Source organism: Scardinius erythrophthalmus, assembly GCF_964197995.2.
Source record: "Scardinius erythrophthalmus genome assembly, chromosome: 6".
NCBI lineage: Eukaryota > Metazoa > Chordata > Actinopteri > Cypriniformes > Leuciscidae > Scardinius > Scardinius erythrophthalmus.
In genome coordinates this window covers 43,814,896-43,886,984 of record NC_138226.1, presented here as the reverse complement: position 1 = coordinate 43,886,984, position 72,089 = coordinate 43,814,896, and the positions used below count along the sequence as shown (strand labels likewise).

Below are 72,089 nucleotides of genomic sequence, written 5' to 3'. Positions count from 1 at the left end.
CCTACGTTCAGAGACAGTTAAGAAGATGGAAGCAAGAGCTGGAAAGAGATCCTGAACGAGATCCAGTGATAACAGCACTGTTCAGGTCCGCCATAGTTGATGCCATGCCTCCTACTGTGAAAGCCAAGTTGGAAGACGTGGTAGGACTGGGCTCAAAGACATCAAAAGAGTTCAATGACCATGTGGCTCATGCAGTGGAACAATACAGGAAAAATGAACAAAAACTGAAGAATCAAGAAAGAGACCTCCAGAGAAAACTAACACAGCTACAACTAGATGAACTGATCAACAAGAGGAAGAAAGTTCAAGCTCCTCTAAAAGAAGCTGGAGATCAGCCTGCCATGATTGCTGCTGTAAATGTGCCAAGCCAAGCACCGCAAGTGGTACAGCAAGTACCAACCAATATGAGTCAGAATGTACCCAACAACGCGGAAAACACACAGCAGCCAAACGCTCCCATCGTAATATACCTTCCTGAAAACCATGAGAACAGAAATAGAATGATGGCAGGAAGGGGAAGAGGAAGAGGAAGACAATACAACAACCAGCAGAGGAACTTTGAACAACAACTCGTATGCTGGGGATGCAACCAACCTGGACACACCAAGAGATCATGCCCAGTTTACCCATGGCCCCGAGATGGCACACAAGATCAAATGCAGCAGCCTTGGCAACAGAGACAGCAGAACTACCAACAACAAGTGAGGGGACCAGTTAACCCATGGCGTGGTCCAGACCAAGGATACTAGGGGTGCCCAGAGAATCCTACAGGGAGGGGTCAGCTGCCAATGTTAACATCAAATGCTGACCAAGAGCCTATGCTGCGGGTTGAGATAGAGGACAAGACAATACCCATAATGCTTGATACCGGGGCAACATTTACGTGTTTGAGCCCAAAACATGCCTCTCACCTCCCTAGGTCTGGAAAATATGCCAAGACAGTAGGATTCTCGGGATTGACGCAGCTAATCCCAATGACAACCCCCGTCAGCATAAAAGTCAAAGACTCTGAAATAAAAATTCCTGTTCTAGTGTCAGATCAAACACCAGTTAATTTATTGGGAAGGGATGCATTATGCAGACTAAAATTACAAATATGGTGCTCTCCTGAAGGTATATATGTAGAAAATGAAGGCATAAAACAAATGACAGTAGTAGATAGAACTGACCAACAAAACTCGCAAGTAAATATTTTCCTGATAGGAAGTTTGGATGAGGACATAGAGAAGACACTAGGAAAATGGGGAAAATATATAGAAGTGCAGCTCCAGAAGCCAACCTTCCCAGAAATTGAATTCCATTGTACTATGAGATATGATCCCCTTAGCGATCCAGAAATAGAAAAAGAGTGGCTGGAAAAAACCAAGGGACAGGATATAAGTCTGATTTCAAATTATATAGTTATAGGACCAGCAGGGGCAGCATTACAAATCGAAGAGTGTGAATTCACTAAAAAGTGGTTTAAAGTAGATGATTCAGTCCCACATGTTACTCTATACCTGAATGAAGGAAGTCAGGCAAAAGATTTAGGCCCAATGATGTTAAAAACCACTGGAAAATTGTGGGAAGCCACTGAGAATCCTTTTATTTTTCAAACACCAGACATGGCATACCTTAAAATCTTATGCACAACTAGCATGGTAGGGACTCCAAAGTTAATGGTTGAGGAAGGAAAACATGACTTGAAGTCCAGAATGGAAGAACTAATATTAGAAATGGAACAACAGGTGCCCATGCAGTTGTGGTCAAAACATGACACAGATGTGGGCCTAGTCAAATCAGCAAACCCTGTTAAGATAGCAGTTAAACCAGGAGTTCAGTTACCAAGAAAGCAACAATACCCACTGAAACCTGAAGCTGTGGAAGGGATAAGGAAAACAATTGATGGATTAGTAGATGCAGGAGTATTGGTTGAAACTACCAGCCCTTGTAACACCCCAATTTTACCTGTTAAAAAGGCTGATAAGTCGAAATGGAGGCTAGTCCATGATTTGAGAGCAGTAAATGAAGTAGTTCAGGATTGGCCAGCCGAGGTTCCAAATCCACATACGCTATTGACGAATGTTCCACCTGCTGCTAATTATTTTACTGTAATTGACCTTTGTTCTGCATTTTTCAGCATTCCACTAGCGGAAGAAAGCAGACACCTTTTTTCTTTCAGCTACCGAGGTAAAAAGCTTACATACACAAGAATTCCTCAAGGGTTCAGACATTCTCCACATATCTTCAACCAAATTTTGAAATTAGATCTGGAAGATTTGAGGTTAGATAGTACATTAATACAATATGTTGATGATTTGCTAATATGCTCAGGAACGCTGGAACAGTGCCATCATGATTCCATCAAAGTGCTGACTAAATTAGCAGAAGGAGGCCATAAAGCCTCGAAAGAAAAATTGCAGTACTGCCTGCCCCAGGTAGAATACTTAGGTCGATTGATCGCACACCAGACAAAGGCAATATCACCTAGCCAATTAGAAGGAATCAGTAAAGCACCACAGCCACAAACAGTGGGACAGATGATGACATTTTTAGGGATGACTGGATTTAGTGCTGATTGGATAGAGGATTATGCTATTAAAACAGCTCCACTGCGAGCCCTAATAAGACAGGCAGGTCAACAAACTCTTAAAGCACAGTTGAGATGGGATCCTGAGGCACTGGTAGCATTTAACTCATTAAAGAAGGAATTACAAACAGCTCCAGCTTTAGCCATTCCAAACTATGACGAAGATTTTCACTTATACGTGGCCGACAGAAAAGATGGATTTGCTTCTGCTGTATTAATGCAAGAAACGTGCAGTGGTAGGAAAAAACAACCTATCGCCTATTATAGCACCAAACTGGACAATGTAGCTCAAGGCTACCCCCCATGTTATCAACAAGGCTTAGCTGCTGTTTATTTTGCATATGATAAAGCTTCTGCTATCACCATGGGTTATCCAGTCACTATTTACACTCACCATAAGACTGCAGAATTACTAGAACAAGGACGTTTTGTTTTGACACAAGCTAGATGTTTAGCATACTCCACATTAATGACTTATCCTGACGTCACAATAAAAAGATGTGCCACAGTAAATCCAGCAAACTTTATTCCGCTGGAGGGTGAAGGAACACCTCATGAATGTGTTTCTGTCTCTCTAGCTTTTACCCGTCTGAGACCAGATTTGGAATCAACACCAATTGTTGATGCAGACGTGGATTATTTTGTTGACGGCTCATGCTTTAGAGACCACTTAGGTAATCATGCTGGTTTTGCCGTCGTACAAAGAGATGGAGACAATTTTACTGCAGTGAAAAGACAACATTGTGAGCAACCTTGCTCTGCCCAATTGGCTGAACTTAAAGCACTCACTGAAGCTTGCATATTGGCTAAAAACAAAGCTGCTAACATTTATACCGACTCTGCATACGCTCATGGTGTCTGTCACCTTTTTGGGGCGGTATGGAAACAAAGAGGATTTAAAAAGAGCGATGGAACACCAATCCAACATGGAGACCAAATTACTGAATTGATTACAGCTATGATGTTTCCAACAAAATTGGCCATCATTAAATGTCAAGCTCACAAGAAGGGAAATGACTTTGTCATTAAAGGAAACAATGCGGCCGATATGCATGCAAAACAAGCCTCTGGGTGCCAATTGGCTGTCATGGCACCTTCAGTTTTGATTCAGCCTCTCCCAACCATAGAGAGTATTGCCCAAATGCAGTCTAGAGCATCACCACCTGAAATATACTTATGGCAGCAAAGGGGGGCAACGAGAGATGCCAACAACATATGGAGATCACATGAAGGCCATATGATAGCCCCCACCCCATTGCTAAACATTTTAATTCCTGATGCGCATGGTTTTGACCATTGCGCAAGGGGGGAGATATTAAGGAAGATAAAAAGACAAGGATTCTGGTCCCCATACTTACAAACAAGAGTAGACGAATTCTTAAGTGAATGTGAAATTTGTGCACAGAATAATGTCAGAAAAGGAATAGCAACCCCGATAGGCTCTATTCCAGTCCCAGAGGGACCATTTAAACATCTGGTGATGGATTATGTGGACATGATCAAATCAGTAAGAGGGAAAAGATACATGTTAGTTATAATAGACAGGTTTAGTAGGTGGATTGAAGCAGAACCATCAGCAGATCAAGGAGCACAAACAGTGATCAAATTCTTGACCAGAGAAGTCATACCACGATTTGGCATACCATCACAGATTAGTTCAGACAATGGATCAGCCTTTATTCAAAGAACAGTAAAGACAGTAATACAACAATTAAGGATGAAACAGAGACTAGGTTGCATTTACCATCCAGCGTCACAGGGGGCAGTAGAACGTTTGAATGGGACTATTAAGGCAAAAATCAACAAAATATGTGCAGACACTAAACTTAACTGGGTAGATGCGTTACCCCTTGCGCTAATGAGCTACCGTATGCAGACCCACAGAATTACTAACTTGTCTCCACATGAGATGTTGACAGGGAGACCAATGCCTGCGCCTCATTTGAGAGGTCCGTACGAAGGACCGCCCCTAGAACAGTTGCAAATGGAATTAAGAACATATATGAGGCAATTGACTGCTATACATGAAGCTATTTATTCACAGGAGCAGAATAGGGGGCCCAGGGAAGAGGAGGAAGCTCCCTGTCCGGTAGTTCCTGGAGATCAAGTATACTTAAGAGTCTTCAGAAGAAAGTGGAATCAACCAAGACGAGAAGGACCCTATACTGTAGTAAGAGCAACCCCTACAGCAGTTCAGGTAGAGGGCAGCACAACGTGGTATCATTTGAATCATTGCACCAGGGTCCCAAGGTTGCGGAATAGGAGGCAAGGAGAGGAAATAGATAGCTCAGAAGAAAACCACACGGAAGTAACACAGAATGCCCAAGAAGGGCAGAGAGCTGAGGGCGAAGATAATAATGTTGCTGAACCTTATTCTAGGGAGACTGAACACGCTGAACCAGGAGATGAAATGCAGATGCGGAACGATATGCACCATCCAGAAGACATGGAGCCCGAAAATGAGAGAGCTCCTGGCACTGGTCTTCTTAGTGATACATGTTGTGCAGCAGTTGCCTCAAACACAAGGCCTCCAGAACACCAGCCTCCAGAGAAAGGTCCTTCTACCAGAGAACCATTCCAGTGTTGAACATTTTTCATACGGGACTTTCCAGAAATTGAACTACCAGACCTCCAAGGCGTTGAATGAAATGAACCAGCCTAATTTGAACAGAACAAGCAGACACATAAAGAAAGAGCCCACGAAGAGACCTAAAAAGATTAAAGAGAAAATTACCCTGAAGAGGGTTAAAACTGTTCAAGAAAGAAATGCTTTGAAGAGGGCTAATGCGATTCGAGAAAGGAATGTCCGAGCTAAGAATCAATTTGAATCAGAACTAAGAAAAGAGAAATTATTAGACACTGCTTATCATAATGAATGGTATAAATGGGCACAATATACAGTAAAACAGACAACAACAAGTACTTGTGTGTTATGCTCACCCTCTCCCTTGAAAAAGTTAAGAGTAGTCCCTAATCAATATGACAATATGCATTGTGCTAAATTTAATTCGAAATACTGTGATAGAAAGGGGCGAATAATACCATATTGTCCAGCAGACTGTCTGGCAATGCTGGGTCATAAATACTATAAGAGATTCTACAATCAGACTGGATGGGGGAGAGAGTGTAAAAAATTAGACATAAGGATAGATAAATCTAAGCGAGAGATCCCGGATAACTACATACTAGACATGTCACTAGAATACGAATGTTTCAACAAGACTAAAGGTTACAGAGATATGGGGACATTCATAGGTAAATGTGCCATAATATGGCATTTAGACTATGAAATGTACGATGATCCAGACGTGTACAGGTCCACTAGCCTAATATATGCCACAGCCACAGTAAATAATAACATGACAGTGACGCAAATTCAAGATGACTGTGAAAATGCTACCCTGAGTTTTCCATTGATAGGACCATTAGAAAATCAAACTGAAGCAATAGCAGATTATTTCTGGTTATGTGGAGGAAGACGACTAAGAGCCACCCTAGTAGACTGGAGAGGACTTTGTGTCAGAGTAAGATTAATCCAGGAAGTAGGGATCGTAAACTGGGATCCTGATGATGCAGGAACAGTGGAGAAGCTCAGTAAGAAAAGTCAAAGAGTTAAAAGAGCATATGTTCCAGACCCTAAAGTTACTATTGATGCAATTGGACAGCCAAGAGGGATACCACATGAGTTCAAAGCTAGAGACGAGGTAGCATCTGGACTTGAATCAATATTTGTCTGGATAACGCCAAATAAGAATATGGAATGGATTAATTATATTTACTACAATCAGCAGAGATTCATTAACTACTCAGACCAAGCACTTGATGCCTTAGGTCAGCAATTAAAGTATACTAGCAAAATGACGTGGCAAAACAGAGTAGCCCTGAATTGGCTGTTGGCAGAAAAAGGAGGAGTGTGTGTAATGTTTGGTACTGACTGTTGTACATTTATCCCAAATAATACAGCCCCGGACGGATCATTTACAAAAGCCATGAAAAAGCTGAAGGAATTAAGACAAGAGGTCGCAGAAAATGCGGGGAGGGACAGACAATTGGGAAACTGGTTTGATTCTTTGTTTGGATCCTGGAAAGAATGGTTCATTAAGGTGGGAACAATAATAGCTGTGGGTGTTATTGTTTTTCTTTTGTTATTCTGTTGTGTTGTGCCTTTCCTCAGATCACTGCTAGCCAACGCAGCTGCCAAGCAGATGGTCAATATAATAGTGAGGCAAACGGGAGTTGATACTGGATGCAACAACTCCAGAGTGCATTCAATTGGACCAGGCATGGATGAGCTAGACGACTTCCTGTAAAGAGTCCTGGTGGAGGAGTAAGGAAGGGGGTGCCTTGTTATTATTGTTTTTCTTCTTTCTCTTTTACTCTACTATATTGGGTTTAACAATTTTACTTTGTTTTTGGTGAGAGAGGGAGATAGCCCCACTGTGTATTTTATTTTGGGGTAAAAATAGACAGAATAATTAGAATGTGGGTAGAATAGGGAGTTAGTTAGAGGGATTTTTGTATTTTTGTATTTCTTTTTATAAGGCCCCTTTTCCTGAAAGTATTTTATTCATATAATCAATTGAAAGAATTTTACTCATATAATTGTTTTGAAAGCATTATACACATATAATCCTATTAAAATTGCTGCTACATATAATCATACCTACTGTTCATTTATATAATATGTGAATGAGAGGGGACGATAGAGGGTTTAAAGCAGGTCATTGCCCGTGGTACGAGGTAATGCAACCAGACATAAAGGAAAAAGTTAAGAATGTTTTTATCACTAATAGTCACTTTATTACTTTATTCATTTTTTATTTTTTATTTTTTACATTTTTGAAATGTATAAGTATATTCTTGTAGCAAGTTAGAGGACAAAAATTATATACATTGGGTCATTGGAGCATATATATAGTTATAGTGCAAAAGAGGAATTATTTGCAAGCGCGGTCATCGATTGTTGAAGAAACAAGAGCTGACTCAACTGGTGGTTTAAAAACCCGCTGTCTGCTCCAACACCAGATAGCGCCCTAGGCAGGACCAGGGCACCTCTGGCAACGATGGAGCAACCCAGATAGCACTCCAGGCCACCGGAAGCGCCTGCGCAGTACCTCTGGCACCGATGGATAGATATTAAACTCCAAGTTTGTACAACAAGATAGGTATTGAAAGATTGATGTAACACACCCCTTAAAAAGATGATATTACAGGAAGGTGAGATCTTTTACTCCACTCTAGCCAAGTGGGGGTGGAGATGTTTGGTCTCATTTTCCTCCAGGGTGTACTTTTGTGAGGGGGTCTTTTGGTAAAAGATGGATGGTCTATATTGACCATATTGGATAGGTAAAGAAAAGAAAAGTGACTTATTCATGAAAGTACATTCTGGGAAGAAGGAGATGAAGGTGGGACTGAATTAGTCCCAAAGGGGGGATGTGTTGGAGAATTTTATACATAAGTATATGTTGGAGAATTATATCTGTCTCATATGAGTCCAAATGCATGATACAAACATTGAAGAAACTAGGCCTAGAATAAGGGAGGCCTACAACCAAGGGAGAAATAGAAAACAAGGCCTGCAATTAAGGGAGAAAGAGAAAACAAAGCATGATGGGAAACACAGGACATGTCAAAAGTGCATGTGAGGATAGGAGTCGTGTGAGGACAAGACAGAAAACTGGGTAAAAGGTAAAATAAGGCTAAAGAGTGGAAAAGTACCCAAAAAACCATATGCAAAGTCATCATCAGAAAAGCGCATGCGCCAGTATGGCCACCAATAGAAATTGAGCATTAATGCAGGTGTTTCTAATCGTGGTGAAGTGATGAGGAGGAGCAAAGAGAAAAAGATAATTATACGAATGTTAATTGGATACCAAAGTAAACAATAAATGACGTAAAATGAGGTATAAGACCCAAATGCAGACCATTGTAAAATCAGATGCTTAGCTACCATCTCACTTTATTGAACTGCTCAATAAAGTTATTTCTCCTGAGACCTGAAACTTCGACTCTGAAAGATTTCTTCTGAGACCTGAACCAGAGACTGAGAATTGGCCACGACAGCCACGGATAAAGAGGGACGTTGCACGGTTTGTTCAAACTTGTCATGTCTGTCAGGTGGCAGGGAAGCAAAATGCTGTGGTTAAGCCCGTGCCTTTACAGACTATTCCGTCTGTTGGTAAGCCTTTTGAGCATTTGGTCATTGATTGTGTGGGCCCCTTACCCCTGTCAAAATCAGGGTGCGTTTATTTGTTTACCATCATGTGCCAGGCGACCCGCTATCCTGCTGCGTATGCTTTGAGGACCATTACTACAAGGTCTGTGGTGAAATCATTGTCGCAGTTTATTTCAATATTTGGTCTTCTTAGAGTCATTCAGAGTGATCGGGGTTCAAATTTTACGTCAAAAACATTTGCAGCAGCTTTGAAACAGCTGCGTATCCAGCACAACTTGAGTAGCGCGTACCATGCGTAAAGTCAAGGGGTTTTGGAGAGGTTCCACGCCACTCTTAAGTCTCTTTTGCGTGCATACTGCATAGAGATGAAACGGGAGTGGGAGGATGGTCTACCATGGCTATTGTTGGCGGCTAGAGCGGTTGTGCAAGAAAGCACCGGTTTTAGTCCCAATGAGTTGGTATTTGGTCACAAGGTTCGTACCCCATTGTCTGTGTTGTCAAGTGATCTGGATTCGTCTGAACCACCCAAGAGTTTGTCCAGTTATGTGTATGGTTTCCGCCGCAGGTTACTTTTAGCATGTAAAATGGCAACTGAAAATTTGACTGATGCCCAAAGAAAAATGAAGCGAAATTATGACCGTAGAGCAGAAGCTCGTGCCTTTAGCCCAGGCGATCAGGTGGTGGCATTGTTGCCTATACCTGGTTCTCCTTTTGGTGCAAAGTATTCAGGGCCTTACAGTGTGGTTCGTCAAGTGTCAGAGACCAATTATGTGGTGGCTACGCCTGATCGTAGGCGGGCGACACAGTTATGTCATATCAATTTACTTAAGCCATATTATGCATCATCAAAGTCACCTATTTGTAAGGGTGAATCATCTGTCTTGGTCGTGGCAAGCACGTCTGTAGCTTCTACAGAGTTAGAGGATGATGTGCAGGGCCCTGACGATTCCATGTTGCATGCTCGTCTCAATAATTCAGAGACGTTGTCCAAATTGGAGGGAGTTTTAGATCATTTGGATTTGCAACAGCAAGCAGAATTGAAAGCTTTAATCTTTGAATTTCCTTGTCTGTTTTCAGATACTCCGACCTGCACAACTTTACTCGAACATGATATAGAAGTCGGTGATGCAAAGCCAATCCGTCAGAGGTTTTACCGCACTGGTCCTGATAAGCGGAAAAGTCTGGATGATAGTGTCCAATATCTTCTGGAAAATGGTCTTGCCGTACAGTCGTACTCTAGCTGGGCTTCGCCCTGTTTGTTAGTCAAAAAACCTGATCATACGTACAGATTTTGCACTGATTACAGAAAAGTAAATAGTGTAACAAAACCAGACTCATATCCATTACCTAGGATAGAAGATTGTGTTGATCAAGTCGGTGCAGCTCGTTATGTGAGCAAATTTGACTTGTTAAAAGGTTATTACCAGGTTCCTCTTACTCCTAGGGCACAAGAGATATCTGCCTTTATTACACCGACAGGGCTCTACTCTTATACGAGAATGGCTTTTGGGTTGCGCAACGCCCCCTCCAGTTTCCAGCGGCTCATGAATCGAGTCGTTGCGGGACTGGAGGGGTGCGCTGTGTTGATGCATATTGATGATGTGGTCTGTTATTCAGACACTTGGACAGTCCACCTTGCCCGCATACGTTCATTATTTGAGCGGTTTGCGGCTGCAAACCTCACTGTGAACTTAGCAAAGTGTGAGTTTGCTCAGGCTACAGTGGTGTATCTGGGAAAGGTGGTCGGACAGGGGAACGTTCGGCCAGTGAGAGCAAAGGTCGTGGCCATTGATAAATTCCCACGTCCTGCTACGAAGAAAGAATTAATGCGCTTCCTCGGTATGATAGGGTATTACAGGAATTTTTGCTGTAATTTTTCATCTGTCGTTGCTCCACTAACTAACCTGTTGAAGGGTTCAGTCAAATTCAATTGGACTGCAGATTGCCAACATGCATTTGAGAACGCCAAGTCTCTCCTGAGTTCTGCACCTGTCCTGGCTGCTCCTAGGCTGGAGGAGCCCTTCCAGCTGCAAGTGGATGCCAGCCAGGTAGGGGCAGGTGCGGTTCTTCTTCAAAAGGATGAGAATGGAATAGATAGACCAGTTTCCTATTTTTCCCGGAAATTTAATCGTCACCAATTTAACTATTCAACCATCGAAAAGGAGGCCCTGGCCCTTATTTGGGCACTCCAACATTTTGAGGTTTATGTTGGTGGTGGGTTACACCCTGTGGTGGTCTTCTCTGACCACAATCCTCTTACTTTCCTCTCTTCTCTTCAAAATACTAACCAGCGCCTGAAGCGCTGGGCTCTTTTTCTACAGCCTTATAACCTGTCTATTATGCACATCAAGGGGTCCGACAACGTCATGGCCGATGCCTTGTCGCGGGCTCTTGACGACTGTTAAGGAGTGTCTATCTCTTCTCCGGTCTCTGGTTCTTTTCTCTTGTCTCCTGTTTTTCCATTCTTAAATTGCTATCCAGGCGCCAGGATTTGCTGGGTGGGAAGGAGGGGGTGGGGGGGGGGGGATTAGGTGAGCTGGGGGGGTGAGTTTGGTCATTTCCAGTGGTGGCTGTTGTATTGAGGGTGTATGTTAGGGGTGATGAGAGTTTGGTTTAGTCTAACATTAGTCTTTCGGGGTAATTGGTTAAAAAGGGTAATGGATTTAGTCATTTATTGTTTTTTGTGGGTATAATTGGGTTTGTTTCTGTTTTTAGTATTGATTAGGGGGAATGGTGTAATGAATAGAATGTAGTTTTACAGAGTCCCATATGGGTCTCTGTTTTGTGGGGGGAGTGATGTCACGCCCAGCTTTGCCGTGCTGGGTGTGCTCACTTCACCGTGAACAGAATATGTGTGGGCCGTCTCTCTCCCCCCAGTCTGAAGGGGGAGCTGTCTGTTTTCGGTCCATCTGACAGTAGCTGATGGGCGGGACGGTTTAAAAGCATCTCCTGCCTGATGGGCGGGACGGTTTAAAAGCATCTCCTGCCAGTTGTTCTCTCTCTGCTCTGGGCTGCGCAACTCTGCTCTGGCCTCCTGGCTGGCTGCAACACCATTTTACTCCTTTTTGCCTTTTTTTGCATTACACATAGTCAACACTTTACTGATATGCACTACACTTTTGATTAGTTTTCTCTTGCTTCTCATTTACTGACTTGATATATTTATTGATTCAGAATATGATTTCATCGTATAATTTAATGTTTAAATAAATTATTATTGATTTAACTTAACAAAAGGTGTGGTCTCCCCTATGTCATTGCTACTGTGAGCCAGGTAGTCGTGACATCAGTTTTGCAATATTTATCCTCTCCCCAAATTTTTCACTAATAAAACACAATAAAAATTATTTAAAGAAAAGGCTTATATTTACCTTTTAATATTTTGTTTTAATCTAAACAAATCTAATCTAATATCTAATATTTTTCTTTTAATCTACCTTGTAAATATATTTTTTTATTAAAAAGGTAACAATTACAACAACAATTCAAGTGTCATCTTTCTTTGTAAAAACTAAAGTATACATTTTATCATACATATTTCAAAGTTAAGGATTTGAATGATTATTCGATTACTTTATTTTTGACAAAACATACTATATTTAATATTTAATATTTGCAAACAAAAGCTTATTTGAGGTGGCAGATATTTTACAGTAAAAATGTATAATCTATCCAAAACTAATCAACGAAATGTTGTCTTTCATATGTCTGTAACATAGGTCTTTCATTTTTATTATAAGAAATATAAATGTTAATTTGCAGTTTAATACGTTGCTTATACAAATACATTTTATTTCAACATATTTCAGTCGATTTTTACTCAGTATAGCAATACAGTTTGCTAAAACCGAAACATTCATTCACAAACAGAAACACCTGACTGTAACGTTTTTATGAAATATTAGGGCATATAAATGTTAATTTTCAGTTTAATACGTTGCGGAGTCACATTACATTTGAATTAGCTCTAATGAGATCGACTGAAATCGCTCTCTTTTAATACAGATTTCACAAGATGAGAATATTTGTTTTTTATATAAATGACCTCATTTAAAAGAATAGAATTCAAGCTTCATGCCTGTGTGTTTGTATGCCTGTTTGACTGAGTATTCGCTGAGTTACAGTTCATTTTCGGACGCGTTTCAGAATGGTCTTCACTGACAGAGAGAAGGCAGAACTCGCATCACGTTTATTTTTCTTTATTTGGCAAAAAGCACAACACTTTGTTTTTATTGTGAGTATACACAAAAATAATACACATTTAACAGAATCGATTGATGTATGAAACTTGCTTGTAATATCAAAGTCCACAGAGCAAAATTAATTTATTTTGAACTGAACTGAAAAAAAGCGAGCTGGTATTGCCTGCGATACCGTCGACCCCAGAGGGTTAATATTAATTTTGGTGATCTCCGACTGGCGGAGTCGAACATCATTAGTGCCGACATGAATAATGATCTTAGAGAATTTACGATTAGCATTAGCCAGCACTTTTAAATTTGCTTTGATGTCAGGCGCTCTGGCTCCCGGCAAACATGTGACTATGGTGGCTGGTGTCTCTATTTTCACGTTCCGTGTAATAGAATCGCCAATAACTAGGGCACAATCATTCTCAGTGGGTGTTTCACTGAGCGGGGCAAATCGATTTGTTATGGTAATCGGAACTGAAGAGTGGTTTTTAGATCCGCGCCTAGAGCGATCCCTCACTGTCACCCATTTGCCTGGCTGCGCAGGCTCTACTTCAGCCAGAACTGACTCATGTAAAGAGTTCACTATGCTAGGCGCATCCAAATCAGTATTTAAATCTCTTGCACTCTTACTTTCCTCAATTAACGTTTGGATGCGTGTCTCTAATTCTGAAATCTTCTCCGTCAACCTAACTGTCTCCATACATTTATCACATATAAATCCTATATTGCCGACAGAGAAGGCTATGCTAAAGATGTGACATGAAGTGCAGGTGACAATAACAGGACAAGACATTACTCACCGTGTTTGTTGACTGATTCTTACTCACCTGAGCTTTTTATGAACTCAAAGGCGCGGGCGCGGAAAATAAATAAATAAAAATAGCAGAGCGCACGGGTGGCACGTTAACAGGCTAGCGAATTACTAGCGTGCTGTGCTAGTAGTAACGGAAGCTAGCGATGTCAGTTTAATCTGAGATGTTGGGTAAGATGTATTTTAGTAGTATAAAAAACTACAAATTGTAGTAAATGATGGTTCAAAACAAAGAAATACGAGGCTTAAACGGAGCTTACAGCACCGAAGCAAACACACTCACAGCGGGCAGCGAGGCAGACAAAAATTTAAAAGATTTGTTGTGCACCGCAATGCCTAAAATTTGTTTAGGCTTTAAAATGGAGGAAGGTTAGCGTGAGGGCCAGGGAGGATGATGGGAAATGTAGTGAGGAGCTGGTGACCGTGACAGTACTCTCCACTCCCGGTAGGCGTGTCCTCGCCTCAACCAAGGAGGGGAGGCGGGCGTCCTGAAGTCTTTATCCAGAGGCTGAGCAGGGTATGCAGAATCCAGGGCGATGCTGGCAGCTTGGGGGACTAGGGCCAAAGGCTCTGGCTCAGATGTAGCGGCGGCCTCGACGGAACAAGACTCTGGAACGGCGGCGACCTTCTTAGTCGAGGGCCCACGGGAACGGAAACGATGTGTACGCTGCCCACACACACAAAACAGCCATGGCTACCATGATGAGCGCTGCATCCTCCGTAGCCGACTCAGACGCGGCGGCCATCTTGTCTGAAGACACAGGTGCGGCTGACATGGCATGAAGAAGCTCAGGCTCGGCAGACATGACGTGAAGAAGCTCAGGCTCCGCAGACATGATGTGAAGAAGCTCAGGTTCGGCAGACATGATGTGAAGAAGCTCAGGCTCGGCAGACGTGACGTGACGAGACTCTGGAAGGGTGGTCTCGGCGGGATGAGACTCTGGAAGGGTGATCTCGGCGGGACGAGACTCTGGAAGGGTGGTGGGGACGGAAAGAGAATCCGAAACTGCTTCTATTGTGTAGGATGATCTACTCATCCACAGGATGTTGTCAATGTGTGGACGGTAATACTCAGGATCGGCAGACATGACGTGAAGAAGCTCAGGCTCCGCAGACATGATGTGAAGAAGCTCAGGTTCGGCAGACATGATGTGAAGAAGCTCAGGCTCGGCAGACATGACGTGACGAAACTCTGGAAGGGTCGTCTCGACGAGATGGGACGAGACTCTGGAAGGGTGGCGGCCATGACGGGACAAGATTCTGGAAGGGCAGTGGGGACGGAAAGAGAATCTGAAACTGCTTCTGTTGTGTAGGCTGATCCGCTCACCCACAGGATGTTTTCAATATGTGGGCGACAATTTGAAAGCCAAAAAATTTGAAAAGGATGTATCAGTATTGTCCTCAGTAACATGACAAGACATACTGTATTTATAGTTACAGAAGGTGTTATTGGTCATGCAGTTGTATGATAATGTAAAGACCTCCTTACAAAGTGGTGACCCCGACGTGATCTACAGTCAGGGTTGGGTTTACCATTTTGTGGGCCCCAAGCAAAGTTAGGATCTCAGGCCCCCCACACCCCGACATTGCGTAACATTTTACTCGGAACTGGACTTTGACAATGTTGAACATATAACATATATCTGTTCTCAAACCAAACTCATGCTCTACTCATCACCATGATGGAAACCCCCTAAAAACATAGCTATATCTCCCACATAACATTAATCTTGTACAAACAATATTATATAACACTTAATTTTAGCATTTACAAAGCATGCTGAGAAATAGAAATCCCAGCCCAGTTTCAGTTAAATATAAGTTTGTCTAAATTTCAAGAAACAATTTCATAAAACTGAAAACTATTAAACAATTCAGATTACTTACAATGTGTCAGTTTTGTGAACTTTAGAAGAAAAAGTTCTACCAGAAAGAAGAATAAATACTGTAACAATTATAGATTTATTACCAGCCCAGCAAGCAATTATGCTATAAAGTTCTTTGGCATAGAACTGTCCGTAGCTTGCAACCCGAGGGTACACACTGTGAATTTCCTGCCTGAAGACGAAGGAGGATCCGACCCCCTGGAGGTATGGGAAGGGACCATCCTGGTGGTGGTGCAGAGGATGGAGAGGAATGAAAGCGTCAGCATCTGCGAACTCAGACATGTGTAAGTCCTGATCTTTTATACTACAAGTATTAGAACATGATTGGTTAGATGAGAAGGTAATAAGTGACGTAACAATTGAGTCTTCCCAGCAGAACTTACGCTAAAGCTTTCTTTTCTAAATAATCATAAAAGATAACTAATTTGTTTAATTTAAATGTACCCTTCTCAAACCAATTCATTATTTTGAGCATTAGGGATTGCAGTAAATGTTTTTTGCATTTACTGTTGTAGAATCTGAACTCAGCAGGAATTAGGCTTTATGATGGTTTAAAGACTTGATAAACCTATTTTGCACACGTCACTCAAACACAGAAACCGGAAACAGGAAGAGTTCGAGAAAGAGAAACTAAAGTGGAGTTGAGCTGTTGTGTGTTTGTGTCTCAGTATCCGTGCAGTAAAATGGCAGAAGCCAGATTTTCTCAGGATGAGTTCATGTGTTCAGTGTGTCTGGATCTCCTGAAGGATCCAGTGACCACTTCCTGTGGACACAGTTACTGTAAGATCTGTATTACAGGCTGCTGGGATCAGGAGGATCAGATGAGAGTCTACAGCTGCCCTCAGTGCAGACAGACCTTCAGTCCAAGACCTGCTTTAGCTAAAAACACCATACTGGCTGAACTGGTGGAGAAACTGAAGAAGACTAAACTTCCTGCTGACTGTTACGCTGGAGCTGGAGATGTGCAGTGTGACGTCTGTACTGGAAGAAAACACAAAGCCGTTAAGTCCTGTCTGGTGTGTCTGATCTCTTACTGTCAAAGTCACCTTGAACAACATGAGAGTTGGTTTAAAGGAAAGAGACACAATTTGACTGCTGCCACTGGACGACTGCAGGAGATGATCTGCCAAACACATGATAAACTCCTTGAGGTTTTCTGTCGCACTGACCAGAAGTTTATATGTGTGCTGTGTACGATGGACGAACATAAAAACCACGACACTGTATCAGCTGCAGCACAGAGGACAGAGAAACAGTTATGAAACTAGACAATGACGAAATAATGTTGACACTATTTGTATTGGCACCATATGATCAGGAAACATCCTTCACACTGCAGACGTCACAGAAGTGAACAGCAGCTGCAAGTGAACTTGCATATTTTCATATTAACTTAACAGAACAGGCGAAAATCAAACATTTATCAACTCAAACTTTTTTGCAAAAAACTCTTCACATGATGATATAGTGACAGTATAAAGTGCCATCTGTGTTATTGGTTTGTGCTGCAGAAGCAGCTGAAGGAGACGCAGAGGTCGTTCCAGCAGAGGATCCAGCAGAGAGAGAGAGATCTTCAGCAGCTGAGAGAGGCTGTAGAGTCTCATAAGGTGAGTCTGGAGAAGAAGAGAAGTTTGAGAAGTCTCAGTCAGGACTAACTGAAGCTCACTGTGTGATTGTGATGTGTGTCCTAACAGCGCTCTGCACACACAGCAGTGGAGGACAGTGAGAGGATCTTCACTGAGCTCATCCGCTCCATTGAGAGAAGCCGCTCTGAGGCGACACAGCGGATCAGAGATCAGGAAAAGACTGCAGTGAGTCGAGCTGAAGAACGACTGGAGCGACTGGAGCAGGAGATCAATGATCTGAGGAGGAGAGACGCTGAGCTGGAGCAGCTTTCACACACACAGGATCACATACATTTCCTGCAGGTAACAGAGATCCAGAAGAACAGGACAATATATTTTTGTTATTTAAAGCCCATGTTGCAGTTTTTTTTTTTTTTTTCAAAATGAATATAACCTTGTATGAAAATACCATATGAAAAGTAAATGCAGGATTAAAAATTGTTTTGCAAGACATAAGGGTACACATTTAAAGCCCATGGTGCAGGTTTTTTTTTTTTTTTTTTTATTAATATAACCTTGTATGAAAATACCATATGAAAAGTAAATGCAGGATTAAAAATTGTTTTGCAAGACATAAGGGCGCAAATTCAATAGAAAACGTGACCGTTTCCTTGACCGTGTTGAAAAAGCGCTTTGACGTCACATGAGGTAGTCGTTTGACTCTGCGTTCGCGCTCAGTGCAGAGATAGGTTGGTGTTCAGTTGGAGCGGTCATGATTCAGTGTGTTTTCGGTGCTTATTGTATTTCAATTAATCATCGTCGTGGTAAATGATTGTGAATTATGGCCTGTCAGGACATCGAGTCCACAGGTTTCCGAATAAGAAAAAAGACGGTGCGATCGTGCCTGTGTGCGTTTTGTGCCGGGTAAGAGACGGGACTTCACTTCTGCTTTGAAAAACGCGGTAGTGTGTAGCGTTCACTATAGACCGAATGATTATAATCCCGGCGATATGTGCACACTGTCCCAGCTCCTTCATCGGGTCGCCCGGTGACGGTCCGCCGTCAGCTTGTGGTTCGGCCGCCAGGGGGAAACATGACGGTCACGGATCCGTCAGAGTCAGAGATCACTTATTGTAGGCTACATCTGTTTTACAAAATGTGCCTTGTCTTAATTTAATTCATTAACATATCCTACATAAACTTGTAATGTAATGCATTTATGTGTTTGCTATTAGTCTGCAGCCGACACTTTTTATTATTATAAATATTATTTAATTATTATAAATATTATGTTCTATAATTCATTTTCAATCTGTACAAACCGACTTTAATGTTTGTGTTGGCTGTTTCTAGATATAAAGTTTTTATACAGTAAGACAGTTGTGATTGTGATCATTTTTTTATTCATCTTCACCAAATGGGTCAATTCAAAGCCTTTATAAAGTCCCTCTTCCTCTGGAAACTGTCTCCTAGGGTCTAAATACTAGCTTTGCTATTGCCTGATACATGATGATAATAATCTGTGCAATTTAGGGCTGGGTATCGTTCAAAATCTTTCGATCCGGTGCCAATTTCGATACCTCAGTTTCGATACCGGTTCCTAACGATACTTTTTTCGATACCAATTTTATGAAATCCATTTTAACCTCTTCCACTCCAAGGCACATTTTGGAATTCCGCCTGAATTTAACACACCTAAGTTTAAATATTCACCCTACACAAATACAGTGTAGGAAATTTAAAAATCTGGTGTCATTGTACAGAAAACCCTTCAAATTTACTAAATCAGATTGCAAAACTTCATAAATAGCATTGTATGTGTTTAAAATATTATGATAAACATAAAAAATAAGCCATTTTTATTCTTTAAAAAAAAAAAAAATCTTTGAAAGTCTGTGATTCAGCTATTGTTTGCTCTGGGGACCTGCTGATTATATTGTTTGATTCCCCTAGGTGCCAGTATCCACCAGAAAAAAAAACTTTTTCTCTATCAAATTCTAAACTAGAGTTATTCAAATGTAACCGATGGGAGGCAACGTGTCATTTTAGCGTTTATATGTGTCCTTTGGAGTTTTCAAATACTCAAATGCAAAAAAGTTTTTACAAAGGACATTATCCCAAAAATCCTACTTTTAATATATGCTAAAGTACTTTACTTGTTTATTGATAAATTTTCTTCATTTTCATTCAGGTTAAATTTTTTTGTATCTGAGAAACACAATATGCAAAATGGCATAAAGGAATGAGACCAAGTAACGTTAAAATTGTTTGTTTTGTGAATAAAAACACAAACATTTTATTTTCCTTTCAAGAGACACTAATAACTTACAAAACAGTCTTGTAGATTGTATATGGTCTATTAAAACAGACCACTTGTACAAATTGAAAGCATAAATAGAAATATGAGGGTGGGTGTGGGGGTCTCAGGCCCATCTCAGATGTGTCTCGGCTGTAACACAAAGTAAATTGTTTTTATTACACACAAACTGGTTGTTTGCATGGTTATATATATATTTATAATTTGCCTAATTTTTATGCATATATATATATATATATATATATATATATATATATATATGTGTGTGTGTGTGTGTGTGTGTGTGTGCATAAAAATTAGGCAAATTACATAATTTTATTCAAGTCTGAATTTATTCCAATACTGAATATGCAACTCATGTTTGCTAATAAAACATAAATGCTAAATCAAGTTTCAACATATTCTGTCAAGAAACAAATAGTTGGCTCAGTTGCTGTACTTTTCAATTTCAAAATAAAAAATCTAATATACTTATCAGCATTATAAATGCAGTAATAAATGAACTTACCCCTCAAATCCAGCGCCTAAGCAGAGTGGCCTAAGTTACTTCAGAGTCATTACTAGTCGCTGCATGATGCATCGTCACTTTCTCGTTCAAGCTCTTCTAATATCGCTTCAACGTAAGATAACGTACTCGGTTACTAATGTAACCTCGGTTCTCTCTAGAAGAGGGAACGAGTATTGCGTAAGTAGCTTACGCATCGGGAAAGTCTTCTTTCTTCGAGATCTGAAGCCAAAAAATTATCCTTAATTTTGTATTCATTGTCAACGCAGTGCAGCAGCCGACAGACCTAGGCAGGCTATATAAGCGTGCTCATTGGCTGCTCAGCTGCAACTGCTTAAGCCTATCGGTGAGCGCTCTGAACGCGGCAACCAATGAGGGCGCTTCGCGCCCTCCACACCCTTCTAACCGTCAGAATGGGCGTGGCCAGCGTGTATATATTCAGCGCTCACAGGCTAAAATTCTGGTTTTCGCAGTCTGAAGCGCAAAAGCTCGTGGCGCGACACGGCAGGTTACGCAATACTCGTTCCCTCTTCTAGAGAGAACCGAGGTTACATTAGTAACCGAGTACGTTCTCTTACGAGAGGTTCTCTCGTATTGCGTAAGTAGCTTACGCATCGGGAACCCTTTGTCAACGCCGTGTGCGCCGAGCATCCAGCCCATGAATCCCAGGGGAACCGGGGAAAACACTCTGCTGGGAAATGTGGCCGGTCGGAGAGACGGGCCAGCGCAGTACATGCACTTCATGCAGCATATGAAATAGAGCGGCGCGGCCGGTCTATAAACATAACAGTACAAACAGTAGGGCCGGCGGAGCGAGCGCATACAGTACATAAGCACTCATAAGGGTAGGAGAAAACGACATAGTCGGTCTCACATGAAGAGAAAAATTCCCGCGCGGCAGAGAATAATGCGGGCGGCCAGCAGCGCGGGCCAGCACCGATAACAGCGCGTAACGGGAAATAGGAAACAGAACGGATCAGACGGTCTGAGTCAAACACTTCACCCTGAGTAGTTACCAGAATAGCGCCAGCATATGAACGTAGTCTGCACACGGGAGCTGGGCAGAGCATACATGTCACTTATACTGACAATATTTTTGCCTGTAGGGCAGGAACTTCCAGGTTATAAAACCTCACGAATGTTGACGGGGAGGCCCAGCCCGCCGCCATACAAATGTCGTGGATAGAAATTCCGCTGGACCAGGCCCACGACGAGGCCATGCCTCTAGTGGAATGGGCTCTGATGCCCAGAGGGCACTGCAGGTGTTTGGAGGCATAAGCTGCTGCTATCGCGTCCACTATCCACCTGGACAAGCTCTGCTTCGAGGCGGCAAGACCTTTGGTGCGTCCGCCGAAGGAAACAAAGAGCTGCTCTGAACGCCTGAAAGCGGCGGAGCGCGTGATGTAAACTCTCAGCGCCCGGACAGGGCATAGGAGGTTATCACTGTCCCCACTATCGGATGCTGACAGAGCCGAGAGGGAAATAACTTGTGCCCTAAACGGGGTTCCAATAGCTTTGGGGATGTAACCGTGCCTCGGTCTGAGAAAGACTTTCGAGTCATTCGACCCGAACTCGAGACATGCAGGGCTAACAGATAACGCGTGCAAATCACCCACTCGTTTGACTGAAGACAGAGCTATCAGAAAAACGGTTTTAAGCGACAGATACTTTAGATCCGCGGATTCAAGCGGTTCAAAGGGAAAAGCCTTTAGGGCCGCCAGGACCAAGGACAGATCCCACGAGGGAACCGAGGGGGGCCGCGGGGGATTCATCCGTCTAGCTCCTCTGAGGAAGCAGATAATGAGCTCATTCCTTCCCATTGCCCGGCCGCGCGTCGTCCCAGCGAACGCTGTAATAGCGGCCACATATACTTTGAGCGTGGAAGGGGATCTGCCCTTTTCCAACAGCTCTTGTAAGAAGGAGAGCACCCGCGGGACCCCGCATGCGCGCGGATCCAGGTTTTGAGTAGCGCACCATTTAGAAAACACCGACCATTTAGACGCATAGAGCCGTCTCGTGGAGGGGGCTCTCGACTGTGTGATCGTGTTCACGACCCCTTCTGACAGGTCAACGGGTATCCGTTGATCACCCATGCATGCAGCGACCAGCGCTCTGGATGGGGATGCCAGATCGATCCAGCGGCTTGGGAGAGGAGATCCTTTCTCACCGGGATCGGCCACGGGGGTGAGTGCGACAGCCTCACTAGCTCTCGGTACCAAGTTTGGTTTTCCCATCGCGGGGCTATAAGCAGCACTGAGTGGTGCGTTTCTCTGATCCTCGAAATGACCTGTGGCAACAGGGAGATCGGAGGAAAAGCATACAGCGGGAGGCTGGGCCATGTCTGGGACAGCGCGTCCTCGCTCTTTGAATAAAACTTCGGGCATTGAGCATTGTCTTTCGACGCAAAGAGGTCGATTTCCGCTCTGCCGAATAGGCGCCAGAGAAACTGGACTGTCTGGGGGTGCAGAGACCATTCTCCCGGGGGAATGTTGTCCCTGGACAGTCTGTCTGGACCGACATTCAGGTGGCCCGGTACGTGCGCGGCTCTCAGCGAGCGCAGCGAGCGGTAAGCCCACACGAGAAGGCGTTCTGTCAGCCTGCACAGATTCCTGGATCTGACACCGCCCTGTCGGTTCACATAGGATACCACGGACATGTTGTCCGAGCGGACTAGCACATGTTGATCCCGTATGAATGGGAGGAAGCGCCTGAGCGCGTTCTCGACCGCTATCATCTCCAAACAGTTTATGTGGAGGCATTTTTCCCGGTCTGACCATAGGCCAAAAGCCGGTTTGCCCTCGAACAGAACGCCCCAGCCTGAGGTGGAAGCGTCCGTCGAGATAATTTTGCGGTGTGAGATAGCTCCCATTGTCACTCCCTGCTGGTACCAGTCGGCCGCTAACCAGGGCTTCAGAGCTGAAACGCAGCTCTGAGTCACTCTGATGCGAATACCGCCGGAAGCCCATGCTCTGTGAGGCACTCGGGCATTCAGCCAGCATTGTAGCGGGCGCATTCGTAAAAGACCCAGCCGAAGCACTGCTGCGGCTGAGGCCATACAACCTAGTAGCCTCTGAAATGTTTTGAGAGGTACGGTGCTGCCCGGCCGGAGGGACGCGGCCAGGCGTCGAATGCAGCGCGCGCACTGTGTCGACAGGCGGGCCGTGTACTGATATACCTGACCGTCGAAGGCGAATCTCAAGAATGGCCTGTGACGGGGTATTATCAGGATCTGAAAAGCACGCGTCTTTTAGATCGAGAGATATAAACCAGTCCCTCGGGCGAATTTGCGCGAGAATTTGTCTGGTTGTGAGCATTTTGAACGGTCTTCTCATAAGAGCCTCGTTCAAACGTCTCAGATCCAAAATTGGTCTGAGAGCTCCGTCCTTCTTGGGAACGAGGAAATAACGGCTGTAAAAGCCCGACTCGCTCATGGAAGGGGAAACCGGTTCCATAGCCCTTTTGCACAGAAGTGTAGCTATTTCTGCTCGAAGTAGATGTGCTACTTCCCCATTCACTCTGGTCTCGATACGCGCTTGAAAGCGCAGAGGGCGGCGAGCGAACTGCAGAGTATAGCCCTGTTTTACTGTGCTTAGCACCCGTTCTGATGCGCCTGGAATAGTTTCCCACGCTTTTGCGTGTGCAGCCAGGGGCAGAATGGCCTCCGGGCTCCGATCGCCGCGCATCGCGGGCTCGAGAGCTCGAAACGGAGGGGCAGGCGCGGCGCGCGCGCTCTTGGTGCTTAGATACGGCAGATCGCACGCAGCGATAGCTGGCCGTTTTACACACAGTGTCCCGGTGGCTTTAGACGGGGAACATAAAGTGTGAGGCGCGACGCGCGATGGCGGCGTCGGGGGCGAAAATGTTCGTTAGTATGTGTGAGCGCTCGAGGGCGGGCACAGGAGTTACATTCAGGGGCGGGCGCGGCGCGCGCGCTCTTGGTGGTTAGATACGGCGGATCGCACGTAGCGATAGCTGGCCGTTTTACACACAGTGTCCCGGTGGCTTTGGACGGGGAACATATAGTGTGAGGCGCGAAAATGTAGTTAGTATGTGTGAGCGCTCGAGGGCGGGCACAGGACTCACATTTAAAACATGACCGGTCGTGCGAGGCCGTGTGACAGAGCGGGCAGTGAGTAGGTGTGGGCACGGAGAAGTGGACACGTGACCTACTTTTAACACTAAAGCGGCTTTTGCCTGCTTCATGAGAGTGGGCTCTGTGAGAGACACGGGATGTATAGTGCTTGTGTACAGGGGTGAGCACAGAACGTGGGCACATTCACTGTACTAGAAACACATACGGCGTCAGCCGTGCAACCAGACATTATCCTCTTTTGAAATTTTTCTGGGTTGCCGTGAGAACGGCGGATGCGCGCAGGCGAGCGGGTAGATACCGGCTCGTTGACTGCGGGGTAAACAGCTGCAGTAGCCGTGGCAACGGGGACTGACAGAGCGTTAAGCTTCGACGGTGGTCCAGCCGCAGGGCTGCGGGATTTAACCGTCTTTCCTTCTCTCGTGTTTAGACGCTCAAAAATACTCGAGCACCCTGAGAAGGTGTGGTGCGAGGGGCGGGTTCGCTTTCTGTAAGTAAGAAAGACTGGCCGCGAGCTCGGAGAAGCAAGCAGCATAAATTTTATTTTCCCCGAGAGCTGGGATCGAACGCGGATCTCTCGCATGAAAGCGTATGATTTTGCCACTGAGCCACAGGGGAAACACATAAGCTTTCAGTTAGCGCGAGCATATAAAAAGCGACCTCATGTGTCGCGTCGGCGTTTGTTTGCAGGCGAGCGTGTTTAAAACAGGCTCGTATACTGCAATAGTAATATTTCCAGTCGCCTGAACTTAAGAGGGGACTGAGAAATGTGTGAGGATTGGCGGTTGTCCAGCCGTAGCGAGACTAACACACTCTCTTCTCTTTTCGCCGGTAAGTGAGGCGCACACGCTGAACGCTGCTCGTGACCGTCCGCTTTGTCATCCCTTGAACGGCGCAATCTGCGCGGCCCAACGAGGGAGAGAGCGGGCTTGTTTTCTGTATGTAAGAAAAACTGGCCGCGAGCTCGGAGAAGCGAACAGCATAAACTTTAACTGCCGCGAGAGCGGGGACCGAACCCCGGTCTCTGGCTTGACAGTCTAGGATTCCGCCACTGAGCCACAGGGGAGAATACATTAGTATCATGTCTTGTGACGGCGTTTGCTTGCAGGCGAGCGTGTATTTATAACAGGCTCGTATACTGCAATAGTAACAATTCCAGTCGCCTGAACTTAAGAGGGGACTGAGAAATGTGTGAGAATGGAGGTTATAGTCCAGGCCACGGCGGGACGAAAACACTCTGTTCCCCTTTCACCAGTGACGCGCGAGGACGGAGTAGCTTTCTTGTAACGTAAAGAGAGCTCAGACCGTCCGCTCCTGCCATCCCTTGTGAGCGGCGCAGTTTGCGCGGCTCGAACAGAGGGAGAGGAAACTCGCTCCGAGACCGTCCGCTCCTGCCATCCCTCGTGAGCGGCGTATTGCACGGCTCGAACAGAGGGAGAGGAAACTCGCTCCGAGACCGTCCGCTTCTGCCATCCCTCGTGAGAGGCTCAGTTTACGCGGCTCGAACAGAGGGAGAGGAAACTCGCTCCGAGACCGTCCGCTTCTGCCATCCCTTGTGAGCGGCGTATTGCACGGCTCGAACAGAGGGAGAGTACGGGTATCTATCACATTCGCCTCATCTCCTGTCGCGGCGGCGGCACGGGCAGAGCCGGCGGTTGAGCGGCCGGGAGGGAGAGGGTGAGAGAGAGCTCGAGGGAGAGGTTCCGGCGAGCTCCTCAGTCACAACAGTCTCCGGTGGTTCGGTGGCTTCTTATTGCGCGGCCCGGCAGGGACAGGCGGAGCGACAGCTTGGTCGAAAGCTTCAAGTCGAGCCCGCAGGGTCGACATTGAAAGCTCTTCGCACTCGGAGAGTGCGGTGGCGGCGTGCCCGCGGCCCAGGCGGAGAGCGCAGAGAGGTGGCGGTCTCCGTTGCTGAGCGGGGCGCGGCACGAGCCGCAAAAACGAGGCGTTTTTACAAAAACGCCAACACATTTTTGAACGGCAGTGCAGGCTACATTCAGTAGGTTATTATTTATTGCAATATTAACACTGTCAGAGTGATCAACAAGGTATCTCTTCATTTACCAGTCGAAGGCGGAGCAACTTTCTGCTCTTATATGTTTACTCCGTGCACTGTCAAGGGCTTCATCATATCTGTCGCGGTACCGGTCTTTGCGGCAATTATTTTACCGCAAATAGGCCTACTGCATCGCGCACTGTTGGCATCGAGCCTGGAGAAATGTAGCCACACTTTTGATCGACTTTTCCCCATCTTTAATGTATTATGTGTGTGTGCTCGCGTCTCATATGAATATGTGCGCGGAGAGTTTGTGTGTGTGCTCGCGTCTCATATGAATATGTGCGCGGAGAGTTTGTGTGTGTGCTCGCGTCTCATTGAGTATGTGCGCAAAGAGTTCCGCGCGTCTCGTGTGTGTAGAGTTTGCGTGTAGTGCGTGAGCAGCTTTATGTGTCGTTGTGCATTTCATATGTATTTGTTTGAGCACTGACGTTGACGAGTTAACTCCTTAGGTATCGAAATCTGGAACCGAACAACATGTCATTTTTTCGATACTCGATAGTAGACCTATCGAGGCAATTCGGCCGGTACCTAAAAGTATCGAACTCGGTAGGCTACCCAGCCCTAGTACAATTGTGATCTGAGCATAGTGTTATAGGCTCCATATCGTCGGCTAAAGCTAACACTGTTCTCTCGCCCTGTTCTCCTCACACCACAACTCACCGTTGTTCTGTCTAAACCTGGCCTGTCCTGCTCACTTGGCTTCATATCAGGCTCATAATTATATGATATCATCATATATGATTAAATATGAATTATATCATACGAGTAAATATTTAGGCTACAATTCCCCCAGCTTTCCGAGCTGTCATTGCGATCCATTGTTTACTTTGACCGCTCTACCTCATGTGACGTCACTTCTGGTTGGCGGTTTTCAAATGCGGAAGTAAAATTTTCCTCACAAAAACGACTCCAGATGCCTAAATAGCGTTTTATAAGTATATGTTTATTTAAATCTAGTTCCTACATTATTTTTCTATACATTGGCTCACTGGGTACTCTAACCTGCAACATGCCCTTTAATAGAAAACGTGACAGTTTCCTTGACCGTGTTGAAAAACCGCTTTTTTTCACCATCGCGTCATATGACGTCACATGAGGGAGTCGTTTGGCACTGTGTTCGCACAGTCAGTGCGGAGATAGGTTGGTTTTCAGTTGGAGCGGTCATGATTCAGTGTGTTTTCGGTGCTTATTGTATTTCAATTAATCATCGTCGTGGTAAATGATTGTGAATTATGGCCTGTCAGGACATCGAGTCCACAGGTTTCCGAATAAGAAAAAGGACGGTGCAATCTTCCGTGCCAGTGTGCGTTTTGTGCAGGGTAAGAGACGGGACTTCACTTCTGCTTCTGCTTTGAAAAATGCGGTAGTGTGTAGCGTTCACTATAGACAGAATGATTATAATCCCGGCGATATGTGCACACTGTCCCGGCTCCTTCATCGGGTCGCCCGGTGACGGTCCGCCATCAGCATGTGGTTCGGCCGCCAGCGGGAAACATGACGCTCACGGATCCGTGCCTTGTCTTAATTTAATTCATTAACATATCCTACATAAACTTGTTATGTAATGCATTTATGTGTTTGTTATTAGTCTGCAGCCGACACTTATTATTATTATTATTGTAATATATTATGTTATATAATTCATTTTAAATCTGTACAAACCGACTTTAATGTTTTTGTTGGCTGTTTCTACATATAAAGTTTTTATACAGTAAGACAGTTGTGATTGTGATCATTTTTTTTATTCATCGTCACCAAATGGGTCAATTCAAAGCCTTTATAAAGTCCCTCTTCCTCTGGAAACTGTCTCCTATAAATGGCTGACACACACAACACATGCAGGTATGGGTCTAAGTACTAGCTTTGCTATTGCCTGATACATGATGATAATAATCTGTACAGTATTGTGATCTGAGCATAGTGTTATACATATCGTCGGCTAACGTGAATACATCTATAAGCTAACACTGTTCTCTCGCCCTGTTCTCCTCACACCACAACTTACCGTTGTTCTGTCTAACCCTGGCCTGTCCTGCTCACTTGGCTTCATATCAGGCTCATAATTATATGATATCATCATATATATCAATTATATATGAATTATATATATCATACGAATAAACATTTAGGCTATAATTGCCCCAGCTTTCCGAGCTGTCATTGCGATCCATTGCTTTCCTATTGTTTACTTTGACCGCTCTCCCTCATGTTACTTCAGGTTCGGCGGTTTTCAAATGCGGAAGTAAAAAAATCTCACAAAAAAGACTCCAGAAGCCTAAAAAACTTAGTGAAGGTATTTATCTGACAAAATTATTTCAAGTCAAGTTATCTTTATTTGTTATAGTGCTTTTTACAATACAGATTGTTTCAAAGCAGCTTTATATTGATTACAGGAAAATAATGCAACAAAGTTAGTTTTGGCTGTACAGCAGATCTAGAAGAAAATAGTGTCATTGTCCAGCTTAAGTGAGTTCAATGTTGATTCATTTCCATTGTAAAAATCATTAGTTATTTATTTAGTTCATTTATAATCGTCCAGCTCAGTTCAGTTCTCAGACAATGGTGTCAGTGCAGGCAGATCAATAATATTGATGAATATTAAATGACAAAAAAGGCAAACTACAGCTACAGGTTTTAGAAAAAACTAAAATGCTCACAGAAAAAAAAGCATCATACATTGTCTACAACATAGTCAGTTGTTAATATTTCATCGTCCTCTCTTGTTTTTTCATGTGTTCATAATTTCTTTGTATGACAGCCTGGCTAAAAATGACGTCTGTACAATTTGGCATGTTTCATTGTGTTATCACAAATAAACAGTTGACTTCAAACACAATATGCTTACAAAATCTTTAACACGTTTTTATACTATTACGTCATTATAAAAGTTTCCAGCTCTTAGAGAAGTCCTACTTTTTACTAAGGAGTTTGTGACACTTAAGTCAAAGCTTGAGACTATTCTTAAGAGCATTTCTGAGAAGTTTAATATATACAAATATTTTCATCACACAAATATGAATTTAGCAAAGTTTGCCCTTTGCTCCAATATGTAGGAATTTTGTAATAAAATTTCCGAAAATAATAGTGGTGCAACGGATCATCATTGATCCGTGATCCGTTCGGATCAATATCTTCGGTTCGGCACACACGTGATCCGCGGATTGATTTATGAAAAAATTGTGCGCATGTTCAGTCACACACAGCGTGGTCGTGGCGAGCGGAGGAACGGAGGAGCTTGAACGCCCCGCGTCATTTAAATCCCCTGTATGGGAGCATTTTGGCTTCCCTGGTAAATAAAATGATGAAGGAAAGAGGTTAGTGGATAAAACCGCGACGGTGTGTAGGCACTGTGGTGGCACATCTTCTAGAAGTGGTAAATGTCTCACTTCGCTCTGGGAGTTTTCCAAACTCCCTGAAAACTGCAGTTGTCAAGCCCCTCCTGAAAAAGAGCAATCTGGATAAGACCATATTAAGCAACTATAGGCCGATCTCAAATCTTCCTTTCATAGGCAAGATCATTGAAAAAGTTGTCTTCAATCAGCTGAACAAATTCTTAAGCTCGAATGGATACTTTGACAATTTTCAGTCTGGTTTCCGACCGCACCACAGCACAGAGACAGCGCTCATAAAGATAATAAACGATATTCGCTTAAATACTGATTCAGGCAAACTATCAGTGCTGGTGTTACTCGACCTCAGTGCTGCATTTGACACTGTCGATCATAACATACTTCTTGACAGGCTGGAAAACTGGGTGGGGCTTTCTGGGATAGTCCTAAAATGGTTCAGGTCATACTTAGATGGGAGAGGTTATTATGTGAGTATAGGAGACCATAAGTCTGAGTGGACATCCATGACATGCGGAGTACCTCAAGGCTCAATTCTTGCGCCACTCCTGTTCAACCTGTATATGCTCCCAATGAGCCAAATAATGAGAAAGAACCAAATTGCTTACCACAGCTATGCAGACGACACACAGCTCTACTTAGCCCTATCGCCTAACGATTACAGCCCCATTGACTCCCTGTGCCAATGCATTGATGAAGTCAACAGTTGGATGTGTCAAAACTTTCTTCAGTTAAACATAGACAAAACTGAAGTCATTGCATTTGGAAACAAAGATGAAGTTCTCAAGGTGAATGCATACCTTCACTCTAGGGGTCAAACAACTAAAAATCAAGTCAGGAATCTTGGTGTGACACTAGAGTCAGACCTTAGTTTCAGTAGTCATGTCAAAGCAATAACTAAATCAGCATACTATCATCTGAAAAATATTGCAAGAATTAGATGCTTTGTTTCCAGACAAGACTTAGAGAAACTTGTCCATGCTTTCATCACCAGCAGGGTGGATTATTGTAATGGACTCCTCACTGGCCTTCCCAAAAAGACCATAAGACAGTTGCAGCTCATACAGAACGCTGCCGCCAGGATTCTGAGCAGAACTAGAAAATATGAACATATCATACCAGTCCTCAGGTCTTTACACTGGCTCCCAGTTAGATTTAGGATTGATTTTAAAGTATTATTGCTGGTATATAAATCATTCAATGGCCTAGGACCTCAATACATTGCAGATATGCTCACTGAATATAAACCCAACAGATCACTCAGATCACTAGGATCATATCAGCTAGAAATACCAAGGGTTCACTCAAAGCATGGTGAATCTGCTTTTAGCTATTATGCCAGCCGCAGCTGGAACCAGCTTCCAGAGGAGATCAGATGTGCTCCTACAATAGTCACATTCAAATCTAGACTCAAAACACTTCTGTTTAGCTATGCATTTACTGAATGAGCACTGTGCCAATGTTCGTCCGACTGTTTGTACTGTACTGTATTTTATTTTTTTATTTTTCTTAACTGTTTTAATTATTCTTATTTCTTTTTATTATTTTAATTTCTTTTATGTAAAGCACTTTGAATTGCCATTGTGTATGAAATGTGCTATATAAATAAACTTGCCTTGCCTTGCCTTGCACAAGAACGCCATTTTACAGTGGAAACTAGGAATCTGTAGCCCCGCCTTAGCTCTGAACACGCGTCTATTTCGCTTCAAATGCTCGCTTTATCATAGTTTGGTGTGAACGCAGCAAAATGAACAGGCTGTGTTGTCAAGATTGCAATGCTGGATTGTGTGTGTGTGTGTCAGAGAGAGAAAGGGAGGCACGGGCGCGATCGAACAGTGGAAACAAAAACATACTCCGTCATTTTGTACAGGACATCATTAAAACTGCAAAAAGTGTTTAGCCTAATTATATTTGTGTAAAACACAAAATCGTGCTTTTGTCATACTTTAAACTCTTGTCAAACTGTAACCTACAATTGACACCCTGACCCAACCAAAATCACACACACACTGTTTAAAAGCAAAAATTAATTATTGCAAATCATATTGCATTGGTTTTCATTTCTTGTCCTAAAACAGAGCACTAATCGAACACTAATACTAATAGAAAATCAAATGTGTTTTTAATAGTAGTATTATTTTATACAGAAATACATTATTTATAATTCAGATGAGAATAAAGTTAAAGTTAATTAAAATTTTAAGGAAACAAATATATTGATCTGAAATATAGCAAATTAATTTTAAATTCATTCAGGTTACCAAACATATCTCAAGGCCTTTTGAATAAAGGGTGGCAGTCTTTCATTATCAACTGTTGTTGTGGACTATATTCAAGAATAAAATAAAAATATCGGATTGATATCAGCAACTAGCCAAAGCTGCGGCATCGGTATCATATCGGAAGTGAAAAAGTGGTATCGGGACAAAGTGGTATCATGGCCACGCATTTGAAGCGGCATCACCGCGATGTTTTACTGACAAAGGCTGCTCAACGTTGCACAATCAGACCGGGCTAAAGCCATCACAAACGCTATCAGTGTGTGACAAAACTTATGTTTATTTGTACTGTCTTTTTTTTTTTTGCTGATCCGAAAAATGATCCGATCCGTGACTCTGATCCGAGAAACGATCCGAACCGTGAGTTTTTTGATCCGTTACAGTTGTGTACTTACAATATCTCAAAAGTCTCCAAAGATTTTTTATTTCAGAGAAATTCCGATTTTAAATAACTGGCCGTCCCGGAAAAGAAATGTCGCGCCTCAGTGACGCAATGTCCGCACTATCCTTTTTTTTCCGGTGTGGACCATGTGATAGGATATTCCACCACACCAGATTATTATTTTTTTTTTTACAACAACTTTATTGAGTTTTTTTTTCTTATCACAATAAACAATAAAGACGTCTGACAAAGAATAAAAAAAGAATAAAATAAAAAATATGACCCACCACACCGGAATATCACATGGTCAAATGCGGAAGTGGTGGTTAAAGCGTTAAAGCCATAGACTGTATGGTTATAGCTGTTATGGATCACGATTACTCTTTGGCGAGTATTGAAGTGCCAACAAAACGAAAGCGTCCATATTCGGATACACGCGGAGTCGCGGACTGTGTGACAAACGGAGGAATAAAACCCGGATAAATATCGACAGGCGTTTTCGAGATGGAGAGAGCTGCGCGACAATCTTGGACTTGACAGAGACTCTGCTCTCGCGAGTGTATTGATAGACAGGTAAGACATGCAACTGTCAATAATAGCACTTATAAACAAAGTTATATTGCTCTGTACTTCGGTAAGGCTTTTTATCACGTGTGGTGACCGAGATTATGGCAGTACAATTAAATACAATCGGATATGTTGTTAAAAAAAAATATTTAGTCATTACTTGCAAATGTTCGTTCAAATTTACTTTTAGATATTGGTTTGAACACGTTAAACAACACGGCATCAACCATAAAAACGTAAAACTGCACAACATAAACCAAACAAATCATTTGACAAATAGCTGTATGTTGTAACGGGATAATATAGCATAACATTTCACGTTCCTTGCAGTTCATTAATTATGATGACATAAAATAATACGATCAGACATACAGGTAATACAAAAACGAATAAATTACCTCATCCGTGATCATGATTCATTAATTCCATTTAGATACATCGCTAGATGGTGAAAACGCATTAAAAACGACATCTCCCATCGTCACCTCCTTCATAGCGTCATCAAGCTTCGCCTTTGTTATTGTTGGAAACTGCGCCCTCTTGTGGTCACATAAAAAAGTTACATACTGGAGCTTTAATTCTGTGAATAAAACAAAGGCTTTAATGACATGACCATTAAATAATGTGATTTAACTTTTTAGACTCCAATTTACATGATATAATACAGCTAAGATAGAGATTGATGCATTTGATCAGGATAATAATATGATTATTTAAAGTATTTAATATGAGAGAGATGTTGGTACAGTATATTACTGACCTCTCGATTTTATTTCCACATTGATTTCCTAGGAAGTTCACATTTAGTGTAAATGACAAACACTAGAACTTGTGTCTCTAATGTCACATAATGAATATGAGAAGAATGAAGCTGATGCTGTGAAAGTGCTGGATTGAGGAGAGTTACTAAAGATCAACAAGAGCCGCACAAATCTGACAGTAGAGCAGGTTATTGATGAAGTGTGGAGGTGATGAGCTTTGATTTCTGTTTTCTCTAGAGTTTCCAGTCTCTCTCAGCTCCTCCTAAATCTGCTGTGTTTCTTCTTATTCGGCTTCTTTGCCGAATCTCCATACCTTTATTCTTAATCAGGGCTTTCCCTTCTCCTTTTCCTAATGTAATTGATATTGTAATTTCTTTTTTTTCAAGTCATCAGCCTCATTTCCTTTCAGTCCCTCGTGAGCTGGCACCCAACAAAACTGCACATCAATATCATATCTATTGATCCTAAACCAATTTTGAAAGAGTTATATGATAAGATTATCTCTATCCCTTTTCCTTGACTGGATGCTTCCCAAAACAGTGATTAAATCAGAGCAAATTACCACCCTATCCGGTTTAACCTCTTCAACCCAATGTAACTGTTGGAAACTTTTCCTTCGTCAAAGCAGAGACCAGGAGACGTTGGGATATCTTTCAACAGAAGTTACTCTTTATTGAGAACTCGCTGTGCATTGCTGTAGTCATCAAGTCTAACTATGGCAGTAGACATTGTAGTTTATATACATTTCAAGGGGTAGGGATTTACATAGAGGATACACTCGGAGCAAAGCATGTAAATGAAGTATATAGGTTTAGGAACCCGCCCTAGACTCTAGAGTGTTACCGGTCCTAATCCAATCAGCATAACTATTCAAATGCATAGATGATAATCCAATCAGCCTAAATATTCAACAACTGGGGCTGGGGCTCGGGCTCCAAGAGCCATTCAGGACAAAAGGTGAGAGTCTCAGTAATCTGACTCATTTAACTTACAATAGAGAAAACTCAGTAATCATCATTTATACCTCAAATGCTAAATTCAGTCTTCTAAACTTTCTCAGTTTATATACTATTGTATTGGAACCTAAATTAAACATTTAATAAATTTGTAATACAACATAACCCAATTATAACTGCCACTAATTCTGCTGTGTAAAGTGATAAATAATCAGAAAGTCTTTTAGCAATGGATATTTTAAACTCAGGAATGAATACACCGGTTCCCATACTCCCTTGCTTATTCTTTGACCCATCTGTGTAAATTATAAGGTAGTTGAAACTCTTATTTATTACATATAGACTAGCTTTGTTACCCACTTCATTCGTTTGCCATTCTCTCTCTTTTTTTTATTTTATATTAATATCTACTTCTGTTGCTGGATAAAGCCATGGTGTAATATTACACCTCTTGTGACAGTACATGCGCCAGTTCCGGTCTCACAGAAGTGAATACCACGCCGTTGAAACGCGGAAGACGATTAATAAATTGGATTCTATCCTAATTTGTACTGTACTTAATACCCAAATAGAAAAACCTGGCAGAAGTTTCCACACTGCCAGACTCTCTGAGAGTGGTATCAACTTAACACTTCCTTTTGAGGGGATGTTAGATGTTCCGTGTCCTGGATGACAGCAGAAAAGCAACATAACATCTAATATTTTGCTGGAAACCGCTGCTCCCCGAATCACCAGAGGTGGCGAGGAAGTACAGTGGTTTCGTGAGGGTGTCAGGTAGGAGCTGTTTGATTAACATGTCTCGTCCCGTAGGGGCACACCCCCACAGACCTGGGACAAAACAACCCTCAGGATTTTGTCTTAGGTCTATTATGCAGCTGCTGAGTACAACGAGCCGGTCCCCAGTTTTCACGAGAGGGAGCGCAACTCGTTACACTCTGCTTTTGAACCCTCCTAAAATGACGATGAGCAAAAAGAAGAGAAGAAAATGTCTCTTCAGACTGGCCCATCATCGTATAACCACACACCCCTGCACCCATGATAGTCTTAATACGTCAAGGGCACAAAGATGCACGAAGAATAGGGTTTTCCCATGACCGAGTTAACGTCATGGAGATCCTCAAGGAGGGCAGTCTAGCTGTAATCCGACCATCACACAAGTCACCACCTCGAGAACCTCTCAAACGTTTTAACATAACGAGAGATGTGTTCGGAGGCAGCTTTAATTCCTCAGAATTAAATGTGTCCGGAAAACAGCCAGACAATATTATATTATATATAATACATACATATAAATATATATATAATTATATTATATAAATATTATATATATAAATATAAATATCAGTTCCTCAGCAATAAACACATCCCAATCAGACAAGCAAACACGGTCTGGATGAGAGGCTGTGTTTAAATCTTTCATAAGATCAACCTGGTATGCCTTTAACACGGCCATGGTGTACAATGCATTACCAGCCTAACCGCTGAAAATGCATCTGATAATGTGATCCCAGGGGAGAGATAGCCAGCGAGCGTCTCTCCAAACTGAGGCAATATCATATAATCGCGTGCCCTCGCACCCGCGATAGTAGAATGACTTGATGTCGAGGACACAAGACATAAATATTTACAATCTTTATTTCTTTATAGACTGTGTTTTATGCGACTCTTTTTGTTGTGATCAGATCAATCTGGTCACTGCACGAGCGATCGCCACGAGCGATCTCCTTTTATCATCAGGGGGGAAACGCTTGGAGGCGACAAACCCACGAGATTCAATGTCCTCTGCCCGAGCCGAAGAAGCGCCGAGGCACGCATCGGTATTCAGGCAAAAGGACATCGCAATCTGGAGAGAGAGCGAGCGATAGGGAACCACCGTCTCTCGCTTTTCAGTCAGATCGCACACGATGCCCCACAATCATTATGGGCGCTACCCCTTTGAAATAAGCAAAGCGAACGTGAAGCACTTTAACTGTGAACATTCCACAGTGCTCGCAATCACCATGCTCAAATGCAAGGGCAGCATGTTCTTTCCCAAACAAAGCAAGCAGTAAGTGTGTGTATCTAGTTCTGACATGGTATGGGAGCATGGAGGAACACAACACTTATTGTTTTGTTGGCTCATTTCTCCTCTTTTTTTACTTTTTAAACTCTTTGATGTGCGAGAGAGAAAAAGGCTTGAGAAATGAGAAATTTTCTGCACACTGCCTGAATAAACTAACTCCTAGCAAAGATCTGTAGCAGATAAAAGGTAGAGAGAGAGTTTTGACGTTCACACATGCACAGTAATGGTCTGAAGACAAAAGACATGACGATGCACCTGTGGCTCATCTACTTTTAGCCTCGTGTCGCGGGGGCGCGCCGATGACGTCACCGACCGAGGCTATATTACCTCCGGGTCAATTTCATTGACGTGTTATACACAATATTCACAGCTGGTCACGATAAAATATGTTCCCTATTATGTTGCCAAATGAACACGTAGATAAACCACTGAAGAAGACCAGGACCACAAGGGACATTTTTGCATTTTAATTTCTTCTCCAGATGGTGAAAACTGAAAGCATACACAACATGCTCTTAGAAAAACTGAGCTCTATACAGACGAAACTAAAGTCATACATCGGCGCTTTAAAGTGCATTTCCCAATCAGACAATACAAAAATACATTACTTAAGATCCTTATAAACACATATATAAACTTACGGCATTGCCTTGTCAGAGCTTTAGAGAGAATGGCGACAGATCGCTGAACGTGTCATGCTAGATTCCGCCTGCTTTGTTTACCATGAAACCGAAACCGGAAGTTAGCGCGGCAGAAGCGGAAATGAAATTGTCCGCTAATATTTTTAAATAAAACTTACAAATAAACATGAAATACTATAAGAAACTTTTAGAAATGCTTTTTTAAACATTTTAACCCATTTAACTTATTTATTAAATTATAGACTGCCACAAGGCAGCACATTCCCCGCCTGACCTCAGGGAGGTCAACAACAAAAACTTAGAGGGAATCAGTCCTTTGGCAAAAGAAGAATGACTTCAGTAACTGGTCGCAAAAAAGTCTTTCTAGTGCCTTGGTCATTTACTGTGACCTCAACCTTTCTTACTCGATTGTCCTTCCCAGGGAAAGTTGCCGTGACTCTACTCATGAGCCAGCTGTTCCGTGGAACCTGCTTGTCCTTGAGCAAAACAAGGTCACCAACTTGCAGGTTTCGACAAGGTACAGTCCATTTCTGTCTCTGCTGCAATAAAGGCAGATACTCTCGCCTCCAGCGTGTCCAGAACTGGTTAGCAAGAACCTGAACTTGTCTCCATTGTTTGGTGTAAAGGTCCTTGTCCAAGAAATCTCCAGCAGGAGGTATAAGGCACGATTTCTGGGTTAGCAGCATAGAGGGAGAGAGAATGAAAGGATTGTCTGGATCAGACGAAACTGGAAGGAGTGGCCTGGCGTTTATGATGGCAGACACTTCAGCCATAAGTGTGCACAATACGTCGTGAGTGAGTTGCACCTTACTTTGAAGTACTTGAAGACTTTGAAATCCAGTATTCTCCGTGCAATGCCGATCATGCGCTCCCAGGCGCCTCCCATGTGGGACGCATGAGGCGGGTTGAATTCCCAACTGCAACCTTGATCATTCAGGTACAGTTGCAGAGCCTTGTCCATTCCTAACTTTTGGAAGCCCCAATGAAATTAGTGCCACGATCCGATATAAGTTTTTTGGCAGGGCCTCTCAGGGCAAAGAAACGTCTCAGGGCATTTACACAACTGCTGGGGTCTAAGGGCTCAATCACCTCAATGTGAACGGCTCTAGAGCTCATGCAGGTAAACAGGATAGCCCAACGCTTACTTTGTGCATGTCCACCTCTGGTACGTCTGGTGGTTACTGACCAAGGCCCGAAAACATCAAGGCCGACGTAGCTAAAGGAAGGACATGTTTTCAACCGTTCCGGGGGAAGATCTGCCATGAGTTGCTCTTCCTGCTTTCCCCGCAGTTTGCGACAGATAACACACTTGTGGATAACTGAATTAACTAGTCTCTTTCCACCGATTATCCACAGACCTCGAGCCCTTATCGCACCTTCTGTTAGGTGACGACCCTGGTGTTTGACCTGTTCATGGTAGTGGCGAGTGAGCAGGATAGAGACATGACTGTCTTTTGGGAGAATTATCGGGTATTTTTCAGAGTTTTCGAGCTCTGAGTGTTTGAGTCGACCTCCAACTGAAATGATGCCTTTGTCCAGGACTGGGCTGAGCTTTTCCAAAGGGCTTTGCTTGGCGATGGATTTGCCAACGTTGAGGGCAGACAGCTCCTTTGCGAAGGTGGCCTGTTGCACTTGTTGGAGGATGACACCTTTTGCTTGATCCATTTCATCTGGTGTACGAGGAAGCTGACATATGTGCCACCCTTTACATCCATGGTTTGAATTGGAGCCGTTGAAAGATTTTGCCATGTGAATGAGGAAGGCGACTGCACGGACCAAAGACTTGAAGGTGGAGAAGCGCTCAAAGCGCTTACAGGAGACTACTTGAAGGTGAGTAGCACAAGTGCTCACTTGTGGCCTGATTTCACAGTCTTTGTCAGGCCCAACTAACTCAAACTGGTCGTTTTCATTTTTTGCCTCTGGGGGTGAACGACGGATGAAGGAGGGTCCTGTGAACCAAGTTGTTTTTGCTAGTTGAGATGCTGTGAGCGAGCGTGATCCGCTGGGTTCGCCTCGCTGCGCACATAGTGCCACTGCTCCGGCTTTGAAGACTGGCGAATACGCTGTACTCTGTTGTGAACATGTGTGTAGAATCTTTTAGATTCGTTGCAGATGTAGCCCAAGACCACCTTGCTGTCTGTGTGAAAGTGAACTGCGTCAAACTCTATGTCCAGCTCATTCTTGACAAGATCAGCTATCTCTACAGCCAAGACAGTGGCGCACAGTTCCAGTCTTGGTATTGTGGGCTCTGACTGAGGAGTTAGTTTTGATTTACCCATGACAAACCCTACTTCAACTTTGTCATTTGTATACAGAGCTCTCAAGTAGACTACTGCACCTATTGCTTTTGTCGATGCGTCTGAAAAGACATAGAGTTCTTTGCACTTTGCCTGACTGAGAGAGGTAGATGTGTACGTTCTCGGGACATGGAGTTCCCTTAAGTCCTGCAGCGAATCCCTCCAAGCTTCCCATTTGCTCTGCTTATCGTCTGGAAGTGGTGTGTCCCAATCAGAGTTTTCTGAGGTGAGTTCTCTGAGTAAAGCTCTTCCTTGAATGGTGACTGGTGCTAATAAGCCTAGTGGATCGAAGACACTATTAACAGATGACAAGACACCTCGACGAGTAAATGGCTTGTTTGTTGTGGCCACTAAAAACGTGAATGTGTCTGTCATGGTTTCCCAAATTAGGCCTAGACTGCGCTGTGATTGTGTTTCCTCACCACTCAGATCCAGATCTTTCAAGACTGCTGCGCAATCTTCAGGAGAGAAGGCTTGCATGACTGATGGTGAGTTAGAAGCAAACTTATGCAGGCGCAGATTGGACTCAGCAAGTGAAGCTTGCGTTCTTTGAAACAAGTCGATCGCTTCGGCTGCAGAAGGCACAGAAATCAGTCCATCATCGACGTAGAAGTGTCTCTCCACAAACTTGACTGTGTCAGCTCCATAGTCTTTCGCTCCAGCTTCAATGGCCTTGCGCAATCCGTAAACAGCCACAGCGGGAGATGGAGAGTTCCCAAACACATGGACCTTCATCCTATAGTCAATGACCTCCTTTTCAACATCATTGTCCATGTGCCACAGAAAGCGAAGATAGTTCCGGTGATCCTCACGCACCATGAAACAGTGAAACATTTGCTGTATGTCGGCCATGACAGCAATGCTTTCTTTACGGAAGCGGAGGAGTACCCCAATGAGACTATTGTTTAAGTCGGGGCCAGTGAGGAGTACACTATTGAGTGAGACACCGTCCTCTTGGGCACTGGAATCAAAAACTACCCTGATCTTGTTGGGTTTTTGAGGGTGGTAGACCCCAAACGTGGGGAGATACCAGCATTCTTCTCCTTGCTTAAGAGCGGGCGCTATCTCAGCGTGACCGTTGGAGAAAATCCCTCCCATAAACTCCACGTATTGCTGCTGCATGTGGGGTTTCTTTTGCATGCTCCGTTTGAGAGACAAAAAACGTCTGACTGCTAGCTCTCTATTGTTAGGCATTTTCCGGGGAGGCTCTTTGAAAGGAAGTGGGGCGACCCAGCTATTGTCATCGTCTCTGTACATGCTTTCGCCCATGATCTCTAAAAAGAGTGTGTCATCTATGGAGGGAGCTGGCTCATTGTCGTTTTTGCTGCGGTTGAAAACTGACTGTCCCAGACTCTGGAGCCTTAGAGTGCCTGTTAATGCATGGCGTTTCCCTGAGCTGACGGAAGTTATCACACTGTCCAAAAACTGTGGGGTGGCCATTTTCAAGAATAATTGTCTTGAATGAGTTGACTGTGGGCTTGTGGACCTTACCTACACACACCTCCACGACTACGACCCACCCTAAATCTAGGCACTGGGCGAAGGGCGCATGATGAGGGCCATTAACTTGTTCCCTTACTTTGTGTGCACGTAGAACATCTCGCCCAAGCAGTAGAAGTATTTCTACCTTATGGTCTAGCTCTGGAATGTACTTTTCTATGGACCGAAGGTGTGGCTGGTGCCGTGCAGCGTTTGGTGTAGGGATCTCGCTTCTTTCATTAGGAATGTCCTGACATTCAATGAGAGGAGGGAGTGGGATTACCACAGACCAATCTAAAGACTCAATGTGAAAGCCTTCAGCCCTTTTCCCCCATGTTTCAATGAGGCCTGAACATGTTCTTAGATCATAACTGACTAGCTTATCTTTGATCTTGAACAGATCAAAGAACTCTGGCCTGGCTAAGGAACGATTGCTCTGATCATCAAGTATGACGTAAGCCTTAACCGCACTGTCCTTGTGACCCTCTGGATACACCTTTGTGAGACATATTTTTGAACAAGAACGACCCCACTGACCTGGACCGCACACTTTGGTGCATGTTGTGGTTACTGCGATGCTATCTGAGATATCTTTTCCCTCCCCGCCATCCTCTTGTGCGGGAGCAGGAGCCTTGAAGGTTTGTGGTGGAGGGCCAGGATGCATTACTGTTTCGTGGCTCGTACTTTCACATTCGGAGCACTTTACTGTGGATTTGCAGTCCTTAGCGAGATGAGTGTCCGAGGCACAGCACTTGAAACAGATTCCTTTCTCTTTGAGGAAGGCCTTTCTTTCATCGAGCAGTTTGTACCTGAATGTCCTGCATTTATTGAGTGGGTGGGGCTTATTGTGCAGCGGGCAGTTGCTTTTAAAGTCCTTGTTGGGGGGTGTAATATTAGTTTTATTTACGGAGATGGGTTTGGCGGAGCTAAAGTTTCTCAGGTTGGGTCTTTCTAATTTTAATTGTGTTTGGCTGTTCTGTTGGTTAACCCTCTGAGGTCTGAGCTGTTTTCTGGGCCCTGGAGGTGTTCTGACATGCTCTGACATTTCTGGTTATTTCTGTTACTTGTGACATTTTCATGGCTAAAGTCTAATTACACTGTATTCAGCACAAACTCTGCTACAATAATATATCAGCAGCATGTATGTAAAAGTTTGTAGTTTTGAGACAATGACATTTATGCGTAGTTTGTGAAAATACAAAAAAAAAAAAATTCTCACTGAAATAAGGTCATGAAACCTATACTGATTATTTCTTCACAAGACTTTTGAAAATTGTATGGCATAGCCTAGAATATTTGCTGCAAAACTATGTGAAAATCACCCTGACTGCTCATTCAGATAAGACAATATATTGATTTAAAAATTTTACGACGTGTTTTGTGTTAGAAAGCTCTATGCGAGAGCTCATTAATATGTAAGCTTTTCTCACCTGAGAAAGACAAATAACCTCCCCTAACGGCCCTATTAGGAGCTATCAGGCCCTGCCATTCTGAGCAACCTTGCACAATACTGTAAATGAGGAGATTTAAAAAAGAATGGCTTTTAAATTGTTTGGATTTATTTACAACACAACATAATCCAAAGATACACCTTTGTGCCATTCCTAAAAACATTGTACATACCTTTCATTTACAAGATTTTCACTTTACCGTGTTCACGTACAGAGACTCATGTGAATGTTGAAGTCCTCTGTGGCATATGGGCCCTGAAAAAAAAAAAGTGAACATACTGATATCAAGAGAAAGGCCTGCACGATTTTGGAAATAAATATTAGATTTTTCTGGTTAAAATTGCTTTTTAAAATTCCTTTTTAAAATTCACAGAATACACACACACACACACACACACACACACACACACACAAATGTTTCCAACAATATATAATATAATGAACACCAGGTTTGTTGTGCCTTGTAGGCATAAGGTATATGCGCAGTGCCGGATAAAATAATAATAACAATAAATAACCTATAGCAGTATAAATCTTCCAAAAGATTTCAGTAACAACTAAGCTAGAGAAAAATATATTGATTATCATGTTACTTCAAATGTTTCCATCCGTTATGATGATATGAAATGAGATAATAATAAAAACATGAAGCCGTTTGGTGCGTTTTGCTTTCATCCAAAATATGATACAGTAGGCTACATTCAAACGCGATCGCGCAGCAAAAATATGATACATTCAAACGCGATCACTATCAAAATACATTCAAACGCGATCGCGCTCAAATATAAAACATTATGGTTACCATATACATATCTACGTTTGAGCAGATATCCACAAACACAGTAACAGTAAACACGGGTCTAAATATAATAATATTCCCCATATATCTAGCAACAGTTCAACTGCAACGTGACATTTATGCAACAATAACAAACTAATATGTAAGAATTTCTTACCTTACATCTTTCTTGTCTTCAAATCGCGTTCTTCTTCTTCTGAGGTACTGTAGCCTAAATCCAATGTAAGCTCAGGCACGTCTTTCAAACTCGATGAAAAGTGAAGTGAAGTGTTTTGTTGTTGAGGTAACGAGCGTGTCGCGTTCCATGTGGAGATTTGCATGTGAATCTCTTTTGCGCGAGTGGGCGTGGCCAAATTAACTGTAATGAGGAAGCGTTTGAGAAGCTGGACATCTTGTTGGTTTTATACAAATTACTTAACCAGAAAATATTTGTTTTCGTTTTGAATCCGATCATTTAAAAGTACACACTTAAATGTTTATAAAGGTATATGGCTCATAAATGTGTGACAAGTATTCGCTGAGTTTTGTTTCAGTTTATAGACGTGCTCAAGAAAAAAAAGTTCACTGCGACGGAGAGGCAGAACGCACACCCTGTTTATTTTCTTTATTTGACAAAAGCACAATGTTTTGGTTTGATTGTAAGTGGACACATACAAAAGGAGAAATATCACAGATTCTTTTTTTATATTTCTTTTTTCTGTATGACTATAAATGACTGAGTAATTTAAGTTTATAGTGCTACAATGTGGAGAAAATCCAGCAAAACGCGCCCGCGCGTTTGTCGACCTCAGAGGGTTAAAGCTTGGATCGTTACGTCTCTTAGCTTCTTTGCATATGAACTTGCAAAAGTAACTGAAAGGTGGAAAGCAGTCATGATGATCCTCCTTATATTGTGAACCTAGTGACATCCACTTCTCCTGAATTCCATATGGGAGTTTATCCACAATTGGCCTGATTCCGCGTGATGTGTCAAGATAGAGAAGACCGGGCAGATAAAAATCCTCTTTTGCTCCTTGAATCTCCTGTAACAGATCCCCAAGTTCCCTCAGTTTCACATTGTCCTTTGCTGTCATTTTAGGAAAACTATCCAAACTCTGGAAGAGCAATTTTTCGATGATTTCAGGAGTCGCATAACACTCTTGGAGTCTGTCCCATGCTTTCTGTAAAGCTACTGCAGGGTTATTGACATACACAGAGCGAATGCGTTTAATTTGACTGCTTGACTCCTTTCCTAACCATTTTGTCATCGAATCGAGCTCTTGTGTTGGCGTGAGGTGAACGTCTGCTGTAGCCCCGGTAAATGAGGAGAGCCACGCTCTAAATTCTCTGGTTTGTCATCATATTGGTATAGACCTGAAGTGATGAGGTCACGGCGTGCCATATATTGTGCAAGTGGCTCTGCTTGGTGTGACGTGCTACCAGGTGAGTTGTAAAGAGGCACGAAAGGGCTGGAGAATGGGTTGAGTGCGTTCTTTGTTTGATTACTTTTTGATTTATTCTCACCTTTAGGAGAGGAAGATGTGGTTTGGTTAGTCACAGATGTTGGTTGTGGCGCCTGGGCCTAGTGTTAACAGGTGAAGGCTCTGCGTCTGAAACGTCGTTTTCAGAAGGATTCCATGTGATGAATGTGCCCTCTATTTCAACACTTCGGTTGCAGGTGACTGGAGCGGGGTCATTATGTTTTTTCACATTCATTTGAGATTTCACATATTCACATATTCTTTCTTTTTTAACTCTATCTGATTCTGATCTTCGGCTCTCATGCCCATCTTGTATTGCCTCTGCTTCTTCTAGCACCTCTGCCTCAGCTACTGCGGCATCTGCTTCTCTTTGTAATTCTAGCACCTGTAGCTCTGTGTCGATTTTCACTTTTTCCACTTTTAACTGTGCTTCCTTGCTTGCATATGAGGCTCTTACCCTAGCGGCTTCTGCTTTGGCTCGAGCACGAGCGGCACTGCTTGCAGATGAGGATGAAAGACTTGAAGCATTTGTAGCAGATCTGTTGCTAGCTGCCATTTTGACCACGATGAAGCTCTTAATGCTGCCTTTTCACTATTATGTTGCCAAATGAACACGTAGATAAACCACTGAAGAAGACCAGGACCACAAGGGACGTTTTTGCATTTTAATTTCTTCTCCAGATGGTGAAAACTGAAAGCATACACAACATGCTCTTAGAAAAACTGAGCTCTATACAGACGAAACTAAAGTCATACATCGGCGCTTTAAAGTGCATTTCCCAATCAGACAATACAAAAATACATTACTTAAGATCCTTATAAACACATATATAAACTTACGGCATTGCCTTGTCAGAGCTTTAGAGAGAATGGCGACAGATCGCTGACCGTGTCATGCTGGATTCCGCCTGCTTTGTTTACCATTAAACCGAAACCGGAAGTTAACACGGCAGAAGCGGAAATGAAATTATCCGCTAATATTTTTAAATAAAACTTACAAATAAACATGAAATACTGTAAGAAACTTTTAAAAATGCTTTTTTAAACATTTTAACCCATTTAACTTATTTATTAAATTATAGACTGCCATAAGGCAGCACATTCCCAATGCGATGAGCAGCGCAGCATCGATTGTAGCTTTCGAAAGGGAACTCTAGACACACCATGTATTCAAAGAAAAATAAATGGACAATGTTTAGAATAAAATGAGAAATGTTAATTATTTAATTTAATAATACAACAGTATTGTTTCTTAACTTTCGATAATGCAACAGTAGCCTATTATTTTTTTCAATAAAACTTTAAATAAAACTTAAATAAAAAAGTGCTTTACTAAAAGTTATATTATCCTAATTCCGAGCATATATAAAATTATTGATTAGTACTTCACGTTTCATAGTAAATTATATTAACAAACACAAAAATATCACATTAATACCTTTTCATCACACAAATATGAATTTTAGCAAAGTTTGCTCTTTAATTCTGTGAATAAACAAAGGCTTTAATGACATTCCCATTAAAGAATGTAATTTCACTTTTTAGAGTCCAGTTTACATGATATAATACAGCTAAGATGGAGATTGATGTGTTTGATCAAGATAATAATATGATTATTTAATATATTTAATATGAGAGAGATGTTGGTTTATTACTGACCTCTCGATTTTATTTCCACATCTAAATGAATCACTTTCATGTTTTCTGGAATTTTTTTTAAAGTATTTTGTTTATTCTGCTGATTTATTTTTTAAATATATAATTCCAAAAAACACACTAAATTTGGATTTATGATCGCAGTATTTCTAATAAAATCATGTATTTCTCAAGCTAATATTGAGCTTAAATTGATTTCCTAGGAAGTTCACATTTAGTGTAAATGGCAAACGCTAGAACTTGTATCTCTAATGTCACATAATGAATATGAGAAGAATGAAGCTGATGCTATGAAAGTGCTGGATTGAGGAGAGTTACTAAAGATCAACAAGAGCCGCACAAATCTGACAGTAGAGCAGGTTATTGATGAAGTGTGGAGGTGATGAGCTTTGATTTCTGTTTTCTCTAGAGTTTCCAGTCTCTCTCAGCTCCTCCTGAATCTACAGATGTAAATGACAATCCCTTCAGTTCTCTCTCCTCTTTTGATGGCGTGAGATAATCTGTCCGTCAGCTGAGAGACAAACTGGAGGATTTCTGCAAAGAGGAGCTGAAGAAGATCTCTGACAGAGGTAAAGTCCTGGAGATTCTGCTCTCAGAAATTATCCTCCATCATCTCAGATTATGTAGAAGATCATATTAGAAATGTCTTAGGAACGGATGCAGGGATCATTTTCTCTTGACATGATAATCACACTCTTCATGTCTGTTGATTTCCACAGTCACTTTCTCCAACATTGTTCCCAGGACCAGGAACGACTTCCTACAATGTAAGTCACTGAGAAAACAAGCAGAAAAACTCACTGAGTGTGTTCATGTTCTTCCTGGAGAAGTGAAAGAAAGCATGACAGAAGAGTTTTAGAGTTGATCATGTAAATATATCTGGTAAACTGCACTGAGACACTGATGATATATTGAACATGAAGAGTTTAGTTACATTAAAATATCAGACAGATTCATAATTCCTGATTCTGATGTGTTTTATCTCCATCAGATTCCCATCAGCTCAATCTGGATCTGAACACAGTGAATAAACGCATCCGTCTGTCTGAGAGGAACAGAGTGATTACTAACACTTGCCCACAGATTCAGCTGTATCCTGATCATCCAGACAGATTTGATTATTATCTTCAGGTTTTGTGTAGAGAGAGTGTGTGTGGACGCTCTTATTGGGAGATTGAGTGGAGTGGTGTTGGTGTGTGTTTATCAGTGTCTAGTGATGTATGTCTCGAGCAAGCGGCAACATTCTGATCTGAAAAATGAAGCTTACCCGGAAGTGCGAAAAACTGCAAAACATCGAAAATCCACTAGGGGAAGGTCCCAAAAGGGAGCAAATGTCCATAGCCCCCATGTTAAAATGTCCGTTTTCACAGCATAAATTCATGTTTTTACAGGTTGGTCCCATGGACTTTTATTGTATTTTTCGATAGGTTCCAAGTGCCTGACAACCATGAGGGCTGTGAATTTTTTTCTAACTCGTTAGTTTAGATCGTATTTAGATTTAAAATGTATGACAATAAGGGCGTGGTTAACTTTGATTGACAGCTTGATTGACAGCTGACAAGGCAGCGCCACGGAGAATGACAACATAAGAAGCGCCATTTTTTAATACAGTTGACATATAATACTACTGTTTCTGTATCATGAAATGTAGTTTTAAAGGGCACCTATTATGCAAAATTCACTTTTACATGGTGTTTGAACATAAATGTGTGTTGGCAGTGTGTGAGCAAAACCACCCTAGAATGATAAAAATCCACCCAGTAGTTTGTTTACTATCTCAATAAATCATAAGCACTGTCTCAGAACGCCCTGTTCTAGATTTCCCTCACTGTGACGTAGAATTGCGCTAAGCCCCACCGACGTGATTTGATTGACATCTGGTTTTGGCAAAGACCCCGCCTTCGGTGATCTGTTCACTCACCATCCTCCATTGTTTCAACGACAGCCGGTGTGTAATGTCTCCTAAGAAGTGTAGGTGTTCTGTTGTGGGATGTAAGAATGGACATAGTAGTCTTCACTGACATCAGAGCCACTGAAAACGCAGCGGATGGATTTTATTTATGAAGAAAAGGCGCCACTTAAACTTCCTAAATACAAGAATCATGTTCTGACTGACTGTTTAGTGAACGAGGGTCAAAGTTAATCCTCAAGTGTGGATCGTTGCCTACAGTTCGCGATCCAACGTCACCTCCAGAAGTAAGTGTATTTTATTATTTTTGAGCAAATAGTCATTTCAATCGATGTCAGCCAGTTCAACAACAAATGCGTCTAAAGCTATTTATTGTCGTCGTCATAGGATGTCTCAACAAACAACGTCAGACAGTTTTATGTCACGTAGGCTATCATTTTTTGCAGCAATTACAAATGTAAATAAATTAAAGTCTGCTCTATATCCATAGACAGTATATAAACATCTATCTTCCTCCCCTTAATAAAAAAATAAATAAATCGTTTGTAAGTTACTTAGCAAACGTTATCACAGTATTTGTGTGTGTGTGTGGTTTCAAAAAATTGCGTGAACGTTATCACAGTTCGTGTGTGTGTGTGTTGCACATCCATAATTGCAAAGGGGACGCGATTAAAACTCTATAAGTACATAAATGTATCAAATAACCATTCCAAGACGTTTTCTGGGGTTTTCTTTTGCATTCTGGGGACACCCAAGACCAATATTACATCTTGTAAAAAGGGGCATAATAGGTGCCCTTTAAGAGTTTTTCAGGCGAGAATGTAGTTGTTTAAAGCTCAAATCTGTGGTTTATTTATAAAGATTTATGAAAATTGTATCCAGTTGTGAGATCCCGCGATGACCGGGCGCTCTGCGTTCATGTACCCCGCCTGGAGCAGCCTTTCCTCGGCTAGTCGTTCTGAGGTTTGCCGCCAATGCCGCAGACTCTGGCGTCTCTGTAGTGGTTAAACATGAGATATAATTCATCTTGTGTATATCTAACGGGCGATTTTTGGTTTCGTGAATCTATAATTTGTTCCCTGGCCAATCGTTTTGGCTGAGGGGAAGTTTCATAACTTTATAAGCTATTTAACTTTACCGTTGAATGGTTGACTGAATTGTTTGCTTTATTTGTATAGCTTCTTGTAACTTTACCTTTTACTTTTATAATGGCTAATATTGATAAAAGTGAAATTTAACAAAAAGAGACTGGGTTGAGTTTTGTCATTTTAAATTTTAATACAACGAATATGATCTGTAATGTTGTTTACTGCAACATCTGTTGTTTAGTACAAATGCACATATTGCCTGGACCATATTAAAATGTTTAATATTTTTATATTATATTTAAAACGAAAAGAGGCAGGTTTGTGTTTTATATTTTGTTTTGTTTTTTATAAATAGGCAAACGTTATGTGCAGTGAATATAATCAATACGCCTTGCCTGAACCACAATTGTGTGGCTATAATGTTTAAGATTTCTTTAAATGAAAACGAAAAGAGTTAGTATGGTGTTTTATAACATATTTCGTTGCCTAAAATATACACAGAGATAACCGGAGTAGCAGAGCGAGCTGAGTGACGCGCGCTGCGTCAGAAGGTGGGCGGGGTTAGGATTTCTCAAGATTTTCCAAGATGGCGCCACCCATACCCCCCATAAACGGCTTCAAACCCGTTCTTCAGAAAGTCTATGGGTGACGTAACAGACGCTTTGTCCATATTTTTTACAGTCTATGGTCTCGAGACCGGTCTCGAGACCACTTTTACGTGGTCTCGGTCTTGTCAAGGCCTTGATGGTCTTTGGTCTTGGTCTTGTCTTGGTCTCGGACCTCTCGGTCTTGTCTAGGTCTCGTGGTCGAGGGATTTAACAATACAGTACTACAATATCCACGACGACACAACGTTCGATAATGCAACATTATTATCCACAACGGAACGGATTGAAGCGCGCGTCCGAGTGAAGACAGTGCGGCGTGTGCGCGAGGCGCGAGCCACACAAGAAAACACTTTATCCGCGCCACTGATCGCAGCGGCAACGAGCACTTTGATCACTTGGTTTAAAAAACACATATCAGTGACATGATGGGTTTTATCTTCATTCAGGAGATTTTGGGTAACTGCACAACTGACAGATGACTTTGAGCGCACCGCCAAGGGTGTGTGTGTGTGTGTGTGTGTGTGTGTGTGTGTGTGTAACCATAGCGACAAAACGATCCTTTCGGATCCTGCACTTAAGCCTATAATTTTGTTTTTAAACATTTTATTATGTATTTAAAAGTTGCAGAATGGATTCATTTGGAGACTCCGAAATCAGCAGAGATAGGCAGGCATTTGCTTAGATGATTTTGTCTCTTTGATATCTGTGTGTGTGTGTGTGTTGTTTGATTACAGTATTGTATTTAAGATGGCGTTAGACTAAATAAATGGTCTTTTAAATATCATCTGCATATCTCTGTTGTGTTGACTAAACATTAGGCCTAATCCAAGTTTATAATTGTGTATCTTTAATTTGATGTTATGATTTCATCTACACATTAAGTATAATTTCAATTGGTTACATATTTCTCATTCTTTAGACCAGGGCTATTCAATTGGCGGCCCGCGGGCCACATGCGGCCCGCCAATCATCTCCATGCGGCCCGACGGCACCAACCTCCCTCCTCCTCTTTTTGCTCCGATTGACCTGAGAAACGTTTTACGTGTGAATATTTCAGCAGTTATTATATGTGTCCCGAATTTGTGTCGACTGAACCAGCGATAGGCTACCAATCATTTGTGAATGAATCATTCTTTTGGTTCGATTCTTTCTAAACGCGCTTGCATAACGGTCTAAAACTATTCGGATTCATTCGGACCGCTCCGTCACTGAATCATCTGAAGCGGTTTCTCGTTCAGTACAGTTACAACAAATAGCGATGTTTTCAGTTGTTTAGTTGTTTAAACACGGCCCAGCGCGGAGTTGCGTTTACTCCCGGTCCCGGACACACTAATATTAAACAGCGTTGCGACAACCAGTGGAAGCGTTTCAGTTCGACAGAAACATTTCTGTTACAAACCACAAATCACTCGATGATTTAATTAGTATTAAATCGGATGAAACAGCCTCAACATTCCCAACAAGACTGATGAGGAAAGCAGGAGAAACATTGTGGCATGAACGAAATTAGAAGACTTTAAATCCCCTAATCACCCTTACAAACATTTACCACATTTACTGTAGTAATTTACCATGGTTGGGCAGAAATGTGCAATATTTATATTGAATACTATGTAGTAATAAATAAATATAGTAAATATATACTATAATATTATATAGTATAATAGTAAATATAGTGATTTATATTGCATTAGTTTTATTAGGTAGGTAGAGGAATATTTAATGCTTGTTATGAAATTATGTCAGTTTCTTTGTAAAGGTGTGTATAGTTTTTTTAACTTGTGTTTAGGCATTTTTTTATACAGTGGGAGCAGGGGCGTAGCCATCATTTCAAAAGTGAGGGGGACAGAATGTCAAGTGTAATACCAGTTTTTTTTTTCAGACTTTTGTTGACAGGTTTTTGCTTAATTGGCTTAATATGCTATTTATTTTTAAAGCAATAAAACAGAAAGAACGAAAGAAAGAAAGATGTTCAGTACTTTATATCAGGCTCCAAACTAGGCTGAGGTGGTAAAATCCTGATCATGTATTTTAATAATAAGATAATAAAATTTGTATTTTTCATAGACCATTATATAGCCTACTGTGTTTGTGGGTGTAACTCGGTACCTCTAGGGGGGTCCGGGGGCATGCCCCCCCGGAAGAAATTTTTGACATTTTAAAGATAAATTCATTAATCTGGTGCACACTGAGTCACCCGGATCTGCTGTTAAAAATAAAAAATCCACCCGCCATCCGCCCAAACCTATGATATTTGATCATCACAAAATTATTCAAATTCTCAGTGTTAAGCATGATAATATGGTAAAATGTCACACTGAAGTAGGCTGCTTCTATCTATCTATCTATCTATCTATCTATCTATCTATCTATCTATCTATCTATCTATCTATCTATCTAAAACTTTCCAATTGAAAACCTTCAAACTTCAAGCTTTTAAAGCTTGTTTTTCAAGAGTTTTTTTGTCATGTTTGTCATCATGTACACGTTACAACGCTGCCTGATTCAAGCAGGCTGTTAATGCATTAAAATACAAATTCAGCATTAACAATCACCATGTTTATTCTAATTTGAAGAGCTTTGATAACATCTGTGAAAATAAAAGACATTACGAATAAAAAAAGATTGAAAATAAGTGCACGTTTCGCGGGTAGTGAATATTTTTAGTAGTAAACTTGTTAATTATTCAACAAGAGAAATAGACAGAGTTATTCATCATTGTGCAACCCAATTCGGATACCACATGACAACTTACTTACAGTGCTTGACTTTTCCGTGAAAAAGGAGTGAAGAGTTTTTTTGCCGTTTTGAACTCATTGCGAGTTTGCGACGACCTCTATGAAAAAAATGGATTGGGCGCGGCCGCGCGGGTGCGAGCATGGGCGTGTCGTGATGCGCGAGTGACTGATTACCATGGAAACGTGAAAGTCACGTATGTAGATAGACTATCCTTGACTCTTTGGATTTTAAATCTCGATGTAGGCTATACACACCCGCGAAAACCTCAGCTTGTCATGGACACACTTGCCCTATGAAAAAGTGCGGGGGACGAATTTACATTTTATAAAAAGTGGGGGGGACACGTCCGCCGCGTCCCCCGCGTAATCTACGCCCATGAGTGGGAGCGAGTAGCCTGTGGTTAACAAGTCTCACTGTCAGAATATTTTCATTTAAGCATAACAATTATAAATAAAATAATTAGTATTTCTCACCAACAGCTATAAGTTTGTATAAATAATTTATTTGTTCCAAGGAAAATAGTTGTACACAGCTGTAAATTATCAAGTTTTTATTTATTATGGTTTTATATATTTGCATACTGTTGGGTACCACATTTCCAAGTAAATACCACACTTCTTTAGGGTTACTTTAACTTATTTATTGAAACTGTTATGTTTCAATAAATAAGATAAACCCCCAAACCCACCCACCGGCCCACCTCAACTTTTCGATTTGATAATGCGGCCCTCGAATGAAACTAATTGAATAGCCCTGCTTTAGACAGTTGTTGGAGGAGCAAGATGGTGTTGGAGGTGTTTGATGTTTTGTCAGATGAACCAGTCAGTACCAGTCATGTCAGTCCTCAACAGTACACAAAAGTTAAGGGAGTCTCAAATTAACCTCTAACAGTGCAGTAACAGCCGTCATGCAATTGCTACACATAGTTGATCTCACCCAGTCTGCAAAAACATTTAAAGTGAGCTCACAGTCACACACATGACATGGTCTGTCTCTGTATTGTTCTGCCTGTGTAGTTGAAGTAATACCGTCTAATATGTACTGAATGTAAACTGCGGCTGAACCCTAGTATGCTGCTGTTCTTGAATTCATACAAGTTATTGCTTAGCTTCAACACTAGTCTGTTTTTTTTCCCTCCGGTCTCGACTTGGTCTCGGTCTTGGTCTCGACTTGGTCTTGGTCTTGTCTTGGTCTCGATACCCTCTGGTCTTGGTAGTGTCTTGGTCTCGGTTTAGGCGGTCTTGACTACAAGTCTACCAGTGTCATATAAGAGCATCAGCAGGAAGGGAGAGGGTAATGAGTGTGTGTTTGGATCTAATGATCAGTCCTGAAGTTTGATCTGCTCTTCTGACAGTTACTCATTCAAACACAATAGCATAGAGGAGACTGAACTCCCTGTAAAGCCCATCAGCAGTAGAACAGGAGTGTGTGTGGATCACAGTAGAATAGGAGTGTGTGTGGATCACAGTAGAACAGGAGTGTGTGAGGATCACAGTAGAACAGGAGTGTGTGTAGATCACAGTGCAGGAACTCTGTCCTTCTACACAGCGTCTCTGACACGATGAGCCTCATCCACACAGTCCAGACCACATTCACTCAACCGCTCTATCCTGGGTTTGGGGTTGGTGTCCGATCATCAGTGAAACTGTGTTGATGAATCAGAATAGATTGTAGAGAGATTCTACCCATAATACTTTGAGCTGCATGATAAATCATAAACACTGAGATGTTATAGAGTCTCGTACTTTCTCTTTATTACATTAATACTACAGCTGAGCTTCTGTAAGTGAAATAACATGTTCAGATTATGGTTGAGTAAGTGCTGAGCTTGAAGATGATATAATATTCCCTGTTAAACTTAATAAAAATATTTTGTCTCATTATTTCTTATGTGTGCCTTCCTTGTGTATATGTATATGTATATGTGTATGTATGTATATGCGCATATGTATTGTTTTATGGTGCACAATTTTTAAACACCTTTTACCTAATTTTGATTATTATCAGGTTAGTAAGGTTAAAGTCAAATCTGTCCTAAATCATAAGCATTTGAATGTTCATACAGTAAATAGGTCACAGAAGACTCTCCGTGTTCAGTTCAGCTCAATCTCTGAGACTTTTAGCAGGTGAACTTTTTAGTTTCAATTTAATATATTTTTATTAACTACAGGTTAAATAGTTTACATACAAAGTACTAATATATAAAAAGAAAAGAAAGTCAAAGACAAATCGTTTACAAGCTTTGTCTGCAGGAAATGCTAATAGCAAGGGCATCTAACACCGGAGAGGCCGTTCCTGAGAATCAGCGTCTGCCTTGATCTCCTCATGTCAGCCTTGTGTTCACAATCTGAGTTCTTGAGATCTTCATCTTTGTAAATCCCCTCATAATTCATTAGTCTTTTTAAATTCTGTAAGTTCCGGAAATCTCCTTAAAACCTGTTTAAATAATCCCCTATAAGAGCCTGCCAGTTCAGGGTGCATTATCTGCTTCTTCTTCTTCAAGAGGCAGTATTAACATTAACTATGCGCATTGGCACATCCGGTGGCACATCCGATCTTCATTAGCATGTGCCATTGGATAGTGACGTGCCAACAGGTTAACAGGTTTCCGTGTTGTGACACCTAGTGACTGACAGATGAGCTGAGCAGCTATACTGACGTAATTGTTAAACAAAAGCGTATATAAATAGCATATTTTAGTGATTTTTAAAAATAAATAAATGTCAATTAAACGTTTTAAAGTAAGTATTTTTTTTTTTTTTTGCAAATAAGTCAGTTTGTGACTGACATCAGTAGCCTATCTGAGTGGAATATAAGCCACTGAATGTATGTAATGCCAATGTTGTTGATCACGCAAACTGCCCATCCTAGGAAACACAAGGAATAATTCATAAGTAACTAAAAGCGCATTAACAGTCGCATCCATTTCTGTAACCTTTATTTTTGCATAATGCTCCATGCACGCCAGTAGGTGTCAGTAAGTCCACAAAGGCTAGCGCAAAATAACCTAAAACTTGCAACAGTTGAGGAACATCTGGTGGAGGTGGTGTATTTGTCATTTGTCATCGAGTAAGACGGTAGCAAAAAACTATAATCATAATCAGAGTCTGATATCGATATAAATAACCTACAGATAATGATACTGTCGGTATCATTATACCACAATACTTTTGGTCAAACATGAAAGGTAAGTCAAGCAGTTTCTTCGTCGTTACTGAGGATGAGTAACTTTAGTCAATGTAATGTAAGCCATCGTGATAAAAATTCCCAAAAATGAAATACCCTTAAATATAAATAACTTAGAATGATGTAGATTCCATTGATTATTATATTATGTATAATATGCATGCCATGCAGTGGTATAGCCTTCTATAGCTTAGTGTTAGTATATGAGCGTAGGCCTACTACAGTCGTATCATAAAATGTTATATTCGCATATACCACTATAATTTATAAGCTATAGTTTAGAATTGTAGTTATATAGTATTATATTATAAAATATATGATTATATAAACGCAATTGTATATTAGGTGCAGTATTGAATTGTTTTGTCCCTTAGGTCTTCAAACGTTCCAAGACCTTATTAGTTTAATTAAGGCCAATGAAGGGAAAAACTGCCAGCTATGCAGACAGGCTGTGGATGGGTCAGAAGAGCACCTAGAAAAAAAGCATTTCCAATATGCTGTGCACTTTAAAGATGGTGATTTTGGTGAGCATATGTTGGTTTTGTAACATATTTTATTCACTAAATTATTAGTTTTATTATACACTATTCTCTTTATGTGCTTTTTAACAGTTCTGTTCACTGTACCATGCTTTTGTGACAAAATTGACAAATTAAAAACTGGCACTGGCATTGCTTTAAGTGTGACATGATTTTTCAAAGGCGAAATGCATTTGAAGATCATCTGCAGAAACATGGTAGGAATTAATTATGCTATTACATGATTATTAATCATGCTATTGCCAATCACATAACCTATTAAAAGTAGCCTACTGTTTTCACTGACTTAATATACTTGTTTTGCAGGTTGCATGTTAACACCATTCAAAGACCTGGCAAATAAAAGTATGCATTTGTTAATTTTATATTTGCATAGTTATAATTTTCTGTTGATATTTCAAGCCTACGACACTTAATGTTTTCAGTCATTTCATAATATCTAAATTGGAAACTGATTGTTGTAACAGATGACATTTAGTCTTGGTCTACAGTATGTGTACATAACATGGTCCATATCTACTAATTAAGCCTGGTACATAACAACATATGACATACTAATCAAACTCACTCAGTAATTTTGAAACTGCTACTGTAATTTATTTACATTTTTAGGAGAGCCAAATAAAAATTAAAATGCAGCGAGTGCTCCTGTTGGTGAGCAGAGCTTTCTGTGTAGCCACTGCTCATCCTCTTTTACTACAGCAGGGAGTCTTCGTAGAATTGAAAACGAGTTTCATGCAAAATCAGATCCAGTTTACTGTGTTGATGTACACTACAGCAAGGCGTCTTCATCACAGCCAAAAATAGTAGAGGCCAAAGAGTCCCGATACATATGCAGAAAAGCACCACCTCTCAAGTCATTGCCTGTGAAGTAGCAGAGTGCCGGGAGTTCATGACTCTGGCCAAACTTAGTGGAAAGCCTGGAGTAGAGTGTGAGCATTTAATCAGAGTTTCTTCTGCTCCACCATATTCCTCCTGAGCCTGTGATAGAAGAATCTTTGAAGACGATGCAGGAAAAATGACTGATTTCCACCACCAGACTGACAGAGTGCACTCAACTTAACAGTTCAGCGTCATTAGAGGGAATCTGCTCTGTTTTTCCTATTTTCTTTGAGGAACATGGATATTCTGGCAGATTTGTTTACTTTTCCATTTATTTGGAAAGAAAGATGGTGCCTCTTTGGGCAGACAAGAGTGTCCTTTGACAAATTGTTGGGGGACTGGTATTGCCTTTGTAAAAGCACAAAAAAAAACTGTATCGATGTGTCCATATCTATATGGCAATGTGGTGGCTCTTCCAAGAAAGAAAAGATTTATTAATTGAGTCTTTCAGAGCAGACAGTGACTTGTCAGGGGACCCCTCTGAAAATGAAGAGGTTGAACTTGGTGTTGTAGGGGAAGGACTAAAGAAGCACCAACTTGTTGCAATAACCAACTATCTCTGGCAAAACAAAAGAATACCAGAAATTTTGCCACAGCAATTAAGGACTCAGGCAAGTCAGGTCCCGATAAGGTTTGAGCCCACAGAGGCAACATATCCTTATTGCCCTGGGCCAACCCCACCAGGTCTTACAGAACCAGTGGTTGCCACAAAGACTGTGTCAGTCTACAATATAGATTCACTGAAGAAAGTGAACTGTCGGAAGTGAGAGGACGCTGGCACGTTTTTGCTGCCGCTTCTCACTCCGGACAAAAAAGTTTGTTTGCAACTAAACGGTTTTACCTACTGACTTTGTCTGGTACCGGTGGTATCTGTTCCGGCCTCAATATCTGGACTGTGTCTTTGCCTGGTCGCCGCATCTGCAGCCTGTCACGGTGTGACTCTGCTGTGACCACCAACAAGCTAGCTCCTGGGGTTGCCTTCGGCCCATCCCCGCTGTGTTCTGCTTGAGCAGTGCACTCCGGAGCAGCCTGTCAGCTATGCGGCTACTGTTTATGACCTTCCTGTTGGCCTCTTTGCGGCTCATGTCATCTACGGCTCTGACCATGGCGCTTCGATACACATCCTTGCAGCTTCTCAGATTCAACCACCGCGCACCTCCTTCACTGGACATCACCTCTACTCTACTTGTATCCACCGAGGCTCCCGTCGCAATCTTCTCTACTACTTCAGTGCCGAAAACAGTATTCCATCTTTCTGGTCCGGCCGTAGTTCACTCCAGCCTGGACACCGGTGCAACAACAACATCTGCATACGTCATCCGCGCACTCTTCACGTGGCTTCATCTAACCTCCTGCCCGTCTCAACTTCCGCCACTTGGATTTCACAACAAAAGCCTATTAAGACAGCGCTATTCAATACAAGATCACTTAACAATAAAAGCCTGCTCCTCTGTGAATTCATTATTGACAATAAACTGGATTTTCTCTGTCTTACTGAAACCTGGCACAAACCCATGGACTACATTGCATTAAATCAGACCACCCTACCTGGATACTCCTTCATCGACAACCCCCGTCTGGACCGGCGAGGAGGTGGCATTGCAGTCATCCACCGTAGCGATATCTCCATCCGCTCCATCCCCATCCCGGTTGTATCCTCATTTGAACACTTGGCTTTCAGACTTCCTGGTTCCCAATCACTCACTGCTGCAGTCATCTACCGCCCTCCCAAAACCTGCCCATCATTTCTTTGTGATTTCACTGACTTCGTAACTCAGCTCAACCTCATTGGTGACTTCAACAGTCATATCAACTCTTCGGCAGTAAAATTCACATCTGACTTTTTGGACATTTTAACCCTCTGAGGTCTGAGTTGTTTTCTGGGCCCTGGAGGTGTTCTGACATGCTCTGACATTTCTGGTTATTTCTGTTACTTGTAACATTTTCATGGCTAAAGTCTAATTACACTGTATTCAGCACAAACTCTGATACAATAATATATCAGCAGCATGTATGTAAAAGTTTGTAGTTTTGAGATAATGACATTTATGAGTGGTTTGTGAAAATACAAAAAAATAAGTCTCACTGAAATAAGGCCATGAAACCCATACTGATTATTTCTTCACAAGACTTTTGAAAATTGTATCACGTCACCCTGACTGCTCATTCAGTCAGGGTGACAACATAGTCCAAAGATACACAACAAATGCCAAAAAAGCACTTGTACCTTTGTGCCATTCCTAAAAACATCGTACATACCTTTCATTTCCAAGGTGTTTGATTTTCACTTTACCATGTTCATGTACAGAGACTCATGTGAATGTTGAAGTCCTCAGTGGCATCTGGGCCCTGAAAAAAAAAGTGAACATACTGATATCAAGAGAAAGGCCTGCACGATTTTGGGAATAATTTTTAGATTTTTCTGGTTAAAATTGCTTTTTAAAATTCACAGAATACACACAAACACACACACACACACAAATGTTTCCAACAATACATAATATAATGAACACCAGGTTTGTTGTGCCTTGTAGGCATAAGCTATGTGCAGTGCTGGATAAATATACTTATATTTATACCTATAGCAGTATAAATCTTCCAAAAGATTTCAGTAACAACTAAGCTAGAGAAAAATATATTGATTATCATGTTACTTCAAATGTTTCCATTCGTTATGATGATATGAAATGAGATAATAGTAAAAACATGAAGCCGTTTGCTTTTCAAACGCAATCGCGATCCAAAATATGATACATTCAAACGCGATCGCGCTGCAAAATATGATACATTCAAACGCGATCACGATCCAAGATATGATACATTCAAACGCGATCGTGCTCAAATATAAAACATTATGGTTACCATATACATATCTACGTTTGAGCAGATATCCACAATCACAGTAACAGTAAACACGGGTCTAAATATTATAATATTCACCATATATCTAGCAACAGTTCAACTGCAATGTGAAATTTATGCAACAACAGCAAACTAATATGTAAGAATTTCTTACCTTACATCTTTCTTGTCTTCAAATCGCGTTCTTCTTCTTCTGATGTAAATCCAATGTAAGCTCAGGCGCGTCTAAAAGCAGAGACTTGTGAAGTTTTTGGGGCCAGTTTCACAAAGCTATTTTAGACCAGTCTATAGTGTTAGACAAGTCTAAAATTTGCTCATAGACTAGTCTAATGCAAGTTAGACTGTTTCACAAAAATAAAGACTGACTTAATTTAGACTAAAAAAATTAGACACCTCCCCCCCAGGCTAACTTAGGTCTAAAACTCTATGTTACCTTGGCAACCAGCAGTAACAATCAGTTACATTACAGACAGCCAAAAGAAAAAGGAAAATGGCTCCTAATTTAAACATTTCTTCTTGTTACTACATTCCCAAGTAAAATGTCCTTGTAACTGTTAGGGCCGTTACATAGTCAACGCGAGCAACGATCGACGCGCTCCCTTTCATACGCAAGCGTCACGATGCGTGAAATGCAATACACCGTGACTGCTCAAACAGGGGGTAACGTTAGTAGAGTCATAGCTCTGAATGACCGTCTATTTCGCTTCAAACGCTCGCTTTATACGCGCGTCCTATTCGCCTAGCTTGGACGCGCGAATGGATTCAAAATGTTCAAGCGTCGAACTAGACGCGAATTTGACGCTCTATTCACGCTCTATTTGACGCCACTGTTAGGGCCGTTACATAGTCAACGCGAGCAACGATCGACGCGCTCCCTTTCATACGCAAGCGTCACGATGCGTGAAATGCAATACACCGTGACTGCTCAAACAGGGGGTAACGTTAGTAGAGTCATAGCTCTGAATGACCGTCTATTTCGCTTCAAACGCTCGCTTTATACGCGCGTCCTATTCGCCTAGCTTGGACGCGCGAATGGATTCAAAATGTTCAAGCGTCGAACTAGACGCGAATTTGACGCTCTATTCGCGCTTGGTGTGAACGCTGCATAATAACAGGCTGCGATGTCAAGATTGCAATGCTGAAATGTGTGTGTGTGTGTGTGTGTGTGTGTCAGAGAGAGAGAGACGCACGGGCGCGATCGAACAGTGGAAACATAAAAACATACTCCGTCATTTATACTCCTCCAACAAACACATGTTTTCCGCTGGGGTAATCTGCACTGAGCGGTTGAATGCGCTTACTCGATCCGCCATGTTTTTTGTTTTGAAAAGTGTCTTATTTTACCCAGAATGCATTGCAGTGTAGTCCTACTTAAAATAGTCAGAGTCTTAAGTGCTTTGTGCAAAGGTCTGATTTAGATGTCTATCTGAAGTCTGACTATCTACTATATCTAAGCCATAGTCAAAGTCTATCTTTTTGAAACCGGCCCTTGGTGTTTTGTTTTAGGCCTAATGAGTATGGAATTAATTTTGATCCAATAATAATGAACGTAACTTTTCAAGAAACTAATGAAAATATAAATTGAAACTGAATAAAATATCTTTGAAACTGAAAAAGAATAAATTGCAGGCAAATTTCTTGACTTTGTTTTTAATACACTGCATGTTTTGCTAACTATTTCTCATTTTTCGTTCGCTGATCTGAACTTACAAATGCGCTTCCAGAGTTTTCGCTTACGCTTCTGAAGTTTTCGTTTACGCTCCCAGAGTTTTCGTTTGCTGTTCTGACACATTTCTCTCGTGGGGGCGGGCCTAGTAGCAGTGTGCTCTTATTGGCTACTGAGTTTTTGATTGACAGCTTCTTCACCTGGAAATGAAGACGTCAGTGCTGTGTTTATGTGTGGATGTGAGTGTCTGTAAGCGCAGCTTTCTATTTCATTTTAATGATATTAATTTAGGTTTGTTTTTTAATTTTATCTGTATTTACCTGCTGCTACACTATATTGTTGAGATGATTGCTTATAGAAGGAATAGTACAGACGAATGATATCATTATCATTAGCCATCGTCGCTATAAGGATACTGGCTAGCCTACTCGTGGTAAGTCAGATTTATTTATTTTTAATCAATACTATAGCCTACTAATACTATTTATAATACAGTACTGGCTTTTTTCAGGTGAGAGCCCATAACATTATACAGCTGTGTTGTCTTGATTTAACTTAGCCAATCATTACATGACTTGTTTATCTACATTCGGTTACAGTCTTCGATTAGATCATATTTCCCCCCAGCCACCCCAAACAACATTGAGCTAGAGTAATGTACAGTATCTGTACTGTAGCCTACAGTACAAAAAGTACTGTATCAGTCAATGATGCCATTGGACCAGAGCGCTGTCAATCACTGCCTGATTAAACTTTGGCAATGTAAAGCCTTTTTTACCATGCCAATAAAGCTTTTTAAACCTGAATTTCTCAATTGCTGATTAATTTGCGATGCAGAGTTTTTGAAAGAGGAGAGACACGACTTGACCACAGAACACGTCTCTGTTCATAATAATAAACACTCAATTATTTTGAAGTATCTTGAAAATTATTTAATTATTTTGAAATTATTTATTCTGATTACTTTTGTGTGATAAAGATGACTGATAGATAAAGCTATTATAGCTAGTATGAGTAAATGCTTTTTCTGTGTCCATATTTGACTAATAATAATGCCAAAAATTGCACTTCAGATGAACATTTCTGAGAAAAATGTTTAATCTTTAATAGTCTTTAATAATAAATATATGTCCAAATTAAAACCTTAATACATGCAAGTAATTATGACTGAAAACATCCAGCAACTGGGGAATACACAGCCATGGATATATGTTTATAGGGCTATAAAGCCATCTACTGGTTACACAGCAGTATCACAGATGATAAATGCTGCATGACTCCCGAGGTAAATATTTAAGATAGTACTGTAAAATCCCTTAAAACATTTATATAATTTGTTTGGAAAAAATATTGTAAATCTGCAACTTTTTACTGTATGTGGGAGTTCAAAGTAGTTTGTATTGTTAGATTATAATACATTTCCTCTCTCATTTTCCAGGAGTGGAGCAACTTTTCCATAAACAAAATTCTGATGCTGACACAGAGGATGGAGTGATAGTACCAGAGATCCACTGTCCCTGTCAGACAATAATATTACTTTGTTCAGACACATCACCTTTGAATGACTGGATCTTGATCTTCAGACACCTGATTTATTTTATTTTTATATAAACTAGCAAATATTTTAATTTCCTCTAGATTAAAACAAACACAGTTCACAAGTACAAGAGGTTGCACTTTATTCTTATTAGTCTATGCTGATCTTGGATTAGCATACCAACAGCAAATGAATGTTAAGGGGATAGTTCACACAAAAATAAAATTCTCTCTTATTTTACTCACCCTCATGCTGTCCCAGATGCATTTTACTTTCTTTCTACAGATAAACACGAATTAAGATTGTAAGGAAAGTAATCCATCTCTGCGAGTCCTAAAGACGCTTTAAACCACACACAGTGAGCGTGACGGTAATCCATGCGACCTCAGTGCCTTCTGAAGTCAAACAATAGGCTAGATAAAATAACTAGTCACTGCTTTGTTACTTGTACTACAGGAACTGCTCAAAGAATCATTGCAACATTTAAAATGTATATGAATTTTTAAAATGTATTCTGTATTTGTAATTTTTCATGTTGTATAGTAATGTATATGAGAATACTGTGCATTACATGTATATTATGCAGTTAATGTTTTGTGAATTCTGGTCTTTCCTGTCACAACATAATTGCATCCAAGACCTTCACTTCGATACTTGTGTATATGCTTTAGTGACAATAAAGAATGTACATTTAATTGAATTCATATTTTCAATTACATTCATTTAACTGGTTGTATAAGTCACAATTAAATTGAAATGGTTGATGATTGTTAAAATATATTTACAATTGAAATAACTAAATACAATTATCAGTTAAAAAAAATGGCAATAAGAACATTCTTTGTGTGACATATGTAATGAAATGCCCTTTGAGGTTTGTATCATCTGACAGCAGGCCACGATTGTAATTTTCATATTGTTTAAATTCCTATAATTTAAGTGATCATTAATTTTGATGGTGTAAATGTATATCATGCTAACAGTGAGTATTGTGATGGCCATGGCTGCCAACCTTGATTACCTGGTTGAAGTTTGACTTTCTTGACGGCTGAATATATCACACACGTTTGCTAATATTCTCTTTAAATTGTAACAGCTCAACCTAATCAGAGCCTAACATGCAAAATACTCATCAGGAATAAACAAATATTCTCAGAAAACATTGGACACTATACAATATTTTAAGTATTATATACAGTAGGCCTACTTTAATGTACAATTACACCTGAATAGACTGAATAGATCTCTTGTGCTCCTAAAAGCTTCTGTTGACAAAGTAGTAGCAGCAGGTAAATACAGATAAAATTAAAAAACAAACCTAACTTAATATCATTAAAATGAAATAGAAAGCTGTGCTTACAGACGCTCAAATCCACACATAAACACAGCACTGACTTCTTCACTTCCAGGTGAAGAAGCTGTCAATAAAAACCTCAGTAGCCAATAAGAGCACACTGCTACTAGCCCCGCCCCCACGAGAGAAATGTGTCAGAACAGCAAACGAAAACTCTGGGAGCGTAAACGAAAACTTCAGAAGCGTAAGCGAAAAACTCTGGAAGCGGATTTGTAAGTTCAGATCAACGAACGAAATATGAGAAATAGTTAGCAAAACATGCAGTGTATTAAAAACGAAGTGAAAAAATTTCCCTGCGATTTATTCTTTTTCAGTTTCAAAGATATTTTATTCAGTTTCAATTTATATTTTCATTAGTTTCTTGAAAAGTTACGTTCATTATTATTGGATCAAAATTAATTCCATAAATGAGCGCGATCGCGTTCCATGTGGAGATTTGCATGTGAATTGAGTTAAAAAATAATTAGGAAGCGTTTGAGAAGCTGGACATCTGGTTGGTTTTATACAAATTACTTAAACAGAGAATATTTGTTTTCAGTTTGAATCCGATCATTTAAAAGTACACACTTAAATGTTTATAAAGGTATATGGCTCATAAATGTGTGACAAGTATTCGTTGAGTTTTGTTTCAGTTTATAGACGTGCTCAAGAAAAAAAAGTTCACAGACGGAGAGGCAGAACGCACACCCTGTTTATTTTCTTTATTTTACAAAAGCACAATGTTTTGATTTGATTGTAAGTGGACACATACACAAGTAGAAATATCACAGATTCTTTTTTTATATTTCTTTTTTCTGTATGACCATAAATGACGGAGTAATTTAAGTTTATAGTGCAACAATGTGACGAAAATCCAGCAAAACGCGCCCGCGCGTTTGCCGACCTCAGAGGGTTAAACTGCCTCAACCTCACCCAGCACGTCACTTCACCCACACATAATCATGTACATATCCTGGACCTGGTCTGTTCCACACCCTCCCTCACAATACATAACCTTTCATTGACCGACCTCACAATTTCTGATCATCTGGCCATCACCTTGGATATCATTACCCCCTCAAGAACAATTACATTTCGAAACCTGAAATCCATTAGTCCCATCTCTCTCATTTCCTCCATATCCCATGCTATCTATACTTCTTCGCTTCCCTCTGATCCGATTGCCTCTGATCTAGTCAACTTCTACAACAACACACTCTCCACCTGCCTCAACCAAATAGCCCCCCTTAAAACTGCCTCAGTCTCCTTCTCCACCTCTGCCCTTTGGTACATCCCAGATCTTCACATTTTCAAAAGACAAAAAAGACAACTTGAAAGGATCCATAAAAAATCCGGCCTCACTGTCCATGCCCAAGCCTACAAACACGCCATAACCACATACAATTCTGCTCTCAAAACTGCCCAGCCCAACTTCTACTCACAACTCATTCACTCAAATTCATCCGACCCCCGCACACTATTCTCCACATTTGAAAAATTGCCCAAACCCAAGGACAATATAACCTCCACATTCACTACAGACAAATGCAATAACTTCCTCTCATCCTACCATACCAAAATCCATACCAGCATCCACTTCCTCCACTTCTCCTCCTTCTGAACATCAACTCACTCCGCTCACACACCACAGCTTTTCATCCTTCTCTTCTCTGTCTCCCTCTGGCACCTCCGACACCACCAAACTCCTCTCAACCATGAAATTCTCCAACTGCCAGCTTGACCCGATCCCTTCTCCCCTCCTCAAAACCTGTCAACAAATCCTCATCCCTCTCATCACCATCATCATCAACACTTCCCTTACGTCTGGATCTGTTCCATCCCCGCTAAAACTTGCGTCCATCACACCCCTCCTGAAAAAACCTGGCCTCAACACTGACAATCTGGACAACTTCAGACCCATCTCCATTCTCCCGATACTTTAAAAAATTCTGGAACGCGCTGTCATCACACAACTCCACCAACATCTCCACTCCTCTCAACTCTTCGAAACATTTCAATCCGGATTCCGTCCACACCACAGCACAGAAACAGCACTTCTTAAAGTCACAAATGATCTCCTCATTGCTGCCGACTCTGGTTCCATATCCATCCTCCTCCTCGACCTCTCCGCTGCATTTGACACAATAGATCATACCGTCCTCCTCCACTGTCTTCAATCTATTGGCATCTCAAACACAGCACTTCTCTGGTTCACCTCCTACCTCTCTGACCGTCACCACTTTGTCTCTGTTAACAATTGCAACTCCCACACCTCCCCTGTCACCCATGGTGTCCCCCAAGGCTCTGTGCTCGGCCCCCTCCTCTTCACCATATACATGCTTCCCCTCGGTCAGATCATCTGCCACCATGGACTCCATTTTCACTGCTACGCCGATGATACCCAACTCTACATGTCTACCAAATCCATCACCCCGGCTATCCTCTCCACCATCACCAATTGCATTTCCAACATTAAAACCTGGATGGACATTAACTTTCTTAAACTCAACGGCAATAAAACAGAACTTCTCATCACCGGCCCAAAATCTCTCCTCCCTTCTATTCAGAACTTTACTCTCCTTATCGACGGACATAATGTGTCCCTCCCTCTCTGTCCGCAACCTTGGTATCATAATGGACTCCACCCTCTCATACCGAACACACATCAACCATGTCACTAAACTATCCTTCTTCCACCTCCGCAACATTGCCCGCTTTCGCCCCTCCCTTACCCTGTCAACAGCTGAAATCGTCATTCACGCATTCATAATTTCAAAACTTGACTACTGCAATAGCCTTCTCTACGGACTTCCTACCAATCAACTACAAAAACTGCAATACGTCCAGAACTCAGCTGCCCGCCTCCTCACCCACACCCGGTCCAGAGAACACATCACCCACGTCCTCCAGCAGCTCCATTGGCTACATGTTCATTATCGCATTCAATATAAGCTCCTCCTCCTCACCTACAAGTCCCTCCATAACCTGGCCCCGCCCTACCTCACTGAGCTCCTGGAACAGCACCAACCCACCTGCCACCTCCGCTCTGGTGGCACCAACCGCCTCACTCCAACCGTCCGCACGAACCGCCGGACCTTGGGGGACCAAGCCTTCGCTATCACCGCCCCCACCCTCTGGAACTCACTCCCTACATCCATTAGAAACTCCGACTCACTACCAAACTTCAAATCAGTACTCAAAACCCACCTGTTCAAACTAGCTTTTCCTTAAAACACCATTGGTTATGTTTTGTTTTATTCCCCATGTAAAGCGTCTTTGAGTGTCCAAAAAAGCGCCATACAAGTCTGATGTATTATTATTATTATTAAGAAAGGTTTGTACATTAAATAAAAAAATTCAAACATTTGTAAATGTGTGATAATGCCACAGTAAAGTTTTTTTTTTGTTCTCTCTCCTAATAAAGGTGTTACAGTGTGTGTTAAATACTGCCTGATCTACAAGACACCAGTCAGATTTCAGGAATACACTTCAGGTTTTCATAATTTCAATAATAGAATCATTTTGACTACTCGTCTATGTGCTATGATGACATCTGCCCTAATTTAAGAAAAAGGTATTTGTAATACATATGAACAGCATGTCAATTGATTTTAAAGTGTGTATTTTAAGGAATATTTTTTTAATTACCACACTTTAAAGACAAACACGGCTCTAAGCTTGCGCTCAATCGGCCCAAAGTCCGGCATCCGACCAGCGTGGAAGGTCTTAACGTGTTACCGTGAGGCAAATAATTTTTTAATTAAATGCAATACGTTTGAATATGTATTCTCTCGACTCCATAAATGAAAAGGTTTTAATGATATCTGTGGATCATTAATTGTAAGTGAATGTTTGACTATTTCTTTTAACTCTTAATGAAAATAATGTCAAAGTCAGTTAGAATAATCAAATGTAACAATTTATTATGTCAGGTAAATGTATCATGCCAATTTCATAATCAATTCAAAGATAATCGATCCAAAACATCAAATGCTCTGGAATAGAGAGAAGAGATGCAACCCAACATTAAGAAATACATGAGGCTGAGAGATCTCACTCCCAGCCTCACGGACCGATCTGAGTTACAGAAAAGCCCTGAATTTCCGGCTGCATTTCATTATATAGGCAAACCTTTCACTTGTAAACATGTACTAACAAAAGAAATTTGCATTCAGAGGTTGCACCTTTTGGGGGTGTGTGACCATTTGTCAGGACCTTCCTTCTATGTTAGTTATCCATAAACTCTTAAAACCCTTATTACCTTTTGTTTTACTTATTTGGGAATGAGACATTTGTACCAGTCACACTGTGACATTTTAAATGATACCAAACATGAAAGATACTCTGTGGTAGTCATTCACATTAAACTATACATTTTCTCGGGTGAATTCAGGTGATCATCTGAGCCTGAAAGAGAGGGGGTGAGGGAATGAAATGTAGATTAGGATGACTTGGAGGTGAGACTTTCGTCTCGATGGTGCACGAGGGCTAGTTCAAATGTTAATTTCCATAGATGTCCTTTGTCCTCTCAGGGTCTGGTCGCTCTTCAAACAGACCGGCATTTCCTTATTTTTCAATTCTTACACGGCCATTGGGCGATTTCTGTCAATGATGGAGGACCTTCTTCAAGTGACAATTCACCACAACACCCAGAGGAAAGCAATTTTTCATTTCTGGGTAATGACCAGATATAGCTATGACTTTTCTTGTATTCGTTGTGGCCATGAACCACCTATCCTAATTGCTGATTGTAATTGGAAGGTGGCCTTTTATTTACCTGGTAAGCTATTTATAGAAATTACAGTGTATATAAATAACAGTTATTTATGATTGGTGTAGTGAATTTATGACATAATGTTTTCCACTAGTCAATCTCCTCAAGAGACCATGTACTGAGAATGTACAACCAAGTGACCTTACAGTTGATGCTGATGAGAGATGGTCATCATTGGAAAATGAGTTAATTTGTGTTGGTTTCAGTTATGGTAAGAACTATACTCACAAACATTAATTTATGTGATCATATGGATTGTAATTTAAATACTACATAAATGCTAAGACATATAATTTGTCCTTTCCCCCTTCATCACCTATAGAAACAATAGAGAGAAACTCTTTCTCCAGTGAACTGTCCTACTCATCTTTTGCCCCTTGGCTTGAATCCTCCTGCAGAGCCGTAAAAGTTTTAACAAAAACAGAGATCCTCAAAGGGTTTTCAGATCGTCTAAGTGACAAGTCGTCATCTGTGGACTCGCATGCTGTTGAGGACACAGTGCTAAAACTGCTAGCTAACTGCATAATTATTACTTATAAACACACATTTTATTTTGAATCAAAAAACTAAATAGTTACATTTCTTTTTCAAGCCTTCCAAAAGTGCACAACTTGGAGTATCTGTTGCTAGCTCTGCCTCAGAAATTATTAATCGCTTGGAGGAGCTACTTCGATACAAAGACATTTACCCCAAAATGTTCATCAAACTACAGATGACTGGAGGTATGGCAACCATGTACAATTTTTCAATTGAGTTTGTTAGAAGAAATGTTTTAGCTTTTGTCAATTCTTTTTTTTCAGGTGGTGTTCTCCATGTTGGCTGCCCACATGCCATTGTTTATGTTCGTTCACCTCTTTGGTGGCAAGGGTCAGCGAGGGACCACGTTGACGTGCTTTTGAATTTAAAAACTCCACCGACTATCTACATTTCAGGTGTAGCTGGACGTGTTGCACGACATGCTAGCAACAGAACTCGACAGGCATTTTTCAGACCTTTTAATGGCAGATTGTGTGAGGCCACAGCTGAAAATGTGGCCAAGGCCTCAACCAAGGAGCTTGTCGTTCATTTACCCTGGGTTAAAACCATGATAGAAGGTGGACGTGTCCAGAGTCAAGGTAATGAAACCACTGAAGCACTTGACAAACCTCACCTATCACAGGAACTTCAGATAGACTTTCACTGTATGACCGCTTTCATCAACGTAACCAAAAACAGGAAAAAGAGAATCTAACGACTATGGCTCGATGGGTAAAAATGGACTTTTAATTTATATACTAATTAAAAGTGAAAACACTTTCTAAGTCCCACAGACTTGGCAAACTCTGTAACTGAACCCCCGTTTACGACTCACTTCCCCCCTCTCGACAGTGTGAGCTTCAAAGACATTACTGACATTCCGATCTCAACAGAAAACCCGCTCTGAATCACACACACACCAAACCACTCTGAAACTCCTAAAATACAAGTTACACACACGCATGAATCATTATCAAAATGTTTTTATGTAGTTTTCTTGTCTATGGGTTGTGATGGGATAAATTGAGATATTTATGCCCTTCTGCAGATGTAATGGACACGTGTGTTGATACATTTGAGATGTATCTGTTTCATTAACTGATATTAATGTCGGGTGTGATATCCTACGGATCGTAATGAGCTTCTTTAAACAGAGATAGAAACTATATTCCGCACAAATATTTATTCCTAGACATAATGTGGTATTAAAGTTTTAATGCATTTTTCTGTGTACGATCAGAAGAGGCGTTCCTTCACAAACAATGAAACGCTCCCGCCTCAGAACCGAAAGATTTCATTGGGTCCCGTCATCAAACAGGGCGTTACCCCGCGCTGCTTTAACCTGTTAAGCTTCACCAGTGCGTCGGCGCACTGAAGCGTTTTTTTTTTATTTAGTTAAAAATTACTATCAGATTTAATGTTATACATTGACAAACTATACATCATTAAAAAGATATAAGACTCAAGTTTCAGTATTTGACCACTATTGTATTCTGAAAAACTTATAGTGACAGTTATGTCTTAATTTGTGTCAGGAGTTATGAAATGAAAAAATGAGTCGATACCTTTAATATGAATTATGCGCGTCAGCCGCTTTCATTCATAAAAAAACTCCCGTGCTGTCGTCATGACAGCGATACACAAAACAACGTCCCTCAGGGCTTTAGCTCAAAAATGTGCAGATTTGGAGAAATATTGATATATTTTCATAAGTTTTCATCAGATTTCTATAGACAGGAATAATATTTATTGAATTTATGCCCAAATGCGTCGATGTAATCATTATGAGCGCTGGACACTGTGATGTATTGTGTTTTCAATCCATACCAACAGCCTGAGGGCGCTACATTCACAATAATAGTCCATTTATGTAACATGAAGAAGAACCATGATCATGTGACAATCCAGGAAGTCTCGAACACACACAAAGCTATCAGAGATCGTTGTTACATGCAGAAAAAAAGACTTTTTGAAGACAATAAACATGATTGAAATGATATTTGGTTTACCTGTGTTCTTCAAATAATGTCAGGTATTTCCATAATAATAGATTATATTTATAATGTATTGCTAATCGATATAGACTTTATCATTGTGCAGAATAATAAAAAATATATATTTTCTGTCTGATTTTTTAATCTGAAGC

General features: G+C 41.3%; 1 pseudogene across 1 annotated transcript; it reads left to right on the top strand.

The window, feature by feature from the left end:
- Nucleotides 1–16,314: 16,314 nt before the first annotated feature.
- Nucleotides 16,315–54,302, top strand: LOC308691859 (tripartite motif-containing protein 16-like; annotated as a pseudogene). Its single transcript has 8 exons — nucleotides 16,315–16,886; nucleotides 17,100–17,238; nucleotides 17,326–17,559; nucleotides 46,714–46,873; nucleotides 47,024–47,071; nucleotides 47,296–47,496; nucleotides 50,356–50,365; nucleotides 54,003–54,302. The product of its transcript is annotated as a tripartite motif-containing protein 16-like (transcript).
- Nucleotides 54,303–72,089: the final 17,787 nt, after the last annotated feature.